The sequence below is a fragment of the Phyllostomus hastatus genome, unplaced genomic scaffold (assembly GCF_019186645.2).
Source record: "Phyllostomus hastatus isolate PE091 unplaced genomic scaffold, TTU_PhHast_1.1 phas_contig_1, whole genome shotgun sequence".
NCBI classification, from domain to species: Eukaryota; Metazoa; Chordata; class Mammalia; order Chiroptera; family Phyllostomidae; genus Phyllostomus; species Phyllostomus hastatus.
In genome coordinates this window covers 3,682,672-3,754,760 of record NW_025333498.1, presented here as the reverse complement: position 1 = coordinate 3,754,760, position 72,089 = coordinate 3,682,672, and positions in this window count along the sequence as shown.

Here is a 72,089-nt window from a genome sequence, read left to right as displayed (position 1 = left end):
AAATTTGCAATTTTGATGAAATGGGTATCCATTATAAATGCATACCTTGAAAGATATATCTCAAAGGAGGAAAAGCTTGCCCCAGGATTCAAGGCTGAGAAAAAAATCACTTAATTGTGGTGTTCAGTGCCAATGTGAATGGGGGGACTGTGGGGCCACACTCATCCACATCTGATGGTATAACTTTCTGTCCTATTTCAGATAGGGCTGCTGTATAAGGTTTTGTAGAAACAGAACTAATAGAAGATGATAGATGATAGATAGATGATAGATAGATAGATAGATAGATAGATAGATAGAAAGACAGAAAGACATAGAGAAGCTTCACAGTCTGCTCTTTGATAGCTGGAGAACCAGGAAAGCTGGTGGTATAAGTCAGTTCAAGGCCAAAGGTCTGAGAACCAGGGGAGTTGATGGTGTAACTCCCAGTGGGCTATGGTCTAAGAAAGGTCTGGAGGACTGCAGTGTAAGTCCTGCAGTACAAAGGCATGAGAAACAAGAGCTCCAATGGGTAGAACATGGAAGTCCAAATTCAAGAACAGAAAGCAAGAATTTGCTCACAAAGCTCACTGAAAGCATAAAATGGTGTTCTCCGTGTGTGGACTTTAAAACATTACAAATTATAACAGTCTTTTCAATAAAGGATTCACAGGTGCAAATCCTCCATGCAATTCCAGATGTGCCCTGTTAGTTACTCTCTGGCCATGGACTCCACTGATTTCAAGTACAGGATTGAGTCTGATATTCCAAATCAGGCCACCTTGCTTTTTGTAAAGAATTGTAGAAGTTGATCTGAGTCAGATTGTTCAAGACAGTTTCTGTGAGCTCTGGAGGAAAAGGCCCCTGGATGCAGCAGCAGCTGGTGGAAAAACGGTAAGAACCAGGAGCCCACATTTTCAATGGTCCTGATTGTCTTTTTCATCCCAAGTCCAGCTTCCCAAGGTCAATCCCACTGAACTCTGAGCCTTCCCCTCCCCCTGAGCAGATGGAGGGGGATGCAGAAGTGGAGCCAAGAGACAAAGGACCCTAATGGTTGTATTTTCCAGTAATTTTTTCCTTTTAATTCTGTGCCTTTCAGAAACTGCAGGAGTGACTGCATGTAAATGGACCTGTCTGGTGGATGTCTGATTACCATTGGTTTTTTTCAGGTTTAATCCATTAAGTGTCTTCCACAGACAAAGGACACAATGCCCCACAATGCAGAGGGTTAACCATAAAAAATAGAACACAACCTGAATGGGCCAGTGCAAGAAGAGAAATCTAAATAGCCTCTGATGGTAAAGGGCTCCTTGTTATTATTTTTTTTTCAGAAAGGAAACTAAATCAGGAGGCTGATGGCTTGTGCTAATCTTTTTTCTTTCCTTTTTTTCTCCTCCCTCAGGAAGGAAGCCATTCAGGCGACAAGCAGGCTCTTGTGCTTGGCTTCTTATCACTAACCAGAGGAGCCTGCGCTGGAAATGAGATTCAGAGCCAGCACCAGGAAAGGCTGTTTCCTTAATTGAACGCCTCCCTTTTGAAGTGCTGTCTCCCTGGCGGAGCCTGGAGCTGGCTGGGTCCCCCTGGCTAAGATCACTTGTGTGTAATCTCCTGCATGCCAGAAGCAGATGCTCCATGGCATGGAGCTTTTCTGACAGGCCTTTGATAAGATTTCTCAGTCCTCCATGTGCTGGGCAGGTGGAGGGAGGAACAGTTTTCAGAAAAGTCACTGATCAAAGGGTTCAAGAGCTTAGGTGTTCCGGGCTTTCCTGACACACACAGCTCAGTCAGGAATCTGCAGTCCTGGGGGATTCTCAGCACCTTGATGGTGCTCCGCATCGTGTCCCTTCTCATGCTGTCCCCATAGGGGTAAGGACCAATTCTCTTCTGGTTTCTTCAATTAATGGAAATTGAATTTGTGTTCTTTGAGACTTCTTCATCTGGTTTGGGTTGTATGGAGATACACAAGGCTGTCAGGAGCTCCAGTACAGTGTTCAGTGGATGAAGTAAATACCTCATTTTGAGTTGATTTGGGGGAAGGGGCTATTTTAAGAAATCATCCAAGCTCACGTGATGTTGGAGTTAATTAAGCTTGGAGTCCAAATGTCCTCTGGAAATGAGGGTAATGCCAGACATAAGGACAAGATTGTCACGAAATTAGATTATGTAAAATGTGAGAAGCCCCTAGCAGAAATGTTCTGAAGAGCTTAGAAAAGTTTATTATTAGATTATTGTTTTATTATTTCCCTGGTAGGGAGGAGAGCCCTTAGCTGAGGGCTGGACTATCTAAGCCTCATGCAGTGACAACACTAAAGCCCAAAAGAGTCAAGGCTTTGTCAGCTGTTGCAAAACAATTGCACCTGGGTGGAGAAGCTACACCTGGCTTTTCAACCTTATGAGTGCTCTCCCCTGCTCTTCTGCCACCTCTCTTTTCCCACTTCCTACTCCATGTTCTCCACATCCATCATCCCTTTCCTACCTTCATCCTTTTTCCCTTTTGACATTCTGTCTCCCACACTCAGCAAAATCCCCAAATCAGATGGATACAGTTGTGTGGAGTCTTTCTCTTCTGCCCTGGCTGCTGAGCTTTATAGAGAATTTCCTGTGCTCAGACTGATGTCACCACTTCCTCCTGCATTCCTACCTCTATATGGCCTCAATTCACACTTGCTCCTCCAGTCCTATCTCACTTCCTCTCGCCTTCTCAGCAGATAACTTGGTCTATCTAGTTACTGGGAAAATGGAGGCTGCCGGGCAGCAGTCCCTCAGCCGCTTGCTGCCGCCTGTCTGCACACATTCCCCCTAATCACTGTATCCTCACCCAAGGTTGTAACCACGACCTCAGTCCAACCTAGGTCACTCTCCAAAGCTCTAAATCCATACAACTGCCCTCCAGACATGTCTGCTTAGATGTCCCACAGGCACCTCAAAAATTATGATCTTGTTAACCGGTTCTCCTATCCTCTTATCTGTCATATCACATAGGTCATCAGAGACGGTTGTTTCTACCTCCTAATTTTCTCTGAGACCCTTCTTCAGCTCTCCATTCCATAGCCACTGCTTAGTTTGAGAGCCTGTCTTTGCTTCCTTAGGTCACTGCAACGGCCCCCAGCCCATCCTTCCATCTCTTGCCCTGCTGCACTCCCATCCATCCTTCCATCCATCCATACTGCCTTCAGAGAGAACCTTCCCAACTCAGGCTGAGTAGACTTCCCTGGGGTCCTTGATGACCTCCTCTAGAAACCCACAGGGGTGGGTCCCTGCAATTCTTATAGGCCCCTAACCATCCCCAGTTACAGGGGGTTGGGTCGAAGGTCACTCGAGATCCAGTTCCCCTAAGAATTTACATTAAGGACCCAGAAGATTCTAAACAGTCATGTCAGGACTTAAACCACATGAGTATTTTCTATGTGATTTTAATTTTCTTCTTTCCCTTCTCTGTGGTTTCAAAACTAAAGAAAATTAATATTTTTGTAAGAAAGAAACTTAAAGAACTCTTTGCTGGTTTTAAAATAAAAACTCTCAAATTTGGTCTTTATACTCTCAAGTCAGTTCTCATTTGATTGCTTATTTATCCTAAGGAGGAAAAACAAATAGACTATAAGCAATAATATTTACTCTTGTTGTCAAAACATTCTCAGGTCATAGGAACTGAGGAATTCTTCCTATTAAATGTCTTTGCTGCTTTCCTTCTGTTCCTCCCCTCTTTCTGGTGGGCCTTGTGTTAAACCTTTGAATTTCTAGGGGGTAGTAATAGCATTTGGTTAAAAGTCTGGGTTTTGGAGCCAAATAAATATAAATTAAAATCCTAGCTTTACCACTAACAGGGTGACCGTGGACAAACTACTTAACTTCTTTGTGTCTGTTTCTACCTGTGCAAAATAAAATATTAATGCCTATGTCACGAGGTCATGGTCAAGTTTAAATGGCATTGTGTATATAGAGGCCTTTGACACAGATTAAGGGCCCAGTAGCTAATATTACAATAAATGTATTCTATCTTGGCTTGCGGGGGCCCTGCCATTTTCAGTGACCATTGCTGATCTCTAACCCATGGCTCCCCCTTCCTGTGCTCCCCAGCCAATCCAGCATGTGTGCAGCTCTAACAGGTACCCCTTTCCAGAGCAGGGGCTCTGAGGCCTGGGTATAGAAATATCCCTTCTTTCTCTGGACACAGTGGCTCTGGGTAGAGAATGAGTAGGGCTTAAGCATTTCGGGAAATAGCCTGCGCTCCTGAACTAACATCCCAGGGAGAGAAAAGGCACACAAATATGGCCATGCATGAGACAGGCCTCCGCCACCCCTCCAGCCTCACCTCTCACCCTTTTCCTACTGACTTACTGTTCTTAATCACACCGTTCTATTCGCTCCCACCCAGACCTCACCTGCCACAAGGCCTCCCCTCCTGTCGCTTCCCCTGTCTGGAAAGTCCTTTTTCCGTGCTCTTACCTGGCTGGCTCCCTGTCTACATTCAGTTCTCTGCTTGGATGTCAGCCGGGCCTTCCCTGGGCACTACCCAAAGTAGCGCTCCTCCCCCTGCAGCCCTGCTCCCCTGCTTTGCATTCGTGTAGCACCAATTGCTGTCTACAGTTATGTTCTTTATTTGCTTGCTTGTGTGGAGGCTCATGAAGGCAGATCTTTGCCTTGTTCATTGCTGGTGCTAAGTAGGATGCCTAAAACATCATAGGCATTCAATGGCTATTTGTCAGATATCTAAATAAAATAATAAAAATATTACAAAAAACACGTAAGCAATATAAGTAATCAGAAAAAATACATGGGTTTGGGAGAAATGATGGGGTTGCCCTCATAAAATCAGTAAACAAACAGGAGAGAAATCCAAGAACAGGAGATGTCAGGGGAATGTGCTAGCCTTAAGACAAGTTTAGGCACTGGCTTAGGAGGTTGACCTGATGGGAGTGGAGCTGCTCTTTTGAAGAAGAGGAAAGAATGAAGTGAGGGCAGTGGTGGCAGTGGCAGTGGTGGCGGCGGCCGTGGTGGAGAGCTCAGGCTGCCCTGTACAGGTCAGGTGCCACACAAAAAGCATCACATCTGAAGTGTTGTCATTCACAATGGGAAGTTTTCAATGAACACAGGGAAAAGGCAGAGTTTCTTGGAGAGTTTTACAGTGGAGACAGAAGGAAAGAAAAGAACAAGAATAAAATATTACCGTAATACATATGAGTAAGCTGGAGAATTGAGGAAGATGAAAGAAATAATAATAAGAAGAAGAATGACTAATTGCAGTTTAGATTTATTAAGTGTTTTCTGGATTAGGACAGCAAGGATTTAAGAATTTAGTAAGTATTAACTCGATTAACCCTCCATGGACTTTGTAAAACATATCTTGTTGTCATCGTTTTACAGATGAGGAAGCAGAGGCACAGAGCACTCCGGTTACTTGTCCAAGGTCACAGAGTGAGCAAGTTAGTGAGTTACTGAGCTGAGATTCCAGTTCCAGAGCCCGAGCTCTGCTGTCCCTGAAGAAACGTAGGAAGCGGTGAGGGGCCAGGGAACAGTATTTCTAAGTCAACTTGCCGAGTTTATGTTTCTACCAGGTGCCCACTGAGGTGACCGTAATTAACCTCTTGCTGTTTCCACATTCACTACCTTCTTTCCCACTTCTGACTGTGACGCCCTCACTTTTCTCGCCCCACACAAAAGCGACAATGACAATAATAATCACGTGTTGAGCATCCCTCATATGCTGTCAGTGTTTTATGTGCTTGACCTGTGTTTGCTCCTTAAGCTTCATGAGAGCCCCCTAACAATAACTATTATCTCATCCACAAAAAGGTAAGCTTCAGGGCCCTGGCTGGGTGGCTCAGTTGGTTCGAACGTTGTCCTGTACATCGAAAAGCTGAGAGTTCAACCCCCCGTCAGCGCACATACCTAGGTTGCTAGTTTGATCAACCTCCAGTTGGGTTGTGTATAGGAGGCAACGAACTGATGTTTCTCTCTTACATCGATGTCTCTCTCTCTCTCTGTTTTTCTTTCCCTCTCTCTCTCAAATCAATGAAAATATCCTCAAATGAGGATTTTAAAAAAAAAGGTAAGCCTCAGGGAGCAGGGGTTTCTGTCTGTTTTATTTACCAGAGTGCTACCTAGTTCATTGCTGTGCTCAGCAAAGCTATGTTGAAAGAATGAACTTTACATAGGAGGAAACTGAGGCACAGCTAGGCCTAACATGACGTAACTAGTACGCAGGCCAGGCTGGAGCCCTGTGGTCTGGCTTCCCCATCTGTGTGGTATCACTCACTCACCCCAAAGTAGCCTTTAAGACCAGCACAGATGTTACCTCCCCTGGGAAGCTGGAAGGGAAATTGATCTTCTGGGAAAAAGTTCCCACTCCTTTCTCCTTCCCATGGGATATCTTAGAAGAAGCAGTGTGTCTCAGGCTTCAAGCAAGAGCACTGATTATATAGCTTCTTGCTCCTTCTTTGAATACTGCCCTGCTTCTTTGTGCTCCTACTCACTTCTCCCTGACCTCTTCCCTCACCCTCTTCTGTGCTTCTGTCCTGCCAAGTACTCGTGTTAGATTCCCAGGCTCACACTCCCACCCTCAGCCTTGCCCTTTAGCTTCCTGGGCCAGATTCTGGCAGTGACACTGTCCATGCAGCCACTCCCCCCATTCCCTGGGGCCTATTGTGCTGCCTCTGCAGAAGATACCACTTGGGTGTCCATTTCTATACAACCTTTGATCCTCTCTAAATCTCTTTTTATAGTCTGCAGAGTGCATTTCCTGTTTTCTCTCAAACTTTGAAATTAGGCAGTGTAGGCTGACCTGGGTGTGGCACTCTGAAAAATAGAGCTGGCATCACCTTCTTCCTGACTTATATAGTAGCAGCAGGGTGAGAACTATCACAGAGTATTTATTAGACACCCAGTAGAAGCCAAGCAAGGAGGCAGGTGGGCACACCTGTGTGTGGGGAGGGAGAGTGGCCTTCGAGGAATACCGCTATGGCAAAGCCTCCTTTGAACCCATGCCTAAAATTTTGCAAAGGGAAAATACCAAAAAGACAAAGTAGCCTCGTCAGACTTCCCAGATAGGGGCAGATTGCATCAACGATTGTATTCCGCTCAGCATTGCATTCACGGTGACCTAATGTCCCATGACAGAGCTGTGAGTCCAACAACTGATACTGATATCTAAACCCCAAATCTGGGTTTTTCCAGTTGGAGGATTAGAATTCATTTCTGGAGCCATGAGTTTAGGAGGAAATATAACACGATATTTTCATAAACCACAAGTGGCATTTTCTTTTTCGGGAAGAAATCGGTTCTTAGGAAGCTCGTTGTGGAAGGCAAATTGCCTTTTGCGGTCTTGTTTCAATTTCTGGCTGTACGAGTTGGTGACTCATGACCACAACTTCAGCCTGAGCCTGGGCAGCAGCTTGGAGCTGGGAATGGAGGTTATTACTGGAGGTGACTAAACAGCATCCAGCTGAGGTAGCGGAATCTGGTGCTGCTAATGAGGAAAGATGACTACTGCCTTTTCTTTTCCACGAGCTGGAGGTTTTCTTTGGCAGATTTTCATCCTCTTCATGAAATGGCAGACTTGCCTCTGGAACTCCCATTACGTTTTCCACAGATGTAGAATTATAGAATTCTAGAACCAGAAAGTTCCTTAGGGATCATCTCCTCCATCTTCTCAAGTTATATAGATAGAAACTGAGGCAGAGGGCCCCAGCAAGTGATGGAAAAGCCTGGACTGACGTCTGAGTCCAGGGTTTTTGCCATGGAAGCTACCAGCAGGTCCCTGTTGGCCATCTGGTAGTGTGGAGTAGAGCAATTGGAGAGGCAGAATATTCTTTTATGAATAACACTTTGTTGAGTGTCAATTTTATTGACACTTTTAAGGTTTGTCAATATGTTGATAATCATTGACACTGAGGAAAGACAATATCTTCAGTGTCATCCTACAAAAAATGAGAGCACAAAAACAGTGAATAGAGCAGCTGGTGGAGTGATACAGAGCTTGATATTGACCTAGTCAAGAGGGGCCTCATGGGTATTTCGTGTTTTCACTCGGCCAAGTGTGCAGACTCTGTGCTGCATGGTGCTGCGTCAATTTATCAGAGCTGGGAACTTGGTTTCCTCAAATCCCCTTCCTCGCCTGAGTCAGGTTATACAGTTGGTCAGAAGCAGAACCTATGTGAGATTTGAAAGGCAGAAGAGAGGCAGTGGCCATTACTTTCTTACAGTCTTTCAGGGTCATGTGTGGTGACAGAGGGACAAAGCTTGTCATTGTTTGGCAGCCAGTTCTTCTAGACCATGGCCCTGCTTACCGGCAGCAGCCCTGAGCCCACCAGCAGATGCTGCTGTGGACCCGCAGGGGGTGCAGAGGCAGGAGCCCCCATAGACGTCTGCACAGCCCCACTTCACAGCCCCTTCAGTCCCTGGAACTGATGAACTCCTCTGTCTGACCCTTTGCTGACTCCTCATCCTCCAACTCAGCTTTCACACCTTATCTTTCCCAGCCCCTCCCACACTTGTGTAAGGCCAATTACTTGTGTACTTCCTATAAGGGGTGTCCAAATTTTTGGCATCTCTGGGTCACACTGGAAGAGGAAGAGTTAGTAGTCATGGGCCACACATTAAATGCTCAAACACTAATGAAAACTGATGAGCAAAGTGGAGGTTTTAAGTAAATTAACGATTTTGTATTGGGCCACATTCATAGCCATACTGGGCCGCAGTTTGGACACACCTGCTTGTAAGAGGTCCTTTCCCCTGCAGCACACAGACGGGCTTCCCCAGTGGCTGAGCCCTGAGTGATTCACACCAGATCTCCAGGGAAGATGAGCCTGGGGCATCCAGTGTGCTCTCCTCTCCCTGCATTTGGTAATCCACCAGGGAACCCACGTGGCAGAGGAGGAACCAGAAAGTGCTATCTCTGTGGGCAGGCAATAGATGTTGTACTCACCTTCCTGTAAGACTCCTCAGTGAAGAAAGAAGGTCCCTAACTCTGTCAGCAAGGCTGGTTGAGAGGGATGGGGGGAGCTGAGAGCCATGCCTCCTAGTGGTACCTCCCAAAGGGACAGCGATTCTGTCATTCAAAAGGCTTTGCAACCCCTCCGACCCTCTTCTACCTCTCCCCAAAGAACTCAGCTCTGTTACAAGATGTTTTGATATCCTTGTTGTCTAATTAATCTACAGAGCTAAAGACAGTTCCCTTAATTTATTTTGATAGTTCCTATTCCCAGACCCTTCTGGGACCAAATCAGTTATGAAAATCAATCTTGAAAGGACCACAATGAACTGAACTTTCCCAATCCCTATAAATTGTACAATTTGTAGCTTTTCACATGATTATTTTTGCCCTGCCATTTAAAAATATGAAATGTCAGTGGTGAAAAAGTCAGAATATCATGTGAATGAACTTCCTGATGCCTAAGGAAAAAAGTCTCCAAGTTTGAAAACTGTTAGACTCACATTTAAGTTGAATTCTAAGCAGTGGCGAAGGATGTGATCACATCAGATGTAGGACATCAAGTGATCCTTTTGGTAAAAATTTCCCTCTTCTCTTCTTTATTGTGCAATGAAAATCTCACTTTTAAACTGGTGCATTGATTTTTATTTTCTTAAATAACTAAATTAACACTTCCTGAGAACACTGATATGCAGGCTGTTAAACAGATTTGAATAGAAGAAAGGATTCTCTGGCCAAACAAAATGTGAGAAATACTGGCTTCATTAAAAAAAGAAAGAAGAAAAAGACAGAGTGCCTCCTTGTCTCAGGAGCTATGCCGGACACTGAACCAAGCATACCTGGTCCCAGCACAGTCAGACAAGCTTCCTTACTGGAGATTCTTGAGGGCCTCTGACACACGATACACATCGTGAAGACCAAGGCAGAACGCTCTGCCACATTTTCCCAACTGATTTGACCATTCCTTTTTCTCTGATTTTTTTAAGCTTATAAAGTTAGAACTAGTTATCTTGAGGGTATTCATTTGTGAAAAGTTGACTTAAATCAGATAAAATTCTGAGCCTAAGAAAGAGCGTTTCTAAAGAGCAGCATTGAACTCTTGTCCGAAGTTGAACTTTACATCATTAAAAAATGAAATAAAAAGACGCTAGTCATTTTCCATAAAATGAGCTAAGAGCATTGACATTGTATTTGTCAGCAGTGCAAAGATAGGTTTTGACATTTTATAACTGTACGTGGAACAAACATTTAATGCATCTGCTATAGTGGTGATAATTCACAAAGCAGAAAAACAAATATTTTTGTTGTAATCTGTTGTAAAAGATTAATTCAGTACAACTTGATGGTATGTATTAAAGGACAAAATTTGAGTCTGGATTGTGTTTTGGGGAAGTACAATCCAAGTGTCTGACTTATGTCCATTCGAGGTTTTTAATTTTCTGGTACCTTTGGAGATCAGGAGAGTTTGCCTCATTGTTGCTCCAGAGTCAGTCCAAACCAGCCCATGTCTCTGATGTGCCCTGGCTGCCCCCTGCACTGGGGCCCCACTCAGAATTCTGGGCCCCCGTGATTCTGTCATTCCCCCCTGACAGAATGCTGCTCTGATATCATGCTGCTGGCCTCAGCTGAGTGGTGCTGCAGTCACATTTGATCTTACCCTTCTGTTCTGGAATTTTCTACTATGTTGTTGAGGGTAAAAGACTTCTTTTCCTGAAGGTTTGGAGGAACTCAGCATGAAAATGAAATGTGTATATTACTCTCTTAAAATTCATTTGCCATTTCATCTTAAGAATTCTCTAACCTCCTTGAAGCCTTAGATTACCTCTGTCTTCTCTGTCCTCTTTCTCCCTTTCTCTGTTTTTTCACATGCATTTTTTTTAAAGATGAGCATACTGAGGTATAATTTATAAGTGGTAAAGTTTTGCCCTTTTTAGTGCGCAGCAGTTCTGTAACTTTTGGCAAACGCCGCTGTTGTATGACCACTGACACCACAATCAAGACCCGAGCATGGCCATCGCCGGCAGAGTTTCCATGTGCTCTTTTCTCGTCGCTCACCCGCCTCACCCCTCACCCTTGGCTACTGCTGATCTGTTTTCCATCGCTGTATCTGCTTTTTTGAGACTATCATAAAAAAGGAACTAAAAAGAAATCATTCAGTATATAGCTCTATTTACTTAGCACAATGCATTTGATATTCATTCATGTTTTTGCATGAATCAGTGGTTCGTTCATTCTGATTGCTGGGTAGTATTCCATTGGATGAGTGCACCACAGATTTTTTTCAATCCATCTACCAGTTGAAAGACATTTGAGTTTCCCCATCTTTGGTATTTGTGAATAAAACCATGATAAACATATGCATATAGGTTTCTGTGCAAATATGTCTTCTTTCCCCTGGGTGAGCACTTTGGAACGAGACAGCTGAGTCCTGGGGTAAGTGTGTGTTTAACTTTATCAGAAACTGACAGTTTTCAAAAGTGGCTTTATCATATTGCATCACCATCCACAATGTATGAAGTTTCTAGATGATCTGCCTCCTCATCAGCACTTGGTATTGTCAGGTTTTCTACATGTAATTCTAATAGATGTGTAGTGGTGTCTCATGCGGTTTTAATGTTTTCCCCAATAATCAATAATGTTGCATATTTTAACATGTGCTTATGTGCTGCCCACATTTTCTTTGGTGAAATCTCTGTTCAAATAATTAACCCATTTTAAAAACCTGAGTGCTTTTTTCTGTTGAGTTTGAAGGTTATTTATAAATTCTGGATGTAAGTGCTTCATCAGATGTGTCTTTTTGCAAATATTACAATTGTTAAACCAATATTGTATTTGTGGGATAAAACCCTCTTGTTATGATATATTACTCTTAGGCTGGATTCAACTTTCTAATTTTGTTTTTAGGACTTATATCTATGTACACTGGAAATATTGGGTGATAACCTCCTTTTATCACAATGTTTTTGTCTGGTTCTGGTATCATGTAGTACTTCCCTCAAAAAGTTATTTGAGGGTTATTCTATCCTTCTCTATTTTCTTGAAGAGTTTGGAACCATTGGAATTATTCCTTCTTTAAATATCTGGTAGAATTTGACAGTAAAGTCATAGAGGTCTAAAGTTATCTTTGGTAGAATGTGCTTAACTATGAATTAAATTTCTTTAATAGCTATAGGATTGTCCAGGTCATCTGCATCTTCTTTAGACAGCTTTGGTCAATATCATCTAAGATGTCAAATTTATGGGCATCGCATCATTGGTAACATTCCCTAGTATCTTTATAATACCTGCAGGATCTGTAGCAAGATCTTGTATTTTATTCCAGACATTGGTACATTGTATTTACTCCTTTCTCTTGATCTTTGTTGATTTTTTCAAAAACCCAGCTTTTTATTTCATTGATTTTCTTTAATTTTTTAAAACATTTTTTAGAGACTGTTTGTTTCCTGTCAACCTTATTTCCGTTTTGTTTCAGTTTTTGAAAGAACAGCTTAAGAGCATTCAGTGGTTATTCCAACCCATTCCATGGCCTGAGCAGTGGGGGCCGCAGACTGGTCTTCAGTGGCAGCTGAGTGCTCCACCCTTCATGAAAAAACTGATGAGCAGGCACAGAGGGCACCTTCACACCTTCAGACCAGCCAGCAGCCTCGTGTTGTGCAGCATGTGTTGTGCTGAACTTGGAAGCTGGAGCATTCCACTCACCCTGGAAGCCTCCTTGTTAGTCTTTATGATTTCTTGTGGACAGAGCTGGTAGTAATGAGTTTTGTAAGCTTTTGTTTCTCTGAAAATTTTTATTTTACCTTCATTTTTCATTGGGTGTAAATTGCCTAGGGCCTATAGTCATTTTAAGGAATCTAGTTCTCGGACTGAATGAAATGGAGGCTTTTGAGCAGAATAAGAGGGTCACCCTGACTACTGGGTTGAGAGGAGACTGTTGGGGGCAAGGGGAGAAGCAGATGTATCTCTTAGGAGGCAGAGGTGATGGGACCGGGGGCCATGCAGAGGAGGGCGGTAGCAAGGGTGCAACTTGGCATGCATCATTAAGGCAGAGCCAGTGTAATTTGCTGAGGGGTGGGGTGAGAAATGGGAAGCAAAGAGCACAGTAAGGTTTCCAAGGTTTTTATTCTGGGCGGCTGGGAAGATGGAGCTGTGTCATCAACTGGATGGGAAGGCCGTGGGTGGACTGGATTCAGGGCCAAGGGGACGAAGATCAGAAATTGGATTTTGGAGAGGCAACTTTGAGATGTCTTTTAGACATCAGAAAGAGTTATCTCTCAGGCCATTGGGTGTGTAAGCCTATAATTTGGGTGAAAGTATGAGCTACAGATACAAGTATTCTCTGGAGAAAGTAACTGCTGGCAACAGCTTTTATTTTTAGTAAGAGTATTTTTCTTCCCTCCTGGTATGAGGACTCCAAATTAATAAAATCTTATGATGCTTTCCAAAAGCAAATGTACTTTCAGACATTAAAAAGCATTTTTTTCTTGAGAGATTTAATCAAGATAAAATAGCTAATTTAAAACAAAGAATTGTTAACAGAATTAAGAATCCTTAAAGCATTTGTTCATTATTCTTCTGTTTTTCTGGCTGAGTTTGAAAGAGAGGTAGGAGGTTGAAATATTAAGAATGTGAGCTCTGGAATGACATAGACCAAGGTTTGAATCTAGTTTCCACCATGTGTTAGCTTTGTGGGACTGGCAAATTATATAAACCGAATCTCAAGGTCAGGAGTAATTATAGCACCTACCGTCATTAAATTTTTTAAATAATACTTTTACCCAGCATCTATCAGAGTGCCTGGCACTTCATTCATTCATTCATTCAGAAAATAACTAAGACTTCCTATTATGTGCTAGGTAATGACTATACAACTATGAACACTATAGACTGTTCTTGCCTTTATAAAAATTTCACTATAAGAAGCAAGCAGATTATGTAAAAAGGAAGCTAGAAGGTCCAGAAACTTGCAAAAGTCTGCTCAATCTCACTGATGGGGAAAAATGCAAGTTACACTCACAACGAGATATCCCTTCACACTCATCAGATTGGGGAAAAAAAATAGAAATACCCAAGTTTGATGAGGGCAATGCTGGAAATGAGAGGTTTTTTTTCTGTAAAGGTGGGAATTCAAGTTGTACAAATACCTTGGAGATTAACTTGATAATATCCAGTGAAGGGAAAAAATATCCCCTACAACCCAAATGTTCCGCCACGAGGGCTGTGCATCAGAGAAACTCTTACGCATGCATTTGGGACAAGGTGCTCAGGATACTCACTGTAACACTTGTTGTGAGAGCAAAAAAGTGGAAGCAACCTAAATGTCCATCAGTGGGGGATTTGAACAATGGAATAACAACTAAATAGGATTTAAAAATGGATGGACTATATAGGTCAATACGAGTATATCTCTTAAGAAAATGGGTAAAAAAAAAACACCCCACGTGAGCCACATGTGTATGTGCATGTGTGTGTTGTGTGTTTCACAGTGGAGGATCTGCTTTGTCATTCAAGGGGCACAGTGGTGGACAATTCACACCATCAACTGTTTCCCCTCCCTCCACCAGAGGCAGGTCTGGCTGTGGGTGGCAGCTGCATGCTGCCATCTCCGCTCCTGCATCTGTCTCCCCTAGGGCTGCTTGCAGCTTCTCTGCTATATATTGTTCTGCTCACTGCCGAGTCCTCATTGAAGCTGGCATCAGCCAAGAAACGAAACAGTCCCAAGCAACTGGCAAGTGGTAAGCATTCAGACTGAGAAGTGTTCTGAAACCCCGAGTTAGCAAGCTGATTGTGGGACCCACCCAGTACTCTCTCCCAGCCCCCAAGCCTTCTGGGCATCACATCCCATCACTGCAGCCTATCTGAGTGGTTCCAGATGCCCTCCACCAGGGGCTTCTAGGGTGGTTTGAAAGCATTAGACTGCTCCCTCCCCACCAATGCTACTCAGAATGGCATTACATTACATGAGACAGATAAAAGTGGAACTGCCTAAGGGTTGGAGGTGGGGTAGGTGTGAACCTCGGGGGGCAGCTGCAGGGAAGCCCACTTTGAAAATGCTGCACGAGACTAGTGATTAGCAACTGCAGCCTGAAAGCCCCTTGGCAAAGGGGCACACAGGAAGGAAGAGGAGGATTCTAATCCAGACAGGGTCAAACTCTTGTATGTAAGGCCGAGAAGCTCTTCTGGCTGCAGTGTGTGTGCTCCTGAGCATGCATGCCCGTGTAAGAAAGTGGGCTCTGATTGTGGAGCCCCCTCCACATTGCCAGAGAGGCCTCTTACATATGTCCTCTAGACCCTGAGGGTTCTTCAGGGGGCAGTTTGAAAATCCCTGACTTGTCTGACCTCACTTAACTCTTAAGACACTCTGTAGCCCAAGTGTCATTGTTCCCACCAAACAAAGGGTAAAAGTGAGGCCCAAGTCCTGCAGGTAAGAGGTGGCGGAGCTAGAAAGTCTCTTCAGAAGACCTGAATGTATTGTCCTTCAGCAGAGTCACATAATACTGCAGCAGCTTGGAGGGTGGAGGTTTCTGGGAATTGTGGAGGCTGCCCCAGAAGGAATTGCCCTCCCCCCTACCCCCATGTTGGGGAAGCCCACTCTGGCATACAGAAACGAAGCAAATTATGGCTGCTGGGGAAGCAGGCCAAACTTGGCGAGGTGGAGCCAGCCTGAGATTATTGCTCATCTCCTGGGGAATCCTGTGCATTTAGGTCTCTCCTCCTCCACCTCCTGATCTCCCAGGCTCCTCACCCGCTTCCAGCAGGGAGAAGCACACGCTGCCAAGTGTCTGGTAGAAAACACACAACATACAACCTATGGCTGAACTGAGCACAGCTGCCTCGCTTCCCCTCCTCCCTCCCTGGTGTCTGGCTGAGCTCCTGCCCCGGGGTGAAGGAGGAGGGGCTGGTGTGAGGGCTAAGGAAGGAGCTGGAGAGCAGGGAATAAGGGAGAGAAATGGGGGCTGGGTGCTAGCAAGAGGAGGTGGGTTGATGAGCTGGGGGCACCCAGTTGGAGGAGTCAAGGCCATGCTGGGACATGGTCATGGCTTTTGTTAAAAGGTCTGCTTGGGAACCAGATTTTAATTTGTGTGTCTTTCTGGGCAGGACCCTCTTCTCTCATCTCCAATGGGAAGGTAAGATATGAAGGAGGCACACAAACTGCCCCCAAGGGTCGGGGACCAGAAAGAAAATTGGGAACTATTTCAGATCCAGAGATAGCTGTCTCTACCTTTGGTGGGTAGACACAGAGGGTGACAGGACAGCAGAAGAAACTCCAGTTCCTGGGGCAGGGAGATCCTGCAAAGTAGCCCAGGGAAGATGGAGAGGAGGAAGACCAGGAGGTCTGGCATCTCCTAAGTGCAAGCCCATTCGAGGGGGAGCCCACAGGGCTCACTGCCAGACGGGGCTGGGAACCTGCCAGGCTGCTGTGTCTGCAGACCAGACTGGAGGCAACACGCACCCTGGGACTGCAGCTCCTTAACCCTGTAGTTGGTTTTTTAAGAAATTTATTTTTCAATTACAGTTTGCATTCAACATTTTTTGTATTAGTTTCAGGTGTTCAGCACAACAAGCAGACTGACATTTATATAGGTTACAAAGTGTTTCCTCTAATAATTTGGGGTTTGTTTAAAGTACTTAACCTTCTCTTTAGCCGCTTCTCCTCCTCTTTTATTCATTCCATTCTCCTTCCTTCTTTCCTCCCTCCCTTCCTTCCTCCTTTTCTCCCTCTCTCCCTTCTTCCCTTCCTCCCACCTGCCTTACTTTCTGTCTGTAAATTGAATCACCCAACGACCCAGCAGACCTCTGAGTGTGCAGGCATGTACACCTTCAAAGATTTGCTGTTGTTTTAAGATACCATTTTATTTAATAGAATAGAAAACTAATATACTTTTTAAAATGACTAAACCTAAAATGTCTTGGAAATTTCAAGAAGTCATTGAACAAAATCACAGTTTTATTCTTTTTTTTCTTACCCTGAGGAAATTTAGCATGAGCCTGTCTCCCCCTTGTGGATTTAATCATATCTCTTGGTTACACAGTATGAAGTACAATCAAAATGAAACGGGACTTGCTGCCTTTCTGCTCCAATGCCTTTCTTTGCAGAAGGAAAAAAAAGCATTATTATAACTATGAAAGGAAAAGTTTTAATTTTCTGAATTGAACAAGTATTTTGTTATAAACTTCTAATCTAACACTTTGTAGTGCCAAAATTGTGCCTGCACAATCTAATGCTTAAAGATTTAGTATTAGTTTAAAATTACTTAATTCTTCAGTATTAGGCTGAATTTAAATTTATGCTTTAAACTAAGTCCTAGAGTTCTTAGCAGAATGGCTGGTAACAATGACATGGTACAATGATGCTTAGTATTTGTGATCATTTGCTTCTTACCAATCCTTAGGCCAAGCACTTCACCTAAATTATATCACTTGCTCTTGGCAATAAAAGTATTAGTCTAATTTTACTAGGAAACTAAGGCTTAATGAGGTTAAATCCTTGCTTAAGATATCACAACCAGTTGCTGAGGCTTAAATTAGATTTCTATCAGTGGAGACTGAGAAACTAAGAACAGCAGTAGTACACAGTAAATAGCTCTCCTAAGTCCAGGCCTTTGGAAGATGAGCTGAATGATATTTAAATAAGCCATAGGGTTTTGTTCTTTTTCTGAATTATTCTGAAGGATAATGAGCCTATAAATAATGTGGGTTGTTCACATTCTTATTTGCAAAGTTAAATTAAAATTTCAAACTTGGAATGTTTATGATTAATAATAGAGACATCACTCAAGTCCAAAAGGGGAGTTGGGACCCAGATGTCAGGAGGGGAAGATAGTTGTCTCCTGTCATTGTTGATCCGCTAGTGCTTCTAGCCACACCCACTGCACTGACTGTGTGAGACAGATACAACAAACCAGTATGAACACGACGTGACAAAGCTGCGTTGCTGATCCAGAAACCCCTGGGGCCTGGACAGCAAGAAAAGGTAGTGTAACAGAGACTCTTTTGAAACAAGTCAGTCTTTCAAATATTCATTATGGCGTCTTTGTCAATTTTTATGCAATGGCATTCTGCTACCTTTAAACCTAAGTCAAGTCTCCATACAAAAGATGAAATAAATAGATGCTATTAGTGGCCTTCATCAAATTATGGAACCCTGATTGCCTTGTGATTCCTTTTCTCATAAATTTGTTTGTGAGTAAAAATTGATGTGACTAACCTATTACATTTATGGCATCTTCTCCTTTCTAAGCGCATCTGGTATAATGGAGGAAAAAAATGTGGGCCCAGTAGTCATTTTTCTGAGCAGCAACAGCTGGTATTAATTGCTAAGAAGGCAAGGTGAACACAGAGCAATTCTAGAGTGGCTGGTGAACCAGACCAGCCATATTCAAGCATGAAGAAATGACAGCCCTTGGGGCAGTAGCTCACATTGGCTTAGTGTAAATTTTGTTCTCAGGGGGACTTAGTTTTCATCATTGTGCCTGTGCACAGCATTGATCAGGGTCCTTTCTGCACAAGAAGTCAAAAAACCCAACGTCAACTGGCTAAACAGGGGAGCAAATTATTTTCTCTCAGAAAAAAATAAGTGATGAGATAACTCCAAGGTTGAGTAATTTAGAGAAAAATGATGTTATTAAAGAATCAGATTATTTTTGTGTCTTCAGTCTGCCATATGATCTTGTCCAACTCATCCTCTAGCTTAATGTACTCATAGCCACAGTATGGCTGCTGCAGCTCCAGGTATTACACACAGACATGAAAATATCCAGTAGAAGAAGAGATTATCTTTCCCTTTTTTTTAAGATTGAAGGAAATACTTTTCAACATCCCCTAGTAATTGTTTGCTCATAGCTTATTGATCAGAACTAGATCACATGTCTATGCTTAAAATAATCACTGGCAAGAGAAGTTGTTCCACCACAATTGCTTTTGATCAACCAAGATTTATTATTGAGTCCTATGGGAGAGGAATAGCCTATGGAATAAAATAGGAGTCTGCCATTACAAACAAGAGTAAGAAGAACGGGAGGTGGAGGGAGAGAAGAAGGAGAGGAAGAGGAAAAGGAAAAAGGAGGAGGAGGAGGAGGACAGGGAGAAGGAGAATGACCCTTGTGTTAGCAACCAAAAGAGTCTGCTACATATGGTTTGAAATATGTGAATATGTGTACATATGTTTTCTTTTTGAAAATCATTTCTTTTAAGGGATCTATTTATAGTCCAGACCCCATCTCAACCATTTGGAATGTAACTTGGCAGAAATAACCACACCCAACACCTGTAAGAGCTTTGAGTGAAACACCTCTAGTTAGAAAAGGGAAAGCAAGAAAGAGAGAAAGAAGAGGGGGGGAGAAAGAGAGAGAGAGAGGTGGGGGAGAGAGAGAGAAGGAAAGGAAGGAAGGAAGAAAGGAAGGAAGGAAGGAAGGAAGGAAAGAAGGAAGAGAAATTCAAGTCTTTTGACATTAGGGACTTTTAAAGAATAAACACTGTTTAGTTCTGTTGCTCTGAATTCAGTCTAGCGATGGGCATTCCCCAGGCAACTCTGCCAGCAGTTTGGAGACCGACAGAGAGAAAAAAGCCTATGAAGTCTTTGTTTCAAAATATATGTTTATATGTTTTAAATCATGTTTTCTGACTGTGAAAGTAATTTTATATAATAAGATTTTTTATTTTACCCCCGCTACCTCTCTGTGTATGTGTGTGTGTGTGTTTGTGATAGAGAAAAGAAAGAGTGGTAGAATGAAATTGTATGGTAGTTGTTAAGGAAAAGTGCTTAATAAGTCTCTTGCATACAGCAAATGAGGCTCCAGGGCACATTTAGAAGGAAACAGCAGAGACAGTGAAATTGCCCTGCATGTGAAATGAACAGGAGTGTAGTTATAGGAAGAGAAGAGAGAGAAGGAAAGAGGAAATGAGAAGTGAGCAGGGCTGCAAGGCAGGAAGCTACAGCTTGAATTAAAAATAAGGAATTCCTAAAGCAGGACGATCAAAGGACTTTTACAAACAAGGATGTCTAAGACTCCATTTGCACTTGTGTGATATATGATCCTCTTTGGTCACCCCAAATCCGTGCTTTTCTTGCTTTGCCTCCTAATGCCTTGTGTGTGTGTTTGGGCCCCGGGGCGGGGGGTGGGGGGGAGTTGGGGGGAGCTGTAAAGATGGCTGAATTCCACATCTGCATCGGCGTGGAGGAAGGGATAGAGAAATGCCACAGCGGTGACGTGTGCACGACAGCCAGAGTTTTTAGTAGGAGAGACCTGGCACCACATGTGACTGAGAAAGTAAAGCCCAGAATGCACAGAAACTTTGGAGATGGCCCCAAACTCCCACTGGAATTTAGAAAGTGGACAGAAACAATTTTACTTAAATCTTAAAGGGAGGATGATGTCAGCTGACACTTGGATTGCACTGATAAAATGAAAAATAATTGCAATGACACTGAGCATAATTTTAGGTTCTGTTTTTCCCTCCATGTATCATCAACATTTCCACATGTTTGAAAATATAGCATATCTATTTCAATTTTTAAAAACTTTGTTACGAGTTGTATCTTATCCCAATTCAAAAATACATGACAAAATGTTATAGGCCCATCACTCCAGATGATAGTTCAAGATATTTGTACAGTTTTTATAAACTCATTTTTGTAAGATTTGGATGAGGATTTAATTTTCATTATATACCTAAAAGTAACTAAATTTTATTGAGCTGAGTTTAATTGGTATGAACAATTAAAACTGATTTGTGTGTCTTTTTTTTCCTTAAAATCTGTTTTCCTGCGCTGGCTGGTGTGGCTCAGTGGATTGAGGGCTGCCCTGAGAGTCAAAGGGTCTCTGGTTTGATGCCCAGTCCGGGCACATGCCTGGGTTGCAGGCCAGGTCCCCATAGAGGGTGTGCAAGAGGCAACCACACACTGATGTTGCTCTTCCTCTCTTTCTCTCTCCCTTCCCCTCTCTAAAAAATAAAATAAATAACATTAAAAAATCTTTTTCCCTCCTAACATTATTCTTTTGGCAGTAAGAGTGAAGACACAGGTTAAGAGTCTGCCTATGCCTGGAGGTTAGTTTACTTTTCTTTTACCGGATATGATGAATTTTCCTGATAGATGCAAACTTGTTAGTATTTTTTTAATGCAAAGTACTGATCTTGAATATCAGTTGTGACACTGTCCCAGAGACCTGTGAGAACATGCGTGGAAGCTTCCATCAGAGCGCTTGGCTCATGACCAGAGAACTTGACTCTTTTCCCTCTTTCAGATGCCTGGCCTCTTCTCTGATGAGCCCTGTTTGAAACTGATTTCTAACAGTGAGGTTTAAGGGTTTTTCTTAAACATCACATAAAACAAATATAGACTACTGACAACAGATTGATGCTTGCCTTTTGTTTTAAGGGGCCAATGACACTGTGGTTCTAAAATCTGAGGAAATCTTAATGCCACTTTTCCGTGCCTATTCCTGGAATATCCTTCCCAGGTGAATGTTGTAACCAAATCTTTTCCCACGTGTGGGCCAGAGACCCCTTCCCTGTTGCAAGCCTCTGTAAGTTTACAAGATATTCAGAAATCTTACAGGCACTGAATAGTTTTACATGTGTGCATGTACGACTACTTATAAAATGTGCACAGATACTACTGTGATTAATAAACTACAAATGCATTGAAAGTACTGCTAAATTAATAGTAGCCTTTTGTTTCTAGAAATTTCTTCAGTTAGATACTAGATGTAGGACTATTATCAAGTGTTTCAGTAATAATTTCATTTTATGTTTAAGAAAGGGTTTGCATAAGAGGGAAAAAAGAATACCTAAAAGCCCAACATTAGTGAAATAAAAAATTGGTACATTCTTAAAAATGGACTATTAGGCATCCATTGAAAATGAGGTTATAAAATACTGAATGACAAGGAAAATATTAGTATATTAGCAGAATATTATTATATGGAAAAGGCAGGTTATAAACCAATATCATTATATTGGTTTATATGATACTACCATTAAACAAATGATAGGATATAAAATAAAAAGATATCATTATAAGGTTATTATTCTCTCTGGGTGATGAAATTATAGTTTTTTTTACATTTTCTAAATACTTTATAACCAGCTATATAAGAAAATTTACATTTATTTTTAAGGGTCCTCTTATTAAAGAGTCTGCTGTTGTCCCATAAATAAACAGCATTGGTGACCCCTGGTCTTTCAACCCACTAGAAATGCTTGAGTTGTTTAATGTTTGGGGTGTGTGAGACAATGCCCACCAGCTTGTGCTGGCAGCCCTCTCCCTCACCCCATAGTCTGTGGCAGTCCTGCTAATGATGTGACTTGATGCTTGTCACCATTACTTGAAGAGAAAGTGCAGCTGGGCACCTCTTTCTCGGGGAGCAAGAGAGGCCTTCCACGGCAGCCATGAGAAGATAAAGAGTCATTTAAAAGATATGCTGGGATCATAAAACAATCGTCCCTTCTCTCTAAACAAAAATGTATATGTGAATGGATACGTGTAGCATATATGTATATAGTGTTTTTCAATAAGAGAAAATTGTAATTAAAACCCAGTGTTGCTCTGGGCTATCGTGGGCCATTAATGACCCTTTTTGCTGAGCTGCAGATGGACAGAATTATATTGCCTTAATAGTGCGACTCTTAAGTGCCAGCTGTCATGCAGCATGACAGCCCTCCACGCTAACAAAGCCCTTATTACAAGGTTTGCTGGACTAATTTGCCTGCTCTCCCTGCCTTTCTAGTAACTGACACCGCCAGCCCTCCCTCACTTCCCCAGACCTTCAGTGGACACCAGGAGTCACTGAAACAGAAATCTGTGCCATGTGTGAAGGGATGGTCATTTTTTTAATACTTCATGTCTTTATATTATTTTTATGCCCTGTTTCAAAAGTTTTAAAATGAGGTTGGTAGCTAACATCCTGTGCTATCATTCATTCCATGCCAAAATAATAATTGCTAATTTTCTTCTTCAGAGAACCAGAGCTTTATCAGGAATAACATTATGCAAATGACTATGCAAATGTCAACCAGAGGAGTAGCTGGGAAAAAAAAGTTCAGATAAAACCTTCAGAACATATCCAAAGTTTGCTGGGAAAAAAAAATAACTGAACATTTTAAACTATAAGGTCACCATGGTAGCACAAGAAATTTCTTGCTACTAAGAATTTTGCTAGAAAGCTCTGCACTCAAAATAAAAGAGGTAGGGCTTATATTAGTATTTATTTTATCTTAATTTGTTTATGATATTGTGGTTGTCCTTGTCAATTGTTAAGTGTCCTTGGAGTGGGTCTCTTCATACTTTGTGTGATGTCTAACAATCCAAAATGCTTAATGTTCAACCTTCTATTAACATTAAAAGTTAATTTTTTATTTTCCCTACTGTCAATATATTTTTCTTATTGCCAGTATTTTTAGCTCTTTTTGTTGTTGTTGACTATTAATGGAAGACAATACATAGAAATAAAGAGAAAAGTGCTCAATTTTTATGAAATATAACCTTTAGGGTATTGGTAAAGAAAGTGTATCTTTAAGAATTCTACATTATTTCTTAGGATACAACCTTCGGAATACAGAGGAAAGAAGCCTCACTAAAAGGAAAGATATAATTGAAAAGTAAAAAATAAATTAAAAATAAATTTTAAAAAGATATTTAAAAAGTTAGAATGAACTCCAACACTGTTTATTTCAAATATGTGGTCTGTTTATATATTTAGTGATCAAAAAGGTAATAAACCTGAGTTTTATTTTGTTCTTATTTTTAAAGACTAATTCTTTGACTTTAATACAAGAGAAGAGTGTTGAAAGACCTTTGCTTTAAAATACACATAAATAAAGTCTATACCCAAGACTGACCCATATGACACAGGAGACAAAAAACAGAGGCTTTTCTACTCTCAAACACCTCACCCACCCAGGCCTGAAATTCCCACTGGAAAGTCCCTTTTGAAGGTGCAGATCTGTTGCCAGAAAGTAGTGACGTGTTGGACTAGCGTACACGGAGCCGAGGTGCCTGCATCTGAAGCACGGAAGTGGGGGCGGAGTTACTGAAAATGTGATCCCTGGGCGCACCCACTGCTACCTTTTCTAACACCAAGAACCACTAAGTTTGGGCCTGGGATTTGTGTTTTCAGTAGACTCAGCACTCTAAAGTGATGATAGACTGTAAAAAGTTAGAATGGGGTATATGACTTATGAGTTCTGTAATAGACTGCTCCCCCCCCCACCCGCCCCGCCTGCCCCACTCGAGGAGACAAAGGAGAGAGTAGTTTCCTGATGATGGGCTGAGGGTGAGGGGAAGGGGGCGATGGGAGCAGTGAGAGTTCAGAGGTGGAAACGGGATAGAGAATGGAGAAGAGAGGAGGTGGTAAGCTCTTCAAGAACACTTCAGTGAATTGGCACTTTTTTCCCCAAGGCCACACAGCCACTGTGGTTTCTGGGGTAATAGAACTCTGTATCCAAGGCTTTGGAATCCTAGGGATCTGAGGATGACCCCAGATACTACATATATTATTTAATGTCTCTCAATCTCAGTTTCCTCATTTGTGAACTGGGTATAAAAGTAGAGTTGTTACAAGGATTAAAAATGGTTGAACAAGGATGGTAACATAATGTAATGCTTAAGGATATTGTTGTTGATATCCTTAACCAGGACAAGGATATTGTCCTGTACCAGCTCCAGCATTTACTGCCTGTGTGACTATGGCAGGTCATTTAATCTTCTGTGCCTCAGTTTTCTCATATACCCACTGGTGTCAAAAAATTGGTATCTACCTCATAGGGCAGTTATGGGGGGTTAAATGAGAAAATCTATATAAAGAATCTATAACAGTACCTAGCATATAATAAACAACTTAATATCTATTGCTTCTCATCATTACTTCATATATAAAGCAGCTGGCACCTGGTGGAAATTTAATAAATGATAGCTATTATTTGTAGTAATAATCACTCCTGGCTTCAAGGCAGGCTCTATTGCCAAAATCCTCTTGTGCAATCTTGGCTGAACCCCATGTCTTGTACCTAGTCTATCATAATAGTGCTATTGAGGTTATTAACAGTAACATCTGGTCAGGAGAGTGATGATTGCAATCGAAGGATATGCACATATAATTGAGCAGAGAAATATCTGAATGTTTTATGAAGGTGAATGGGTGCAAGGGCTGATTATCTGAGTTTTCAAGAAGAGTCCTTTGTTCCTTCTGCGGGAGAGCACAGCAGCTGTGTCAACAGCAACAGCGTCAGATCATCCACCTGGTAAGAGCTGGTCTCTTGGAAAGTAATGGACACCCTTTAAAGAAAGGCTTTTGAAAATCCAAAACTTGTACTCACTTGATGAAAACCCTGCCACATTCCCTTGGGTTCTGTTGTTTGCCACCTTGACTTGAGCTGCCCAGCAAAGCCTCCAAAAATGGCAACTTCTCTTTTCATTACAACTGAAAACAGTTGTAATAATTTTTTCCCTGGAATATTGTTTTTTAATTTATTATCTCAAAATTTTCAAATCTGGAATCGGTGCTCAGTTCATTATCCCTTGTTGTCCTATACACCCTGTAATATCTGTAGAAAAATAAAGAATAGAGAAGAGCTGTTTGACCCATGCTTCCTGCTGGGCATTGATACAACGCATGGTTAAATGGGAAAGAAATCTGGAGTGGGAGCACGGTGGTACTCATTGATGAGAGGTGCGGGGGCGGGAGAGAGAGAGAGAGAGAAGAGTGAAGACTATTACAAGAATCTCAAGTCTCGGATTCACTTTGGGCACATGCGACACCGGCAGTCTTTCGTGCGGAGCGCTAAAAGGCACTCAGGTGAGAGAAGTGTCTGGTGTAAACATTCTAGACTTGGCCACCATGGGTCCACTAATTTGGTTTTGCAAAACGAAAATGATTGGATTCTAGTTACTTTGTGTCTATTACATTTAAGGCTTTAAAAAGAAGTCATGGATGATGTTATTGGCTAGAGACTCTTAAGGAAGCAGGTAAATGCCCCTCATGGCTCAAGCTAAGCCCTGCAGTGGGGGAGAAATAGATGCCTGAGGCTGAAAAGCAGGTCTCAGCGTTCCTATTGCCTAACCGTTGGTTTACTGGGAAGTGAGGCTAGGGGTCCATGCAGAAACCTCCTAGACATGATTCTGTTTTGATTAAAATGGACTGTCTGGCCCTGACCAGTGTGACTCAGTTGGCTGGATATTGTCCCACAAAGCAAAAGGTCACTCACTGGTTTGATTCCCAGTGAGGACACATGCTTAGGTTTCGGGTTTGGTCCCCAGTTGGGGCTCATATGAGAAGCAACCAATTGATGTTTTTCTCACACATTCATGTTTCTCTTTCTCTCTTTCTTCCTTCTTTCTCCTCTCTCTAAAAAAAAATAGAAAAGTAAAACTTTAAAAAATCTTTAAAATCAACAGCCTGCTTGTTTTCATGGAATGCATGAAAACAGTAAGCAAATATAAAACTGCACAGCATAACCACAAGAAATCTAATTAAGGTGTTGAAAGAAGAAACAGAAAGGATCATTCTTGCTATGTAAATAATCTGAAAGCAGTTGTTCTTTGGGTAAGGATGAAATTAATGTCACTACCAAAGTTTCAGACAATTTATAATTTTGGTTAACAGATATTTATTGAGCGTCTGTGGTGTGTTTGGATACGGAGTGATGAACAAAGAGAGAGAGAGGCTGCCTCCAAGGGCTTTATAGTCCAGTGGGTAAGATTTTTTAAAAAAACCCACAACCTGTGCAGACACAAGATCTACAATGTCACTTCGTGGGCCATCTGCTAATAGCTACAGAGGACGTAACATATTTTTATAGAAATGGTGACCAGGGCGATCATTTGAAGATGCAGTTGAGTTGGGTCTTAAAGGAAGGCTAATGCATAACAAAGACGTGAAGGGCAAGTTCTTCTCAAATGAGGCACAGCAATGACAGTGGTGCAGCTCAGGTGGACTGCTGGGTTTGTGTACGAGATGAGGTGTCAGCCGGTGTCACATACAGGAGTTTGGATATAATGGAGAAATAGGGAACCCTCCGCATGTCCGTGCAGGGAAGTGACAGAATCAGAGCAGTGGCTGAGGAAGGATGGTGTACGAGGCTAAGTGGAAGGTGTTTCAGTCCAGAGCTAGGGTATAATCCAAAGACACAGAAGAAAAGAAATGAGAAATTGTTAAGTATTTTTTAAAATATATTTTATTGATTATGCTATTACAGTTGTTCCATTTCCCCCCTTCTCTCCCCTCCACCCTGTACCCCCTCTCCCACCCTCGTTCCCCCCCTTTAGTTCATGTCCATGTGTCATACTTATGAGTTCTTTAGCTTCTGCATTTCCCGTACTATTCTTGCCCTCCCCCTATCTATTTTCAACCTACATTCTATGCTACTTATTCTCTATACCTTTTCCCCCTCTCTCCTCCTCCCACCCTCCTGCTGCTAACCCTCCATGTGCCCTCCATTTCTGTGGTTCTGTTCCTGTTCTAGTTGTTTACTTAGCTTCTTTTTGGTTTTGCTTTAGGTGTGGTTGTTAATAATTGTGAGTTTGCTGTCCTTTTACTATACATGTCTTTTCTTTATCTTCTTTTCTTAGATAAGTCTCTTTAGCATTTCATAAAATAAGGGCTTGGTGATGATGAACTCCTTTAACTTGACCTTATCTGAAAAGCACTTTATCTGTCCTTCCATTCTAAATGAGAGCTTTGCTGGATACAGCAGTCTGGGATGTAGGTCCTTGTCTTTCATGACTTGGAATATTTCTTTCCAGTCCCTTCTGGCCTGTAAGGTCTCTTTGGAGAAATCAGCTGACAGTCTGATGGGAGCTCCTTTGTAGGTTACTGTCCCCTTATCTCTTGCTGCTTCTAGGATTCTCTCCTTCATTTTTACCTTGGCTAATGTAATTATGATGTGCCTTGGTGTGTTACTTCTTGGGTCCAACTTCTTTGGGACTCTCTGAGCTTCTTGGATTTCTTGGAAGACTGTTCCCTTTGCCAGAATGGGGAAGTTCTCCTTTATTTTTTGTTCAAATACGTGCTTAATTTGTTGCTTTTCCCCTTCCTATCCTGGTACCCCTATAATTCGGATGTTGGAACGTTTAAAGGTGTCTTGGATGCTCTTAAGCTTTTCCTCGATTTTTTGAATTCTTATTTCATCATGCTTTCCTGCTTGGTTGATTCTATCTTCCTTCTGGTCCACTGGTATTGTTTTGAGACTCAGATTCCTTCCTTTCACTATTGGCTCTCCTCCGTGTATCTTCCTGCATCTCTTTTATGGTAACCTGCATCCTTTCATCTAAATTGCGCCCAAAATCAACCAATTCTGTGAGCTTTCTGATCACCAGTGTTTTGAACTGCGCATCTGATAGATTGGCTATTTCTTAGTCACTCAAAAGGATGAGTCCTGGGGGACTGATCTGTTCTGTTGGAAACATGTCTTTCCCTGTCTCTCCTTTTTTTTTTCCCGGTCTGGTCGCTCTTGTTACGGTGGGGGGCGGAGTCTTAGGTGTTCACCGGGGCTGGGCACCCCAGTCGCTAGATTGTGACATTATATGTGGGGGCAGGGGCGGGAGGGAACAATGGCGGTAGTTCCGTTCTCCTGGGCTCAGACCCTTCTCTGGGGTCCTGGGCTGCGAGCTCTGCCCTGGTCCACAATCGCTGCCTCACTGGGTCCGCCAGCCACAGCTTGCATACTCAGGGATCACCGCTGTGTTCTTGTGCCCTGGATGGCTGTCGCGCCGATTTTGTGCCAAATTTTCCCCGACCTCCGCGCGCCGCCGACCCGAGCCAGCCCCGCACCCGCCCGGCTCGTCTTCTCCTACCAGTCTGGATATATGGGTCTACTTCAACTTCTTGGCTGTCCGACTTCCATTCAGATAAATCCTCTACCAGTTCTGAGTGTTATTCTATCTGTAAATTATTGTTGTTCTAATCTTGGTTGTGCGAGGAGGTACGGTGCGTCCACCTATTCCTCCATCTTGCCGGAAGTCAGAAATTGTTAAGTTTTATGGTTTAGAAACTAATAGATTAATTTTTAAAAAGTACTTGAGTGCTAGCTGGAAAGCATCGAAGTCGTTTTGCTAGCACCAGAGGCAACAGACCAGTTGCTTCAATCAACACAGTGAAAATAACTACGTGCCCAGTGTTTTTATTGTTCAGCTAGTTCCTTTGCGGTAGCTTCCAGGCACAGCATGAACTGAAACTTAAAAGCATATGCCTACCCTTTAGTGAGTCTGGATGCACGTCTATGTATTTTGTGTGTGCGTTCATCCATTCCCTTCTGGGTGGGGAGAAGTTTTTGGTAGAGTTAAGTAAGTTTGGAAATAGCAGTTTTAGCCTCAGTAAGGCTGGAGTTTAAAGAGAAATTATTAACCATTATTTGGAATCCCCCCTTAAGTACAAATTCTTATTTTAGAGGGAAAAAGATAAAAATAAGGAATCGTAAGGTAAGCCTTTACGATTGTAAAAGGTAAGGCTTAGCCATTGTGCTTTTGTCATTCCCAAGGCATTATGACCAATATGACATCCTCCATGGTAAGAGCCCTGCTTAAATCTTCCCTCAAAAGATATAGAAATTGGAAAATGAGGTTTGACATATTGAATTTAATGTATAATAATGTACTTTCAGAATAGAAAAGAAAGCTTGGAGCTTTGAGAGGTACGGGGGGAGAGTTAAGTCTATGACACAGGCTAATTCAACACATAGCATTCCTTTTTCACTGACAGCTCTTTCTCCCTCTTCTACAAAGAGTTACAAACAAAAGAAAATTTAAAAAACAACAGCAGGGGCTTAGTTCCTTGGCCATGATCTATTGGGGAAGCATATGTTCCATATAATATTTATGAGGGGTGATCTTTGTTATTGGTAGGAAAGTGGTCTAGGTTGCTGTTATGAATCAGAAAGTGCAGGTAATTATGAGCCCATTTCCCTAAGCAATGATCACTGTATAGGTGACTTCCTGTCTGTAATCTAAGATCATTAACCCTTTACTACAATGCTGTCAAAGATGTCACATAGTCTTTATGGCCTTCGACTCCCAGAGGCAATCTTGAGTCCTCCATTCAGATATGCTTCTCCTATTGCACTTTCTTTTTCAGAAGACTTCTTATTTATACTCTTCACTTAATATCTTTTTTTCTCATTGGTTATTAAGTGTCTTGGGGATCTATATCTAGCCATCTAGTCCTAACTTCTTTGAACTTCAGATTCCTATACATAGTTGTCAACTCAGTTTTTCTACTTGAATATTTTTTATCACCTCAAGTTTATCTTATCGTGGCCAAAACAACCCTCTCCACCTCCCACACCAGCAAACCCACTTCTCACTCAGACTTCTCCATCACTAGGTTTCTTAGCTGAAAACCAAGGAGCCGCCACCCTTGACCCTGCTTCCTCCCTCACATGCCATGGCCAATCCACCCGAGTCCTGCTACCTCTGATTCTCAGATATGTCCTACTGCCACCTCATGCAGCCACTGTCCTATCTTTGCAGTGGCCTCTGAACTTGCTTTCTTGACAGTGTGATGACTTAAAGGGGTAAATCAGATAGAATTATTTATCTGATCAAAAACTGCTAGTGGCTTCTTATTGCAGTTAGAATAAATTCCAAACCCCTTAGCTCACCTGCCAAGACCTTTGGCCCCTGACAGCATTTGTCACATTCTCCTTCATTTCCTCTGGTGGGCGGGTCATAGTAGGCTTTGTTTAGATTGTCAGAGAAACACAGAGCTTTTGTAAGCCTCTATCTAAAACTCTGTACCAGATCTAATCTGTTTGACTTGCCCTGATACCTCCAGTACCAGAAAGGGTGACTAGAATGTGGTGGGCACTCCATAAATACTTGTTGGCTGAAAGAATAAATATGTTAACATTATAGAAGTCAAATATTGTAGTCAAAGTATCAAGACCAGGGCCGATTTAGATCACCTAGAAAACTCAGCCAAAGGGAGGAAGGAAATGTAGAAAACAAGGTCAGGTCTGTTTATCTGCAAGGTTTTTTTCTGATTGTTTTAAAATCCTCACCTGAGGATATGTTTACTGATTTTAGAGAGAGAGGAAGGGAGGAGGAGAGAGAGAGAGTGTGTGAGACAGATGCAGAGAGAGAGAGAAACATTGATGTGAGAGAGAAACATCAATCGGTTGCCTCCCACATGTCCCCCGCCCGGAAGTTGAACCCACAATCTTTTGGTGTACAGGATGTTGCTCCAACCAACCAAGCCACCAAGCCAGGTCTATAAGAAGGTTTTTACATATAGGATATTTTAACATATGATAGGAATACATTGTATTCTAGAAACCATATCATCACTAAGAAACTATAGAACAGTTCACAACTCTTATGATAATACCACAATATTACTAGAGGCAAGAATAAATATTGCTTGAAAGTACATTTGCGCCTTGATTTTTGTATGGATAATTCATAATAGCAAGTGTTTTGCATATGAATTTGATAAGAAAGTTACACAGGCATTGTAAATGAGAAATACAACTATCTAGCTAATTTTTTAATATGCTGTATATAGTAAATGGTGAGTGCATACCAGACTACTTTTAAAATCAAGCCCCAAACCAAATGCATTTTTTAGTGAAAAGAAACACATACAAAATATTAGTTTCAATATTGGACAATAAAATGATATAATTAATCCTCCACCTCAGGCCATCTCTCATCAAAAATTCAATTCTCCCTTTTCACAAAGGGCTGACAATTTTCATTCATGGTTGAAAGCAAATTACCAATCAGTAAGTCTGTTTTTTTACATCATTTAATTAAACTTTCTCTCTTGTTCATTTAAAGGCACATCCAAAGAAGTTCTCTAAAGAAATCTTTTAGCTTTTCTTCCCTCAGGATTGCTATTAATAAGTACACTAAAACAAGGAATATTTGAGCTACTTTAAAATATGCAACCTATAATAATGAATTAATTACATATAATACTTAAAGCTTTGATTGTTCGTACATGAGAACTTCCATTATTAATGATTGATTATGAAATTAATCTTTGTAATTTCTATTATAATTCAAATGAACTTGATTAGTTGGTCTCATGATTCACATTTCTATCAACTTCTACTTTAATTTTTGAAGCATGAAATGATAAAATGTCTTTGGGGAAAATGTACTTAAAAGTTAAGATTTTACTTTGATGTGCTAAATAAATGAATTAGATGAATAGTAATTGAACTTTGTTTTCATTCACACACTGTCCTCTGGTGTTTAAATGTCTACATTGCATGTTAAAATGAAAACCCGAAATCCAGTGCAAAAGTTAATCACTTCTTGCACTTGGGAAGGTATGGTTGTTCTAATAGTTACCTACCTAATCAAGATTATGGTGAATGAATGAAAAATTAAAATGACTATGAGAAGTAAATGCTTTCTACAAACAAAAATGAAGGGCTTATAGAATGCATATTTGTTTAGACAGCATATAGACTTTCTCTTTAAGAGAGTACAAGAGGATTTGTTTTAAAGTAAAATCACTCTGCATAAATAGTTTGCTTCATTCCCCCCCTAGATTTTCTCCTTGACACTAACTAGTGTTTTCACCAGAGGTCTGACAAAGGGGAAGTTAGTGGAGATCCACTGCAGGCCTGAGGAGCAATTAGGCCCTGAATCAGGGCTTTGTGCTGATGCAGGAATTATGTAACCCTAACAAATATCCCCCGACTGCTTGAATTGCACATTTTTCTTCTAACAGCTCTCCCTCGATTTGAACTGGAATCAGAATTAAAACTTTCTAAATTTGATCTCTTTGTTTCAGTTTATTTTAAGCATCTTTTAGATTGACTGGAGGTTGGATTTGTGGGTTTGATTTGTTTGTTGTTGTTTTTATTGTTTGGGCGGTCTTTCCCCCCATTTTCTCCTAAACGGTGACTGCAATCCTACTGCTTTTCAAATACCATGAACCTAATTTCATTTGTTTGGTAGCATTGACTGAGGAAGCTCAGTAAGTTTCATGTCCAGGAGATGAGAAATGATAAATGTTAGCCTAAGGGAATTTATCATTTTATTGCAATATTTACTAAGGGCTGGTCATTTCAAGAAATTAGCACGATGCCATCAAGGAAAAGTTAATGTGTTTTTGCAGGTAAATGTACTTTCGTGAAGCTGGAAAAACACTTCTCCGGTCTGTTAACAGGGGCATTCCTTCTTCAGCAGTGAGGCTGAACTGGATGGCCTCTTAAGTGATTGTTGAGACTGAGTCTGTGACTGAGAATGTCCTTTCATTAATTTCCCACTGAGGGGCAGTGACACCCAGTAAATCCCAATTGCCACATGATCTCCAAAACATGGGAAGCTTCTTCTCACAGTGATTTTTACCCTAGAGAATTAGGACTAGCAATCATTTGGTGCCATTTCTTGAAGGAACATAAAAGGATTTATACACTGAGAAGGAATGCATCTCACAGGTCGCCTGCTTAGAGTTATTACAGTCCTGCTGGTTACACCCAGGATATTCGTTTCAGAAGGGTCACGAGGGCAGGAAGCAGGCTTGCCTTTGCTCACTGTGGAATCCCCTGTATGTAGTAAAATAAGACTCAATAAATATTTGTTGTTCGAAAAATGAATGAAAGTTAGCATGGTAAAATTCAAAGCATCCACGTATTATTTTTTAACATTCTATAATTGAATATCTATCTATCTGTCTATCTATCTATCTATCTATCTATCTATTATCTATCTATTATCTATCATATATCTAATCTATATCTTAGACTTAGGACATAGATTACCTTAAAATTTGAGAGGAGCTAATATTAGTGACTTCATTTTTATAAACAAGGCATTAACTAGAGACTGGTCAAAGACGTTTGAGAGAAATCTGCTGACTGACTGGCATGGTATGGTGAGGTCATTATGGTCAGTTTGACGGATTCCCTCAGTTTGACGGATTCAGAACCTGGATAATGTGGCTCAATCACTATGTTGCTATTATCTCAAAAATTACTACTACCACTACCAGCTAACATTCATTGGAGGTTAAATCATGTGCCAGTCTCATTATCTTAAATGCTTCGCTTAATCCTCATAAAAGTTTCCTACGGTCTGTACTGTCATTGCTCCCACTTCTGTAGATGAAGAAACTGGCATTCAGAGTGGTTAAGTAATTTTTTCTAAATCACACAACCATACTGAAATAAAAACAGAAATGCTAATTTTATCAGAAAAAAGAATACAACTTAGGTATTAAAATTTGACATTGAAAGTGCCTTGGGTATGTTAAGAGAAAAAGAAATTACAATTCAGGCTTACATACATTCTGGTTCAGTTTAAATGTTTGGCCTTGTCAGTGCATTTCTGTGATTACAGACCAATGGTTTACTTTGTCAGTGGGAAGCCCCAGTCCAACCCCTCCTTCCTGCTCCCCAGGACCCTGCGGTAGCCTGTGGGATCTGAGTCTCAGCTTGGGGAGGGGCAGGCCTGCTAAGACCTGACTAAATCTTCCCTGTCTAGTGGAAGGTCACTGTCTGCTTCTCTGCCCTTGCTGTAACTTCCTTCATTCCTCCTGGGCAGAGGAGGGTGGAGCCCCTCCTTTAGCAACACCGGGGAGAACACTGACAAGTAGCTTGCTGGGTACTTGGAGTCCTCAGTAGGAATGCAGAGTGGCTTACATCTGGGCCTCGGTTGTTAAATTCTCCTTGCCCTCAGCCACTCAGGGGAGCCTTAAGCACACTCGCCCCTAGAGCATTAGGATCCCCCCAAGTTTGGGTCAAGAATCTTTTCAAAAAATTTACCCAAGGAATCAGACCAACTACCATATTTTGCCATGTGTAATGCGCACTTGTTTTGCCCAGATTTTTGAGGGAAAAGTAAGGATGCATATTATACATTGGTAATAGCTGAAATACCTTGTATCTGTTCTTGTGTTTTGTAATTATTACATAAAATTTCTTATACCATAATATGTTCAAAAATAAATGTTAAAATTCCTTTATAATATAAAAAACAACTATCCAAATATAAATAAATAAAAATTGAATTAAAAATTAAAAATTTTTTTTTCCTGAAAGTCTGGGCCAAAATCATGGGTGTGCATTATACATAGGACCGTATTATATACAGCAAAATAAGGTAGATCGTGGAAATAGAGGTTAAAGATCTGGAAGTCCCCCAGCCTAAAACACACCCAGTTTTTTGACACACTGTCCTCTCCCTGTGAGGACGGGCACCAGAAGGCTCCACCCCCTTCAGGGAGGCCAGGCCCACGGAAGCCCTAAAATAATCTCCATTTGGACAACACCATTAACACATAATATTTCTTGAAGGGGTAATAATAATAATAATAATATTATTATTATAATAGTCACTGAACCTTTACTGTGTAACTGACACTGTCCAAGTGCTTACAGGTACTACAATTATTTCTGTCAAGAGGACTCATGGCCCTTTTCCCTAAACAGAAGTGAGGTTTTGTTTTTGTTTTTTAAAATAACAGCTTTATTTATATATAATTTACATGCCATAAAATTCACCCCTTTAAACTGTAAAATTCAGTGGTTTTTAGTATATTCAAAAAGTTGCACAGCTACCACTACTATCTAATTGTAGAATATTTTCATCATCCAAAAAGAAGTATACTCATATGCCCCCCTCTTCTTAGCTTCTGGCAATTCCTAATCTATTTTCTGTCTCTATGGATGTGCCTGTTTTTAGACATTTTATATAAATGGTATAAAATATGTGATTTTTTATCTGATTTCTTTCACTTAGCATACTATGTTTGAAGTTCATTCATTTGTAGCATGAATCAATATTTTATTCCTTTTTATTGCCACATCATATTCCATTGTATAGATACCCATTTTGTTTACCCATCTTTGGTTGAGGGATGTTTGAATCTTTTTGACTTTTCGAATACTATGAATAATATTGTTATGAACGTTCATGTGTGAGTTTTTGTGTGGATATATATTTTTATTTTTCTTGAATATCTACCTAGGAGTGAAGTTGCTAGATTATATAATAATTAGGTTTTACTTTTTGAGGAACTACCAGACTGCTTTCCAAAGTGATTGCCCCTTCTTACACTCTCATGAGCATTGTATGAAGGTCCCACTTTTCCCACACATACTTCAACACTTGCCATTGTTTATCCTTTTAATTTAAGCCATCCTAGTGGGCAAAGTTTCCTATTATGGTTTTAGTTTCCCTAATGACTAATGATATTGAGCATTTTTTTGTTTGCTTATGGACATTTATATATCTTCTTTGCAGAAGTGCCTATTAAATCCTTTATTCATTTTTTGGTATTGTTCTTTGTCTTTTATTGTTGAGTTGTAAGTGTTCTTTATATCTTCTTTTTTAAGTATATTTTATTGATTATGCTGTTACAGTTGTCCCAATTTTTTGTCCCCTTTATTCCACTCTTCCCTGCACCACCCTCCCACCGGCATTCCCCCACCTTAGTTCATGTCCATGGGTCATACGTATCAGTTCTTTGGCTTCTCCATTTCCCATACTATTTGTAACCTCCCTGATATAGTTCTTCCTGTTCTTTATCAGATATATGATTTGCAAATATTTATTTTCATTTTGTGCTTTTCACTTTTTTGGTGGTGGTACCATTTGAAGCACAAAAGTTTTACATTTTGATGATGTCCAATATATCAAGTTTTTCCTTCACTGCTTGTGTTTTTGGTGGCACGTCTAATGAACCATGGCCTAATATAAGGTCATGAGAATTTATGCTTGTCTTCTGCAAAGAGTTTTACAGGTTTATCTCATACTCTTAGGTTTACAATCTGTTTTACGTGAATTTTTGTGTAAGGTGTGAATAGAAGTGGTTTAACTCATGGAAGACTTTCTTTTTGAAATTTCTGGGCTCAAAGAAGACCATTCTTCTTACTTTACACGATCTTCCTTCAGATACTGAGAAAGCTGCCAATCCTTTTCGCACCAAGCCCAAATCATTCAAGTTCTAGGATCTGCTCTTTTGGTCAATTGACCGGAGGGGTAGGCTTTCTTTTTAAATGACATCTGCAGATTAATAATCATGTTCACCATGTGTTGAGAGAAAATGCGGTTCGGCGTGCTTTGGGGTGGGCTGATCTAAAAATGGTTTTCTATATGTTGATCATATAGACATACTGTTCTGGACTTTTTGTCATGGTCGAGTTTCAAATTTAGTAAAATAGATAGCTTTGTCTAAACTAAATGGAAAGTTATAATTCCAGGAAATGAAACATCTTAGTAGCCTTTCACTTTTAGGACCTTAGAAGAAAATTTGTTAACATCAACTCAAGTCAGAGGCTGATCATTGGAGGTTTAACAGGGCAGCGTTTACCCCCGCAGTTGTGGGAATGCGTCTGCTTTCTCATTAGGTTGCAAATTTACTCCTGAGGATATCTTGTGGTGATAGAATTAGCTGGCGAAGACGTGCAGACAGGCCCCCTGGTGGTGAAGATGAGCCATGTGCTCCTGTTAATTGCTCCCTGGTTACAATCTCCAGCTAGAAGCTGACAGTTTGCTGTATACAATTCTCATTTGGAAGCTGAGTTTTCCCAAGTCAATAAAGCATAAGGTCATTAATTCTCAGAAGATGGGAAAAGAAACACTTTAAAAATGATTTACATGCAAAATGGCACAGTCGTTTTTCCACAGGTCTAACAATCAGAATAATATTTTGTTTCAACTAGGATGGAAATCCTGGTTTCCTAAATTGATAACAAGACTTCCATCATTATAATTTTATATTCCAGTGTCCTTACGTGTTCTCATTAAAAATATCATGTTGTCCGTTCTTCTGTAAGGAGATATTCAAACAGAAGCACGAGGCATGACAGACATGTGGTTCAAAAATGCTCGACAACATGATTTTGATGGATCGTTGCTCCAACTGTTTATAGATAACCAATTCATAATCAACTGAGCTAGGGATCAAACTGAACTTATATCTAAAAAATTCTTAATCCTGCTTTCCACCAGTCCCAGAGTTAAACAGTTTTGGCTTGTGTGTGAATTTGTTATAAAACTAATGAAGCTCCAGTTTCACAGTCTTCTGCTTGCCAGCACCCTACCCAGGCCCTGTATCCAGTTTGCTTTTCCAATTTTGCATTCTTTTTTTCAAAGTAGTGTCCAAAATGCTTAAGTTTCAAGTTTCACAAATCTGGATTCACTCTTGTCTGAGTTACCTAGGCCACCCTTCTTTATAAAGCCTATTTATTTCTAATTGCAAGAAGTAGTGGCTTCAATGCAGGTGATTCCTAAAATGAATTATTTCTTCAAGTTATATGAAGAGGTGGCAAAAGGTGAAAACTCTGGACCCTTGTGTCTTAAAAAAAAAGTGTTTCTCTTTGTCCGTAGACTCTATCTCTATCTGTTTACTCCCTTTTGTTTCAAATCCACAATGTATCACTGAGTGAACAGCTGAGGTCTAATGCATTTACTGGCCGGGGAGTTTGGTTCTTGACTTGGTGGGACTCATGGAGAAGCCAGTCCTGCTCTTCTTGGTGGCTCTGTAGTCGATGCTGTGTGGGATGCTCTATTAGGGAGAGGACTCACTGTACCCAAAGGCTATGTCATTCTGGGTGGTCGTTTCTATAAGTGTAATACAGGTGTAAATTGGCTTTCCTACTTCAGAGATTTCAGGTGAGGGTCAATGGAACAGATACTATTAGGGAAAAAGATGACTTGAAAATAAAGGAACTTCTGTGTAAGCTCTGTGAAGATTAGACCACATATGTTTTTTGTTTTATCTTTTATCCCCCAAATACAGTGCAAGACTTGGTGTAGAGAAGGTGCTCAATAAAAGTTTGCAGTATAAGTAAGCAATTACAGTAGTAGGTTGTGGTGGGTTTTTCATTGAGCCAATGCATTAGTTAAGATACCACTAGCTATTTTAACAGTAGTCCCGACAATCTCAATGGCATAATATAAAAAGTTTACTTCTTGCTTACAGAAAGGCCAATGTGGGAGGGAGGAAGGAGGTTAAAGGGAAAAGCATTGAGCGGCTCAGAGCATCAACATCCGGTTAGCTGAGGTGGAGAGTGAGGGCACAGAAGGTATAACAGGCCGGGTTTGGAAGTAGAGTGCAACCTTCTCAGGCTCTGTTGGAAAGAACTCAGTCACACGGCTTCAACTCACTGCAAAGGAGCCTGGGAAATGAGGTCCCTGGCCAGCAAGCTGCTTCCCCGGGGAACATCTCCCACAGTGGAGGACAAAGGGTGGCACAAGGGGGCGACACTGCATTGAGGGACCTACAGAGACACAGACAGGAGACAGGTGACCTCAGGTAGAAGTGATGTGGCATCTGACTGGAAAGGAGCAGGGAGGAAAAGAGTTTCCAGAACATCAGTTGGAGAGGATGGATGGAAGCACAATAAGGATACAAAGCAAAAATAGAAACAATTAACTCGAGAAATGTCCTTTGATCCCTTTGTTTAAACACAAAGCTGCATGCTTTGAAACCCCACTCCGGGTGTCTCTCACTGCATTTTCCTCCTCTACCTAAAACTTCCATTCATTTTTCATGGTCTACTCTGCCACAGAGACTCTGAAAGCCCTTCAAAAGCAGTTTTCAGTCTTGACTTTGAGTAAGAATGCTACACAATACTAAGTCTCCAACATTCGACTTACTCCTGTTTCGCCTTAGTGATGTTCTCTAAAAAAGTCTATGCATATTTTTTAAAAAACAACTTGTCATCCATTAGCAATAGGGTTGTGTTTATTTTTTATGTGTTTGTTTGTTTGCTTTCTTTTTTTTTGTAAGCCTTACTCTGCCAGTGACTGGGGCATCTGTGAAAGGAATTTCTAAAGAAGGTCTTCACACCAAAGTGAAGATGGCTGTCTACCTCTGGAAATAAAATTGAAGTAGTTGCAAGTGAGTCAACCTCAGAGAGAAACAAATAGTTTGAACAATAGACTCAATTAACTTGTGTTTCTGTTTCCATCACAGCAGGTATGACGTTCCAGGGCACTGCTGATACACCTGAGCAGGAAGCTGGAGTTGCTTCTAGAAGAGTGCAAAAAACTACTGAAGCGTTCAATAAGACCACGGTGGTCCGGGCAGCTTTTCCCTGCTGCCTCCCAGGAAGGCTCCAAAGGGAGGGGAAGTAGGCAGCTGAGTCTCCTGGAGCTTTGCCTACTGTGTTTTTTCACTTTAAAGGAGCATTTAGCACAAACAGAAGTGCAGTTTGGGTTGGCTGATGACTGCATTAGAGGGCTCATGCTGCTTCTGGTTGATGGAGGGGAGAGCTGGGAAGGTGAGGTCTAACCGGTTTGTGTGAAAACCCAAATCGAATTGATTCCTTTTCCATTTCTAAGCTGATGGCCAGAAGTTCTTCACTAGTACCTGAAGCACATGCGGGAAAATGCTTCAAGAGCTTTCTTAGGGCTAGTTCTCCAGTAAACAGATCAAACACGTCTCCCTTTGAAAATCCTTCTGTTCTAAGTTGTTGGACTTGCCTTCATTAAATGTACTTTTTCTTAGCCTTTTTTTTAGTAGTTATTGTAATGTGTGTTAAATAGGGCAATAAAGTCCCTGGGGACAAACTGCAGAACACAGACGTAACTTCTTGTCTACTTGTGTTCTCAGTGTGGTTCCATTCACTAATGATTGAGGTATGAAATTCACTTGGGTTTCCTGCAATTAAAGAAAATTTAACCTACTTATTACTAATATTACTGAGGACACTAGTTGCATTTAGGGTCAATGATGCAACACTCACCAGGTGGAGAAATAGTTCCCTCCCTCAATTCTTATTTTTGGTCAGAAATTTTGCTGCCAATTTATGACATGATTTTGGAGAGGAAAATATAATTAATAGGTAGAACTTTTTGAAGATTCACATGAATTCTGGGAGGAGAGAGTAATTAAACACATTACTTTTATTTAAGACCCTGATTACAATGCTGACATATAATTTGTGTGCATTTTTATACATGATTTATCCATTCATCAAATATACAATCAGCGATTATTGAGCAGTTCCTCTATGACCAGCAGTAATAGAGGAACTGCTCAATGCAATGGGCTGGGGCTGGCAATGCAAAAGTGACCAAGACTGTCACAACGAGTCCACAGTAGGAGGAGATCTGATCTGGCCAGTTTATCTGTTCTATTGTTTTCGAAGTACATGCATTGCATGTGACCTCAGGAATAGGTTTCATGAAGTTTCCTTACATTGTCCCAGGTAACTGTCAGCCTTTTGAAAGTCAAGAGAAATGTTGCAGGTTGGTTGCTCCCAGAAGCAGGTGCACAGATGGAGGTAGGGGTGCAAACGTTGTGTGGGGTCATAACACCTGTGAGGGGCAGAGGGAGGAAGCCTGTCTGGGCAGGAGGAGCCCTCGGGTCCAACAGACCTTTCTGACCCCAGCTCTGGAGCACAGACTCCCTGCGTTGGGTGGAAGTGGTTGCACCTGTGGTCCCTGTACTGTGCATTCAGCCTCCCAGGTGCCACGGTGAACACACAGGGGTGCTGCGGGGTGTGTTACATGTTTCAGGGAAACACAGTAACATTTGTCAGACATGCTGCAAACTACACTGTTATCTTACTACTTCATAAGAGGAACTGGCAGGCATTTATTTGGGATTAGGGAGTGCCATGAAAAAATGACTGAGACTTGAAGGGTGCCATGAACTTGAGGATTTCTGGGCCAGCCACTTGCACCATGGGAAGCTCGAAAAGCAAGGTGACCTTGGCTATCACTGCCTGGCTCAGTCATTGACTGGGCCACCTAAGAAAAGTGTGACCTCAGTCTGAAGGTTAGGTGGCCTCTAGTGAAGCTGGTAGACTCTAGTGAAGCTGGTAGCTGGAGGCTGTTGCACTAAGCACAGCTGCACAGAAAAAAAGGAAATCCCTCCCTGAAGGGGGATCTGAGGGATACACTGCCATGTCTGCTGTGGGCAGGCAGGTCTGGCTTCATGGGTGACTGCATCCAGGACACTCTTCTGGCCCCATTCTCTTGGACTGCAGATGGGCTTTCTCCAGTGCATGGAAAAGATGAATTTTGGTAGCCTCTTCATAACCTAAAGGACAAGGCCCTCCTCTTTGTCTTCGAATAAAAGATCCCTGATTGGCCTGGTTTGAGTCACATAGCCAGTTCTGGACCAACTGCTGTGGCTGGGGAATGTCTGGTTGGATCTGGTCTCAGGTCACACACTCCTTCTCAGGCATGCACACACTTAGCTTTTTCTCATGATCCAGGTCTGTCTACTCCAGTGTCATTTCCTCAGAGTCTCATAGGCAGTGTTCATCAGCCACCGTGCTTAATTCTCTTCCTGACACTCATCGCTGTTAGAAATTATATTATTTACTTGTTACTCTGTGTGCTTATTGTCTGCCTCTTCTGGGAGCATACAAGCTCCACAGATGCAAAGTTTATATTTAATCACTATTTGCCAGAAAAATCAATGAGAACCCAGGCACGAATGGTCCCACGCTACATTAAACCTTCATGGGCACAGTTTGTGGAGAGCAGTTCCCCCAAGGAAATGGAGATTTTAGACAGAAAAAAGCAACAGTCAGCAGGTTGCTCCAAGTTGGAGGCAAGGTTCTCAGTCCAGCTAAGGCTGGACCTCACCATGGGAAGTATCCCTGATCCTTTGCCCCACCCGGGCCATTCAGATTGGCCTCGGTTCCCTTGGTGTCAGCAGACACTGTCGTCAGTGGAATTATTAGAGAGCTGCAGCTGGTGATTCCAAACAACTTTATGGAGAACGAGGAGCTATTATACAGTCCTAATATCTGTAATCCCCCAGAGCCCTCGAGGTCTGACAACTCATTTCCATCTCACAAATGTGTTATGTGGGTCTTAGTGTGACTATTCAGTCACTAGGTGCAGGCTTATGAATAAGCTTTTATGTGTTGAGCCTTGAATCTCACTTGTGAACTGCTTCTTATCTAGATGATAAAAAGCAATTTCAGTAGCACTTAACTTAATTGGTTTGTGACCAGACAAGGACCCTGGGCCCCACTCACAGAGCCTGGGCAATATGCCTCAGCAATCGTAGAAAGCATGCGATCTTTTATGTTCAGTCACCACCTTCAATCACCCATGACTTCTGAGTGTGAAGGCAGGCAAACTCACTCCCTGTTAAACAAGGTTTGTGGAACTTCACCTTGCAAGTAACTGAAAGAAATTGTTAGACATCCAACAGGTTGAGCTCTATGAACAAAAATGAGTCAGATTTCTCATCTGCCTCACCTATTTTTGTATTTTTATCTCCCCTAGTTACAGAGCCGCATTTCTTTATGTTCACATTAGCACCCTATTCCCAAGCTCCCACTTGCATCGTTTTCAAAATATTCTTTTTTTCTTTAAAAAAATGTCATATTTACTTGATTGTCAACTCGGTCAGAGCAGACCACATCCTTCCTCACTTCTGTGAACTGGGACCATGATTGAAAGGGCCCTCTGCACCCATCACATCAGCTTTGACAACTCAGTGTGCGATCTTGGAGGTCTCATCCCCTCCTGTATCTCAGTTTCCTCACCTGTAAAATGAAGAGCCAAAAGGCCTGTTAGCCTTTGTGAGTCTATAAATGTCAGCATCCTGGCCATGGGGTGCTTCCCGCTCCCAGGGGGGTTCCTCCTGCCACTGCCCGGGGGCCGGGGTCCCTTCCCTGGCTGTTATCTTCATCAGGCTCCTATCTGCATCCTCAGCTCTGGGCTCAGATAAAAGCTGCTCTGGAAGCTGTGGAGGCAACCACAGACTCCTTTCTGGAGGGGAAGACATTTGCTGCTCTGACACCCATGGGAATTTCTCCTCTTCCCAAGGTAAGTCCCCATGGTAAATGCAACACAGCCCAGGGCCCTCTGCTCAGCTGCTGAAACCAGGCCGTGTTTGCTGTTGACTCTAGCCAGTGATACTCATGCTGCCTGTGGGGGAAAAATATCTATTTTTATCTGACATGATGGAGTATAAATCATTTGCCTGGTTTACAGTAGCTCAGGGCCAAAAGAAATCCTGCACTTAATAGGAAATACTGACCTGGGGCACTCAGGCCGTCTTCTGAGGCGAAACGACCCACACAGAGGGTGGACAGGGCAGAGGCTGCGACTTTAGTTAGCGTTCGCTTGAAGGAGGGAATAATTATCATAAAAATTAATTTCACACGGCTATCCAGCAGCCCAGGGTTTAAATGCTATAAAAGAATTACAGTAATTAGTGCCTCCAACCAGCACAACAATATAAATAATCAGTGGCGTTTGTGATTTCCAGCAGTGTATTTGCTACCTGGGCAACTCTCCTTTTGAGTATCTGTTTCTAAAGAACATGGCTTTTAATAGCTTTGACTTGGCATTCGCATCTTGAGCAAAACTGAGACAGGCAGCTAAAGACGAATTGTGCTAGCAGTCCAACAAGCATGGTTATGAGCACTCCGGCAGGGGGCGCTGGAAGCACTGCGTCAGTGTGTCTTTTTCTTATTTTTTCTTTCCTTTTCTTTTTCTTTTTAATTTATTTTTTATCCCTCAGCTCCTTATTTCAGGTTTATTTAATGGGAAGCTGATTGCCCTAGTCTAATGAGTCTTTTCTTTTTGTGCATAACCTGCAATGGAATAGCCTAGAAGCATTTTAATTTTAGCATTATTTTACATTTAGGTTTCTGCTCTGTTAGATTCCTTCCATTCAGAGAATACAGAGATCACAGAAAGAACAAAACCTTGGCCTGAGTACCAGCCTTGGCCGCTTTTGAGCAGACCCCCTGACTCGTTCTACCGGCCGCTGCGCAGCCTGGACTCAGCGCTCTGCTTGTGTTGGAGCTCCTGGCAGAGGGGAGGAGGAGGGGCGCCTGGAAATTTGGTTTCTGTCAAGTCAACAGCCAAATTGAGAAAAGAGCTTTTCACTAGCAAATGCTAATTGTAATGAAAAACTCCTAACCATGTACACAGGAGGAAAACGGATCTGTGAGTACTGCACTGTAATTTCTGACGGATCACAGTTGGCAGCGTTTGGCTGCACAAGTCAAGGACCATACAGGTAAGATTATCTAGGAAATCCTTCGCTTCAGAAGCCAGAATCCTTTAAGTCTTCAGTATTTAAATGCAGCTGTATTGCTGATTAGATGTCAGAACTAGAGCACCACTGAAGTGCCCTGTTTAGCGATTAACTCAACAGACCAATTTTGCTTTCAGATACTTGCACTGGAGGAGAAATTTGCATACAAATTTGGAAACGACTATCATCTTTCTGGGTTACGCAGGGGCTGGGGGATGCAATATTTGTAAAGGCCACAATAATCCTCTTCCACAATTGTCTTCTAACTTAATCTCTCACTGAATCATCTTTATCACCAGGAGCATGGTAGGGCCGCAGGGAGGTGGCCAGGACTAAGTATTTTCTCATTTTCAGTGCTGTATTGATTCTCCTGTCCCCACTCTGTCTGCTCGGTAGGATCAGCACTCAGGGGGCTTTCAGCTTCATGGCTGGATTAAAGTCTTTGGCTGTACGTGAAGGTTCCTTCCTACAAATAAGTACCTGCTTTTTTGTTTGCCTTTGTGTTTATAATTAATCCACCTAGTGCATTAGAAGTTTGAGATATAATCTTAGCATTCCTCACCACAGAGAGAAACTCCTATGCCAGCTTAAATGCCCCCTCCCTCCCAGATCCCCAGGCGCAAGTAAACAAGGGCCTCCTTGGCCATCGAGGGCACTGTGACCCACTGAAGGCCAGGAAGGAGGCATGACGCAGTTTAACTGTAAAACCCAGCCTGTCTCAGCCGACTGGGGCATTTGCTAGTGATGCTTGGGGCGTGTCTCCGTGACTCTGGAGGCTCATGCTTGATTTGGAGACTGCATTTCGCACTAAACAGACTGAGTGGAACATAGAAAGGACCAAGAATGAGACTAAACTTTAAGCTCTAAACCCCTGAATACATGCAAAGCCATAATAAGTAATGAGCAGCAGATGTTTATTAGGGACATTAGAAGAAAGCAAATGCAGTTGGCGAAGACTGTAAGTCTGAACTGTGAGCAGCTGCAGACACAGAAAACCACACAGTTGGTGGAGAGGGTCTGACTCGGGAGCGGTCATGGGGTGCACCCTGACGAGGGGTCAGAATGGCAGGCCCGCTGCTGACAATTGTGGGGTCCAGGGTGAGAGTACAACAGGGGGCCCACATACTATATGTCTGAATATTTAAACATTATTAATCAGGTTTAAGAATTCAAAAGTAGAATGTGATCTAACTCCCTATCTTAAGAAATGCAGTTTCATAAAGACTGGAAAGGTCAGGCTCAGAGCGAAACCTCTCATTGTCCTCAGGCCTGTGACCTGTTCCTTTGTCTTATCATTGCAGGCTTCCTCTCGCATAGCAAGGGTCCTCCTGTACTCACATGGTCAGCTTTAGGTCCAACGACAGCCATGTCGATAGCTGATCCTTGGCCACCCCTCTGGTACTGGAGTTGCCTGCACCATTGGCAAGGTCCCCTCCTCAAGAGATAGCCCAGGGAAGAGCATGAACATCTTGGAAGTGGGCTCTTGAGCAGGGAATTCCAGGGTTCTGGATACTCACGGAGAGACCCAGAAGGGGGTGCAGGCCCCAGATACGCCCTGTGGGATGCGATTCTCTGAAGTGCTGAGTCCTGGGCAGGCTCTCCTACCCAGGCCCAGGGGCTGCGTAGGCACACAGAAGAGAGTCTGAGGATCTTAGTGATGAAGTCACAAGAAGAGTGTCTGTCTGGGCCAGCTCAGGGGGGGCAGGGGGCAGTTTCCCTAGTCACACTTGGCAGATGTCAGCTATTCCTGGTGGAAAGAAAATGGAATTTCCTACAATAACAATACTTCACAGTGTGCTGTTTATAAGTTGTTGTGTATGTTGTACTCTAGTCCATGGTTCTCACCTGCAGTGTGGGTTCAACAATTAAACTTAGCCTTACCTCCTTGAATCAAAGCCTTGGGTCCAGATGAATTTCAGACGACGATGGCAGGGCCCCTTCTGGCACCCAGAGTAGAATGACCAATAATCAGTCTTTGGGGATTTTGAATGTTTAATCCTATCTGTGGGCACTATAATCACCAAAATTCTATCACAGGCGTGGGAATGGGAGAAGGGGTTGGAGCAATAAGGGGAGTGAAAAAATTGTCTCTGCCAGGTTCTATGCATGTCATCTTCTTGCATCTTTCAATAAACCTAAGAAAGGAGGTATTTTTACATGCACCTTATCTCAGAGAGCTGGAATAATGCCACACAGCTTACATGTCCTATTATGACACTTAAACATTACTATATTTTTTTGTTTATAACTTTTTCCCTGTGGATTTCTTGTATGTACGGTCCATGTTTCTACCTGGTATGTTATAGGTACTCCATACATATTGTTAACTGCATGTTAGTTTCTCAGGCATTTAATATTAATTATGTGAGTTATTTAAAAGCCCAGAAGATAATGAAGCATACGTACCAAAGAGAGAGTTAATAGAGACTGAGGAACCCTGCTAAGTAGACAAACACAAGGCATGAGCGTGTTAATGCTGTCATTTCTAGTCTCTTGAGTAGTTTTGTAAACTGGCTTTGAACCAAAGGGGGCTCACCAATTCTGTGTCCCTGAAATGCAGTTGAACAGCGCCGGTGGCTGCTTGGTGCTGCTCCACACGGAACCGAAAAGGAGAGGAGCACATCACGTCCAGCTCTGTGCCTAATGCCAGCCAACGTGGGGCAGCAGCCGGGAACCCGGGTGACAGTGGCACTGTAAGCTGACCCAGAGTAAGACACAACCATGGATAGATGAAGGACAGCGATGGGGCTGTCCTTCTTCTGCAAAGGCATCCTTTGTGATGGGCCACCTCCTGAACCATCTTTAGTGACAGCAGTTACATCAAATTGTGCCATTTTACCTATAAGGCAAAAAGATGTGTTTGCATGTTCTAGCTGTTGGAGTGGAGGACAGCCTTGTCCTCTTTGGAAGAGAGACTTTGATGAAAAAAACTCTGCCTTCTTACAGATCATGCTGATCAGTAAACAAGTGTAGATCTGTTGCCCAACAGGCTTCCTAATATTTCCTCACTTAAATTATACTTTTAATTTAATTTACTGTACTTTAGACTCACTTTAAATGATACTATTGAATTATACTGCTCCACCCCCAGCAGGCTGGAGGACCACAGAATGGTGATGAATGTGAGAAAGCAGGGCACAGGCTCCTCCCCAGATCTAGAGGACACAGTGCTGGCCTGATCAGCTCTTCCTCCCAAGCTCACACTTCATAACCATCACTTCTTGGGAGTGGTAGGTGCAGGGCAGCAGGGCCTGGGTCGCTGGGGAATGGAGGTTTCCTTCTTCCATGGACATTCCAGCAGTGATTGTTAAGTGATCAACTGATTAAGATAAATTACCACAAATAAAATTATATAGACTCATCATAAGGGTCTTAAAACAACTAAATATGCCAGAAGGTACTATCATGGAACTTTAAATATTAAACTTGCTTTTCTTCATTTTGAGTTAATTACCTATTGCTTTTCATTGAATGCTAGTGGCCAGAAGTTCCTTCCCATTTCTTTGAGATCACATGATATCCCTTGAACTCAGTGTGATCAGCGAAACACCTTTTCATAAATTTTTTTGAGAAAGTACCATGAGAGTTAAAGAGCCCCCTTCTTAAATGTTCACTTCTACACCTTTACCTGTTTTGGTTATTTAGTCTTTTTGAATTATTTACCCAAATATAGTGTCTTGAGAGGAATCAGTAATTTATTTTATTTTAATTATATTTTATTGATTATGCTGTTACAGTTGTCCCAATTTTTTCCCCTTTGCCCCCCTCCACCCAGCCCCACCTTCACTCCCTCAGCCAATCCCCACACCATTATCCATGTCCATGGGTCATGCATATATGTTCTTTGGATACTCCCTTTCCTACACTGTAATTTACATCCCCATGACTTTTCTGCTACTACCAATTTGTACTTCTTAATCCCTTCACCTTTTTCTCCCAACCCCCTGAACCCTTTCCTGTCTGGCAACCACCAAAATGTTCTCTGTATCTATGATTCTGTTTCTGCTGTGCTTATTTGTTTATTTTGTCTTTTAGATTCAATTATTGATAGATATGCATTTATTGCCATTTTATTGTTCATATTTTTGATGTTCTTCTTCTTAAAGAAGATCCTTTAATATTTCATATAATGCAGGTTTGTTTGGTAGCAATGAACTCCATTAGCTTTTTCTCATCTGGGAAGCTGTTTATCTGCCCTTCGATTCTAAACAATAGCTTTTTTGGGTGGAGTAATCGAGGTTGTAAGTCCCTACTTTTCATGATTTTGAATATCTCTTACTAATCCTTGTTTGCCTGCAAAGTTTCTTTTGAGAAATCAGCTGACAGTCTTATGGTGGTTTCCTTGTAGGTAACTAACTGCTTTTCTCTAAGGTAAGAACTCAAAGTATTATCTTTGAATTGTAAAAAGTTGGGATGCATTTCTACTTGATCTTTCATGATTAAAAAATATGGCATGGAAGACATGAAATTTTCCTTTCAGAGTTAATATGTAAATATGTTTTTGTTTTTACTCGTACTGATCAAGGGTCTAGAGAAGACAAAAATAAGCAAGCTGTCACCATGGCAATGCTTGGGCTGTTGTACAGGTTGAAGGCATTTTTTCTGTTTTAACGTGGGCTTGAGGCATTAGTGTGATTCCTAGTTAAGACATAAGATGCCCAGCTTTTTTCTTCTCATATCTCATGCAAATATGTACCTGGGAAGGAAGTTTCTCTCTAGTACATGTTCCATTCGTTATTGGACTTGGTTTTGACCCATGTGGAGCAGTTCTTGCCAGTTTTACAAACAGATCAAAGCTCTTTAAACCCATGCTGCCAGCTTTTGTTCAAGCTTGTGATGCCTGTCTGCCTGGCCCAACCGAAACACAACTCTCAGGCCCTCCATAAGATGTATGGATACTGAATGGTCTTCCCTTCAGTGTCCCCAGTGGGTGAAGTGCTGGGATCCAACTATGGACATCGGGCAGTGAAAACAGGCTTGCACAGAAAACTCAGCATCATTGTTTGAGCAGCAGCAGGTTTGAAGAGGAATCTGAGAGCCAGGAGTTCTGTTTTATTTGCTTTACATTATAATGGATTTCTAACTCAGAACAAGATGAACTAGGTCAGCTGATGGATGTATGATTTTCTCATATGATGATTTCAGATGGAGCAGCTAGAGTTTTTTGAATGTAAACAAAAAGTCAGCCAGATAGTTCACCAGCAAAAATGGGTTTATTCGGGAATAGATCACTGCAATCCTGGGCAACCTTGGTAAGCCACAGGTAAGTCTGCCAAAACAGAGACGAGGAAGCTCTGTCACAGAGGGGAAAAGGAAGTTGGGAAGGGCTGTCATAGTTTCCCTGTGCTTTGTGACTGAGGTGGGATATAAGAGCTCCCCCTTCTGGCCTTCCTACTTACCTTTAAGTGAGTTTTCGGCTTATTAATTTTTTCCTTTTCCTTTTTAGTTTTCACGAATGCTAAAGCTTTCCTTTTGCAGTGGATGCCTGTTGTTTTTTCCTGCTCCTCATTTCTTCTGTCTTCTTCTGTTTTCCAGGTGGGACTTCTTCTCCTTAAGAGGAAGTGTGAGGAAGCAGTTATTACCTAAATTCTTGTCTCATGGCTGTGGACAAGGTACTCCACTTGTCTAGCTGTCAGATTTCTTATCTGTAATGATGCAGTTCATAGGGTGAGGGTTCGCCCTTAGCAAACACTGAATGAATGGTGCTCTTATATGAAAATCATGTGGAAAGCCAGGGAGGTATTAGTTTACTCACCTCCTGTTTAGCTGGCATTTACCTGACGTGGGTGTCAGGAAAGGCCTTAGGAAGCAGGCTGTGTGGACTCCAGGGGTCAGACCCATTGGCTGAGGGAGGAGGGCCTAGATGCTCAGGTCTAGCAATCCTGTCTCCTAAGTGCAGTTGGTCGGTTTCTGTTGGAGAATTGCCCTTGGCAGATTTCCGACCTGGAGCCCGTGCCTCTGGGGCCTGCTGAGGACTAGGACTTTGGCTGTCTGCTCCTTATAGAACTGTCTCCCTCACTTTTCAATTTCACCCCTTGGGTAGCGTTTCTTTTTCTTTCTGCAGCAAAGGAACATACTCCATTGTTGCTCCATTGTTCTGCTACAGCTTTTTTGAAGATTCAAGCAAGGTTTTAATACATTAACTTATTCTTAAAGCAACTTCAGGGAAGATTAGTCCCTTTTCCTTCTCTGTCTTGCATAGGGTGAGGACAGTTTGCTGGATGAGACTCTCATTTTCTTCCCTCTGCACCCACGGCCAGCAGCATCAGCATCAGTTGGGAGTGTACTCAATATGCAGATCCTGACGCCCCACCTAGTGAATCAGACAGTCTTGGGTGGGGCTCAGCAGCCTGGGTTTGAACAAGCCCTCTGGATGAAAGCTCACTGCCTGTGTGAGAACTGCTTCTCTGTGACTTTAGAACCAGACCTCATCTCTAACGTGCTTTTTTGCTGTTTGTCCTGGGGAGCCCCCAGAGTGACAGATACAAAGTCAAGGACTGTTGTGTCTGCTCAAAGCATCCATTGTTGCACTCAGTTTCATGTAAGTGCTTCACTCACTGGGCTGGGGTGGATAATCCCATCTGGTAGGCTTCCCGTGTGGCCACCAATGGAGCAGGCTTGGGCTCTTCTGGTTTCTGTCCTAACTGACTCCTTATCTTTGCTCTGTGGCCCACCCACCTGCGTTCCCCAAAATGCCTTCTCTCAGTAACTTCGTCATCCCAGATTGAACCAGTGATGCTTCAAATACACTGCAGTGAACTTTCTGTACTTTTCTGATCAAAATTTCCAGATTTTCTCTACACATTTCAAATGGCTACCCCAATCTATTTTCCCACAGTTTTATTGAGATGTAATTCACATACAGCATTGTATAAATTTCAGGTGCATAACATAATGACGACATACATATATTAAAAAATTATTGCCACAAAAGTTTAGCTAACATCCATCACCTCACATAATTACCAAACATTCTTTTCCCTTGTGATGAGAACATTTAGGATCTACGTTCTTAGCAACTTTCCAATGCACAATACAGCGGTGTTAACTGCAGTCATCATGCACATTACGTCCCCAGTGCTTATTTATGTACATCTGGAAGTTTTCACCACACCTACCCATCTTCAAGGCGACGTCCAGTAGCTCCAGTTATGGATGATACACCTGAAACTTCAAGAGGGGCCCAGTACTTTCCTGCATGTGGAGTGCCTTACCCTGTGGGGATCACTCCGGTTAGCTCTGGAAGTGTGACTTCTTATTTTCTGTAAGGTATCTCTGGACCCCTGGGAGCCCCCTTTCCCAGTCCCATCTCTAAGAATAGCGGGGCCTGGGAGCATCTCCCTCCAACTGTCCCACCTGCCTAGCCTGGCCTCCATTGCTCATTTTCCTTTTTGTGTCTGTCCAGGACCCACCCTCCCCCAGAACACAGTGCCCTCCCCAGCCCTCCAGCTCGCCTTCCCGCCGTTTCTCCCCTCCTCAGGGGAAGTCTGACATGTGCCTTTATCCCAACTGTTAATTTTGGAAAATGTCAAACCCACAGAAGTGGATAGACTAGTCCAACAAAAGTGTCTAAACACTCCCTCTGGACTCACCAGGGGCTGACATTTGCCACATTGTTTTATGCTCTCTCCACAAGCACACCCTTTTTTTTTTTTTTGAACCATTTGAAAGTAAGTTGCAGACGCCATGACACTTTACTCCTAAATATCCCAGCCTCTATTCTCTAAGGTCAAGGACATTCTCTTACATAGCCACGACATCATTATTCTATGCTGTGTAATCCATGTAGTGATACTATGTACTATGAATGCTAACTAACATATAGCCCCTAGTCAAGTCACACCCGTGTCCCAATACTTATTGTGTTAGCATGTCTCTGTAGTCTTTTAATCTGGAATAGTCAGTCCCCTTGACTTCTTCAAAAATTGGTTAAAGTTTTCTCTTCCATACAGCGGCATTTGTGAAGAGTGCAGGCCAGTTGTGGAGACTGCCTCACACCTGGGATTTGTCCGACTGTTTCCTCATGATCAGATCCAGGTTAATGATGTTTGGCCAGAGTCCTACATAAGTGATACTGTGCTCTTCTCACACTCCAATGTTGGTGACATCTGGTGAAATTTGGGTTACACAAGTATAGGAACGTATATTATAATCCTAGAATCAGAGCAGAAGAGGGCCTCACAGTGTGATGCCACGACCTTATGTCACAAAGGAGTCACAGGACTGTCCTGAGACACAGTTGGTGGTAGTTAGTTGTTGCTGGGACACCGTTTACTAAATTCTCCCAAACTGTTAGCATTTGCTTTCTTCAACTGTTCAGGACTCTAGTTCCGGGGCTGAAATGAACACTGGAGACGGGGCAGCTGACGTATTTGCACAGACGCCAGAGTGTATTACTGCAAAGCTTTTTTCCCTGCTGGCTTTGCAGTCTGTCAAATCCCCCTGGTGACCTACCTGAGAGACTCGAGAAGCCACGAAGGCCTATTTTCAACAGGAAAGACAAGTTTTATGGAATGAGCGGCCTCTACCAAGTTCAGAAACACTTCTAGGTTAAGAGAAGCAGCAGCCCAGCACTTCTGAGCTATTTGTGTCGATTTAAAAGGCAAGTGTCTTTCCATTGACCTGTTTTCAGCGCTATAATCCCATTACCTTGGCGCTATCCTCTGGAGTTTTGCTTTGTTTGGGAATTTTAAATTCCTTTATTTGTAACAGATCAAAAGCTATCTGGCACACTCGCCGCTCCTGCGGGCTCTTTGATGGGTCTCGAAGCCTTCCTGAATTCTCACATCCGCATGTTTCCTAGGTAACCGCTCAAGGTCTGCCCAGCGCTCCCAGTTTTAAATCGTGACCCTACACGCAAACCTTTCAACTCCTCTGCCTAAGAGATTAACTGGGAACTTTGTTGATGGGTAGAAAACCATGACTTATCAGTGAGACTTCTCAGATAGCGTCTCGGCCCTGGCTGGAGTGTTCAGGTTTCAGTAGCAAGGGCTTGGTGGGCTGGTGTGCTAAATGGTCTGTGCGGGGAGTGGGGCGCACCGCGTCCCACACAGCCTCACCTCTGTCCCTGCTTGGGACAGTTGGACTGTGGGACAGTCGAACAGTGGGACAGTGGGACAGTGCCCAGGCTGAGAGATGTGATGGGTGTTTGGAAGGGCTCAGAGCAGGGTCCCCTAACATCAGCCTGTGCACCCAACCCAGTCACCTCCTGCTTTTGTCCAGTCTATTCTAAAATGGTCTCACACTTTTAAAATAGTCGGGAAAAAAACCAAAAGAATAATATTTCTTGACATGGGAACATTATATGAATTGAAACGTCATTGTCCCTCAATAAAGCATTATTGGAACACGCCCACAATTACTCATTTATGCCTTGTCTGTGGCTGCATCTGCATGACAAAGGCAGAGCCCAGTCGCTCCTAAGCCCGCAGCACCTGGAACAGAGAGCGTTCATTCATTCGTCAAGAGCCCACCAGGCACTCTATGGACCAAGTGCTCTGCTAAGTGTTGGAGGTTGACAGATATAAAAAAAAAACTATGTCTTCCTTTGGGGAGCTCCATCTACCAGGTGGAACAAGGTAGAGAGAAAAATTACACAATGAGGTAAATGCTATAGTACACATGCATGAAAGGTGCTACAGGAACACAGAACAGGCGACCTTTCTTGGTGGGGTGGGGCAGCAGGACGGTGTGAAGAGGCCAGCAGCTGACCATTCAGCTGTTGGGGTGGGGTTCTCTGCAGTCCTCCCTCACACAGCCACTACTGTAACCTTTGTGGTGTTTCTGGTCAGGCTCCCCTCTAGCGCATGATTTTTATGGTTGCATTCATAGCACAAATGTAATTTTGTATTCTACTTACTTGTCACTGGCTGTACGTGGGAGGCAGTTTAGGGCTGGCATTAAGTGCCAGTGTTGGGATTAAACGGTCTGGAAAGTCACCAGGCTTCTCTAAGCCTCAATTTCCTCATTTGTAAAATGAGGACATGATGCAAACTGCCTGTGGGAGGGTTGGATGAGAAAAAGCACCGAGTACATTTAACAAAGGACCTGATGGGTAACAAGCACTCTGCAAATGTCAACTGGTACAGCCCACCTTCTCAGCTTCAGCCCACTGCTCGACTCGTCTCCTCTGTGCAGAATCCACCAGGTAGATGACAAGTGGGTGGGAGCGAAACACCAGGATGGGGGTAAACTCTGGGTAAAGAGCACTTCAGGAAACAAGGATGTGTGTGCAAGGACACCGAGGTGTCGAGTCACACACTGTCCCCCAAAACCAACAGATTTAACAGATTCAGGTTTTCACATGTTACTTTATCAAAAGATTTGAGATAGGTGATATGGACAGATAAAAACTGCACAATGGGACCAGGGCTAAGGGCAGTTGACAAAGGTGCTGCCTCCCTGTGGCTTCCAGGAAGCAGCTCAGGGCTTGTGAGGTACCGGATGCTCGGTGAATGTGTCTTTAATGAAAACACGGAATGGCGTTCCAGGTCATGGAAAGAGTGTGGCACAGTGAGGGCCTGAGAGAGTGGCAGGAAATGCTGCTGACATAAAGGGGGTTGAGCCCTGCTCCTGGTAAATTTGTGCCTGTTGTGGAGGTTTTCCAGTGCCTTAAGCTGCACACAGCAGTAAGTCTAAGAATTTGAAAACATGTTATCTTAGCAAGAAACTTAAGAAGCATTATGGAAAACAGAAAGGGAAAATCCTGAAGTCAAGGAGAACCAGGTAGAAAGGTCCAGGAATAACCCAACTGAGGAATGACAAAGTACAGAGATACAGAGGATGGATTTGGGAGCAATTTTTGCCGTGGCGGACTAAGTGTGATGAACCAGGGAAAAGTGTCCAGATTGAGAAACTGATGACACAAGAAGGAAATTGTTATGTGGGGCAAAGTGCTGTGATCTGTTTGGTCAAGTTTGCAATGCTGTGGGGTTTGCAAGGACTGAGCTGGACCCGTGGGCCTGGGGCTCTGGAATGGTTGGAGCCAGAGGTGTGGAGTTGAGAGTCATCGACACGTGGGCGGGAGTAGAAGCTGCAGAAGTGGAGCAGTGGCCTGGGAGGGGAGGCCTGGGAGCAGGCAAGGCACAGGACAGAAACTCAGGAACATTCATGTGTAAGGAGCAGGTGAAGCGATGGGAACTAGGAGAGAAGAGAGAGAGAGTAAAGAAAAGGGAGTATCGATCAGATAAGGGAGGGGACCTGGAAATGAGGAGGTTCAAACGGCCATGAAGGAAAGATTTCCAGAGGTAAGAAGTGGTGTCCAGGACCCAGGGCAGGAGTTCAACAGGGTGAGGTTGGAGAAGAGAATATCCCATTTCCCGTTCATCGGGAACCGTTATGGATAGTTGTTTCACCAGCATGTCAAGGGCAGGGTTTAGTCTGTGGTGCTTCAGTGAGTGAATGAATAAAAAGGAAGTGGATTGCCATCCATCTTCCTTGACTACAGCACTGACACACACTCATCACCTTGAACTTGGGTGTAAATAGTGAGATCCACGAATCAGAAAGCACCTTCACCACAGCACCTTCCTCTGCACCCTTGCTGGTCTGCTTAGCCCGGGCCCCAGGTTACAGTCAATTCCCCAATGAGAAAGACCTGCTGTTATCCTTTAATGGAAAACCTGGCGAGCTACTTCCCACACGAACTGTGCCAGTGTATCACATTCCCAATTAGCAGAGCGGATACCACCACCGAGAAGGGGACACAAACGCCGCGGCTGCTCCTTGTGTGAATTAGAGTTCAGTATCTTTCTGGCAGCATGTGAGACACCACACGCTCCATACGTTCACACTAGAATATCCCAAAGGCATTTTTTTTTACTGGTTGGAACAGCAAGAAATAAAGACTAAGATAAATTTAATATTTAACTCTAAATCTTTAGTTCCCCTCATTAGGCTGACTTGCCTGCAGCCATCTTGCTGTAAATTAAACAGCTGAAGCTGGTGTGTTGCCAAAATGCACAGCCGGAGAAATGTTAACCATTCTCTCCTTGTTCTTACGCCCGATCAAGTTTAAAAAAAAAGTTATCTGTTTGCCATCTAGAGAGGTCACTTGAAGGGATGGTTTAAAAAAAGAAAAGTCAACTTATTTTAGCAGTTGAGAAAGAAAACTGGCTCTGCTGTGGGTCTCAGCTTGTCTCTGTAGACGGGGGCTCCTGGAGCTAAGTATGAAAACTGCTTCTGCCGATGGGGCCTCATTGGAGAAGAGTCCAGAGGTGGTTCCTCCAATTAAATCACCTTCGTCCAGAGGGACGACGAGAATGCCTCTGACCAGCGGAGGCGAGGACGACATGGTAAAGCCTCCGTGTGGAATGCCCCAGGAGGGTTCCGGAGGCTGCATCTCTCTGATGGGGCAGCCACTGTGCCAGAGCAGAGGGAACCCTCCGTTCAGGGGCGCCACCCGCCCAGATCTGGGTCTAGGTGGAAGGGTTTGGTCCTCTCTCCATGTTCAACTCATTGCATAGGTCGTATTGTTCAAGGATGGTCAGTTAGCTGTGATACTGTCCTCCTACAATACAAGTGACAGAGAACAGCTCTGATTGAACAAATATTCATTGAATAGGACAAACTGTGGATAACCAAAGAGGAATAGAGGAGGACAACATGTAAACCTTACTTCTGCTTTCCCAATGGCTTTCAGATTAGTGGTGCCTGGGACAAACACATTCCTCGACCTGTCAGCCTCGCGTGTCAGGACTCCGGGATTATCTGTGAGCACATTCCTAAGTCGGGTTTTCTCAGCCACGGCTGTGCATCTGAATCACCTGGGGAACTCTAAAAGCATATGGTGCTCTGGCCGCAACCTAGACCAATTACATCATGATTTCTGGGAGTGTGACCTGGCATCAGCATTTTGTAATCTTCCCAAATAATTCCAATAAGTAGCCAAGTTTGAGAATGGCTGTGTTAATTCTAAGGTCTGGCCACATATTAGATTCACCTGGGAACCAGCCCAGGCTAAGATCATCAGAATCAGATTTTTTTTTAGAAGTTTCCTAGGTGATTCACCATGGAGTGAATTATTTCATCGGATTTTTTTTCCTGAATGGATTTTGACTTGAGGCAGAACAAATAGGCTGACAAGGGAAATCAAGGACAGTATAGGGAAGAGGATTAGAAAAGAATCTGAGGTCCTTAAAGTCAACCTTTCCAACTTTACATTTTTGTCCAATGTCATCTTGACCTTGATTTAAAATCCAAAAGATGAAGACACACCACTATGTACCCTCTTTACAGACACTGTTTCTTAAAAAGTAAACAGAGGCTGCTTGCCTTTACCAAGTTCCCTCTGACACAGAAGGTGATAGTGGCAGGAGGGCAGCCCTTGGCCACTTGGACCTGAGCACACGAGCTTCTATGAAATGCTTTCTCAAATTCTCCTTTCAAACACCAGGTGGCAGCAGCAATCCAGTTTCTGATCTAGCGGAGGCAATATTCAATTAGGATGGCTCTACCTTGTTTAAGTTAGTGTACTCGTCATAGAACTGTGCAAATTTAGACCCTAAAGAAAATTTTTAAAAGTTCTGCTTTTAACCATAGATGTTTAAATGGAGGGAAAAGAAGAACACATATATTAAGAACACTTCATACTCAACACAATAATCTCAATCTATGAAGGGAAGGGAAATGGTAACATATCCTGACACCTACTCCATACAAAGCACTTAACTGAAAGCTCTGTGTATTATTTCATTTGATTGTCAATACAGACTTGTGAAATGGATGGCAATGCCTCTGTTTTACAGATGGGGAGCCTCAAGTGTGACAGATTAAGTAATTTGCTTGAGGTTTCAAAGAATAAGTCACAGAGGCGGGATAGGCACCCAGTTTGAGCACAGGAATGCATGATCTTTCCACTGTGTCAGGCCACCCTTTGCAGTGGGGAGTAGCAGGCACTGGCCAAATGGGCTTCGAAGGGTGGATTGGAGTTGGATCACAGCATGCTTGTAGGGGTGGGGTGAAGGGGGACGGTTGAGAATTACCAGCCACATCACAGGAGTTTGACGGTGAGGGAACGTGAGTATTGTTTATGCCCCTTTTGTTTCATGTCTCGGTACTTGTGCTTGTCACAAGAAGTAAGAGATCGAGTGCTTCCTAAATTCAAACTGTCAGAATACTCAGGAGAAGCGTCTTGAACTCGGAAGAGTCCTGACCCAGAGAGAGAACTGTGTTTTGAAGAGGGGACGGAATGTTCCCCCTCCCCCCAGGACAGTATGAATTTGAAGTAAATGACAGATTTTATTTTATGTGGAGTTGTGGGAATATTTATTAATGGAGGTTTTCTCAACACATTGCCTGGTAACTAAATAATACATTAAAATCTCCGTTTCTTAGTATATCTCTTGACTCTCAGCAGGTAGAAGATGAAGAAATGATCTCATACTTCCTTATGCCTTTCCTCCCCGTAAGTTCTGCAGTTTTGGCTGATTATGCCCTTACACTTAGGTTGTCAAGGTTATTAAATTACATCCTGTTCTCCAGCTGTAAATAAGAGTGGTTGTGATATAATTACACAAAGAGGATTTACTGCAGAACAGAGCAGTGTGCCAGGTCGGTAGGGAAAGATGCGCGTGCTCTGTGGCTGACCTCACGACCTTGGTCATCAAGGCCACGTGGGTTCTCCCTGTAACATGTTTAAAATCGCACCATGTTTGGCTTATTGCGCCTGGACCACGATTTTCTTATAAATGTTTTGTTTTTTAACGGTTCTATTTGCCTTTTCTATCCCTGAATGTTAGAACAAAATACGCCTCGCTTGTCGTATCTCGGGGCCGTGGCCCCTGGACCACACAGTGGGACGGGCAGTGCGGCCTCACGGGTTTGCTCCGCACCTGTCACCGCGCGCTGTTTTCGGGCTGCGTGGCTCGTCTGGTTTCCCTGCCTGTCGGATCTGAGTTTCCGTCTTTAATTGGATTTGCTTTCATATTTTGTTGAAATACATTCTTAACAATTACTTTAGAAATAGTGTACAGGGAGTATATTTTCCAAGGGTTTGCATTTCTGGGAAGTCATCTTCTCTCCCTCCCTTGATTGAAATTTCATAAGAAAAATGTTTTTCTAACATCCCTGTTAATAGTTGCTAGTACTTTCTTATTTTTATCTAGTAATAAATTATTAGAATTAATGTTAGCTATGTTTTGTATAATTTCTATTGAGATTATTTCAGTATTATCTTATCTTTAACAGAAGGGATTACATGAGTAATGCATGGTGTTACATCGGTCCTTTTTGGCTGCTTCCAATAATGCTAAATCCTCTCCCATGTCTTCTATACCTTTCTCACACCTACTAGGCATTTTTTTCTCTTATATATTCTGTTTTTGTTAACGTGGAGCTTTCTGGTGGGGTTTTAAAAGCAGTATTTCTGTCATCATTTTGTGAGTCTCATTTTCACAACTCATTTAGAAGCAAAATATTTTATGAGAAACTGTGTAGGGCCCAGAATGAGTGAAACACTGCTTGTCAGGCAAGATTTAGAAAATAAAGGCTTCCAGTAGGTTCGAAGCTAGAAAAGTCCATCTGCATAAAGAAAGGCCCCTTAGCCAACCAAGGAGATGTCTGTGGGCTTCAGAAAACTCCTTCCCCCTCGACAACAGAGAGAAAACGGTCAAAGTTTTTTATTTATGCTCCAATCCATTGCTGTTTATAGCAGAGAAATCTGTAATTCCCTCGCCAATTGAACAAAAGTTGCTTTTAAATGGTTATAGTAAAAAAATGCTCAGACCAAAATATCTGCTGTGTTTTCCTGTCTAATGATCTCGTAACACCTGAGTGGATATAATTATTTCCTCAGCCTGGTGGGTGAAACAGCCTATCTTCTTTGCCGTTTCTCCAATACATCGAGGGGAATATAACATCGTGGTTAGGGTGTGCCTCCTAAGGCCTGGCTGCCACTGTTCAAATCCTGCCTCAGCTACGTCCTGGCTAAGCAACACTGAGCCATGCTGCTTAAACTCCACAACTCATCTGTCCCTCCTGCTCCAGGTGGTTCTGTTGTGAAATGAACGAACCACAGCAGCGTTTGTGCTATATGGTTATTGTCAAGGTTAAGTGAGGTAGCCTCTGAGACAGCTACTGCTGTGCCCCTGACAAGCCTTCCATGGGTGTTCACTGGCTTCATTATCATGTGGTTGTGAATTAGGCTGCCATGTTGAACCCTAAGGGGAGTGTGATGCATACCATGTCGAAAGAGAGAGATGCGGTCACTTGGGGTTGGTGGAGGGAGAACCAGAGATGGAGTCCTTTTTCAAAGCTTTGTCGGGAGAAAAGAATGGTCTGAAATGAAAACACATGCTATTTATTGGCCTGGTCTCTGAGAGATGTGGAAAAGGGGTGATGGGAAAGGGAGGTTGATTGAAATATGCATCTGTCCATGTGTGTGATGGGTAAAGGGAGGGTAGCATTAGGAAAGACGGGGGAAACCTTCATATAGCATTCAAAGGATACAAAAAGAAATCAGCTAACATTCTATAAAAGGAAATCCAGCTTTCCATGGACACATTACATAGCCCACCAATGCTTTGTATATGCTGCCTGAGCCAGCACATTCCACCGATAATTTGAATACACCAATTTAGTAGCTAACTGAAGTATAGTATTAAACACTGCACAGCAACCTTATCCCCAAACTAAGAAATGAGGAAGACTTCTTGGAATTCTGGATTTTGAGTTAGGATGGAGAAAAGTGCCAGGCTTGAGTGGATAGGACGTGGACAGTGAGGGGTGGCCATGCAGTCACCCGATGGACGGGGGCTGGCTCCCTTTCCTGGTTCACCCTTGTCCTGTAAGCTGAGTCTTGGTTTCCTGGACTGTGAAATCTGAGGGTTGTGCTCAATGAGGCCTATGAGCTCCTCCAACGGGGCCATCTCCTCCACTATTCAATGCGTGTGAAATATGCAAAGATGGACATTTGGGGGGAAACCCAGAAAGATGAGTCCATAAAAAAACCTTTGTTTCTCTTATTCCGTGTTTTAAAGACTAGATGGAGAAGAGGACAAAAAGTTTAAAAGGAGGTCAAATCTAGCATTTTTTAAAAAAGAGAAAAAAGGCATGAAAGCTATAGGGGTGGTCACATTTTCTTCAATGGGTTACTAAGTAGATTTTGAAGTAGTGTTCAATGAATCTCTGGATATCTGCAATATCAAGAGAGAATATCAGATTTCCATCTGAACTGAGAGATTAAACTTCTTAGTGCATGGTCCCCTAAGCTCTCCTAAAAACATAAACTTAAAACCTGACATTACTTTGTATTTAAATAATTACTTTGTGAATTGTCTTAGATTCACTTGACCATATTTTTTGATATCATTAAAATGGCTATCTAGTCATAGATTGCATGTAGTAACTATTTAAAAAGAAATCTCATGCCCATTGAATTCCCTTTTTTGAGCTGAGATGAGCAAGGCTCAGCTGTGCGCCAGCCTAGAACCTTGAAGGTTGAATAGGACGGCTCATCTGGAACACGGTTCCAGCTGCAGCCGCCGGGCCTTGACCTCCAGGCTGTGCACACCAGGTCTCCATCTGAGAGTGTAATTGTCCTCCCTGCTCGATGCTGTCACATCCAGGGTGCAACCACAGAAGAAAAGTTGGGAGCAGAAAAACTAATTTTCTTAAAATAGTAAATATATCTCTCTAGGGGTTGGAAAATTGAAAATGATCTCAAGATGTCCATCTGACAAAACTTGGCCCAAGAGAGGCTACACCACACTGACAGGTCTTTGGCATGTATTTCACACTCTTTGTTCCTTGGGGTAAAGCACTACCCACTCTTGTTTACCTACAATTTAACAAGCCAGAAAGCTAAGATAGCCCCTTCTCCCCATACTCTATCTTTAAGAGAAAGAGATAGCTAAGGTAGTGTAGAATTGGGGGTACATCAAAGCACAATGGGCTCCCCTTGGCTTAAGCCCATTCTTAAGATGATGCCGACTATGTGTGACATTCCTGGTGGCACCCCCAAAGCACTGCAGAAACTTGGGGTCACTGTGCCTCTTCTAAAGTGGAATCACACACAGTGATTTTCCTAGTTGTACTGCACTGCTTCCTGACTTGAACGATTTCTAACCATTCTGGATACATTTAAAGCCAAGGCTAAATATAGTGAGCCAAGCCCCAGATGCTTAAAACAATCTTTAAGAGTTATTTTCCCTGATAAAACATGACTTTTGACTCTTCTCACCTTTCCTACACAACTTACCTTAAACAATAGATTGATCAATCTGGATGGGCACATTAATAAAACAAAACACAAGAAAGCGGTTGACTCAAGAAACCACTGAGATCCTTATTTCTTTAAGTCATCACTGCTTTGTGTTTCTAAACTTCTTATAAAAATAAGTCAATTTCTAGCAGCAGTACGAGCTGGTGCCTGCTGAGCTGGTGGTATAATTTGAGGGGTGTGGGAATTAAATGAGATTTCATGCGCTTTGCCTATCACTGACACACAGCAGGCATTCAACAAGTATCCATTGCCTCAAAGCCCAGCCATAGAATCAATCTTTGGATTCTTTTCTTTTTCTAGTCCTTTTTAAATATCTTCAGCTCATTCTTTGATTCACATATCGATTCCTTCACCAAATATTAATGTGCCCAGCCCTGAGTTGGGCATGGGATGCAGTGGTGAATAACAAATCCCCAAATCCACAGAGCAGTGAGTCAGGTGTTAGTGGCACAGCAGAGGCTGTTCCCCGGATGGGAGGAACGCCAGAAGGCACCTGTGTGAAAGAGGAGGAGCCAGAAAAAGGTCTTATGGAAACAAAAGGGACTTGGGGGTCCCTCAGTCTGCTTCTCGTCGTGGTTCAGAGCTCGCCTTCACACCACTCTTGACTCTGTGCCCAAAGGTCAAGGTGAGAATAACATTCTTCTTAACTCTGGCTCAAATCCAAGGGCAGTGGTGCCAGAAGAATTGCTGCCTTAAAACAAAGAAAAAGAATAAAACAATAACCATAACAAAGTAAAAGCCTGGAAGCTAAAGAAAAACAAAATGTCATGATTTGTGCGTTTTTCTACAAAACCGATTTGTTCTGTGGCAGAAGATAGAGTCTGCATTTGATTTCTACAAGATATGCGGTAATGGGTTATGCACTCCAGGGAGAGACTATTCCTAAGGGAGCGAGAATGTGATGGATTCACTTCCCCGGTGAGGTTTATAATATGTGGCAGTTTTAGTGCGAGCAGGTATTTGGTCTATAAACCGGGAGAGCACAGCATTAGTGGTAGTTCGTTTCTAAATGAAGAAGAATGCCGCTCTCCTCCTTGCTCTGGTTATTAGTCCTTCTGGGGGTAAACAGGAAGATTAAGTGTTTTCCTGATGTTGTGTTTGCCTGTCACGGTGATGTGCACATGCCCCACCGGCAGCACCTTTACGCCGCCCTGCAGCCCTGCTATTTTCGTCATCAGTGGGAGCTGTTCATGGCGCGGCCCAGGTCTCATTCTGTGCTGAATGGAGTCGAGCTCATTTCCGCCCCTTGTTCAAATGACTGCTCCCTCTCAATTAGATGCTCTCCAATTAGCTGCTTTGCAATTAGACACCGGATCTCTTAGGCTGTGAACATACAGTTTCTTGGTCCTCGGAGGCCATTTTATGTCCTTACTCCTCAAAGCCTGCTGTTCTGCTTGTTGCAGTTTAAATGGTGCTAAAGAGAGACAGACCTGGCAGCCAGCTGGCATCCCCGAGGGTCCCTGGTCCTGGTGGGTCACCACAAACCCAGGTCTGGTCCTCACATGGGCGAATGGGGACGTGTGTTGTCAACTCCAAAAGTGATTTCATTCTACAGGCCTTATTCGTGTTAACTAATCTCATAACAGACTGGCTGATAGATTAAAATGCCGGTTTATTTACTGACTATTAGAAATACACTCGCCAAGCAATGTGTCTGCATCAGCCACTCAGTTTGTTCTCTTCACACGATTAAAGTCTGGAAAACCAAATTATAGATCATGAGGTTTCTCGGTGAGAGTAAGACAAACGCTTGTACACTGCTCATTTGAGTGCAAATTGAGACAGATTTTCTGGAAGGCGATGTTTTATTATGTGGAACCTTTGAACAAGCATGATGAGTTCTTTACTTGTGTCTCCTATCATGCCTTGAAAATCCAGTGGGGAATTCTTGCCCTTGTCCCTGGCTGAAAACTTGGCTGGCTTCCTGACTTCTCTGCTTACTCATCTGGAATCGACTGGCCTATGGCCAAAATCACAAACATAGCTCGATGCAGAAACGAAGAGTATATAGATCGAGCTATTCATCAAACTTCAGCCTTCATTTAGAGATAAGACTTTTCCTTCCCTTTTCTCATCTGAGGCCTGTGGTTGATGGGACACCTGTGTTTTGGACAGTGGTATTGGTGATCTTTCCACTTGCTAACTGCACCTCCTGGCCACTCAAAGGATGGAACATGGTGAAGAAACAGGATATTAAGTGTGAGGGGAGGTTCACCATGCTTCCCTTGCCCACCTGTGTTGGGGCCCCTAGCATAGCTTAGCTGAAGACATCCTGGTCAGAGATCCACTTCCGATTCTAAACTTTTAGTCCTTCTGCCCAAGTGATCTAAGGGAGGTGGAATATTCTTTATTTCCATCCTTTGAATCTTCTGTTCAGGCACCGAACTTTGGTGTGGAACATCTATTACAGTTAAGAGCCAGGTCCACTAGTGTGCATGCACCAATCGCGTCAGACTAAATGCCTAGAACCAGAAGTGCTATGGTCACGAGCATGAGCATGCAGAGGGGGTTGGAGTGTGGGTTCTGGACTCTGTTGTTTCCACGTGCCAGGGTCAAAGCTGTACTTTTAGCTTTTTTTTTTAACGTATGCACTGGAAGCCTTAAAGATGTTCATAATAATAGCAAATGCTTATTCAGCACTTGCTCAATCTCAGATACTGTTCCAAGAGCTTTATCTGCAGTAACAAGTTTAGTTTCTCAACGATCCTGTGAGTTATACACTATTAACTCCGTTTTGCAGAGGCAAAGAAGCCTAGGCAAAGGCAGACTACACAACTTGCCTGGAGTCGCACCACTGAGAGTGACAAATCCACGCTGCAGTCCAAGCAGTCTGACACCAGCATGCACACTCACCATCGCCCTGTTGCCCACGCTTGTGAATGCAGCAGCTCCAGTCCTGGAAACTTAGACTGGGAAACAGTGAGACCCACCAAATGAAATGCCTGGAGCTTAACTGCAATATCTCTAATACCTCAAAAAACTGCATACAAATCTTGTGTTTGATAGGAGGAGACTGCTTAAATAAACAATGGCATGTTAATTGTTAAAACTCAAAGTCTAAACATGTATTTTAGAAGAACAGCTACACATTAAAAATGCAAAACTGAGCTAGTAGTCAAAGAAATGAAATGAAAGTAAAAGCAGACACCATTTTTCACCCATCAGAGCAGAAAAAATGAAAAGGAGACACGATATTTAGTGCTGGCAGGGATATAGGACCAGGCATGTTCCTACCCTGCTGATGCGAATGAGAATTGCTGTGACCTTTTTGCAAAATAAATTGACAAAGACTTCTAAGATGTTGAAAAATTAGAAATGTGCAATCTTTTGATCAATATCTTATTTATGAGAATCTATACTATAGAAAGCAAAGTGTGTACATAAGCCAAAAATCTAGAAATAATTTAATGCCCCTCAATAAGAAAATTGTTGACTAATTATGGTATATCCATGCTACATTATATAAATTCAGATCTTTAAAATAATAAGTTGGATCTTGGTTTATTAACCTGGAGGAATGCTATGATATTTTGTGTGAGAAAAGTTACTTTCCTAATAAAGTAGAGAGCAAGGTCCCATTTTATAAAAACAAAGAAGACTCCTGTGTATGTGTACGAAAGTTTAAATAAGGGTAGAGAAAGTTCTGGATAGTTACAAATCAGGATATTAACTTCGCCTACCTCAAGTGGGTAGCATTAATTGGTGTGTGTGTGTGTGCCTTTACACAGCTTTGTATTATTTCATTGGTTGCAACAAGCATTTACATATGGAAATTTTTTAGTAAAGCAAAAAAGAATATTAAATGATATGAAAGATAGCTATGATCTATTGCCAAATGAAAAGAAAAAATATATAAAACTCCTTTTAAAAAGCAATAGAAAATTATATACACCTGTGTTTATGTGAGTGTAGAGAAAAAGACTGAAAAGATTATATAGTTCAAAATGTTAACAGCAATTATTTCTGACTCATGGAATTTTATTGTCTTTGTTCTGTTTGTGTTTTCTGAATATCAAGCAATTAATTTACATTATAAAGAGAAATTTGTTAGAAATAAAAGGAGAAATTGGTCTGTAAGGAAAGATAAAGAGTTAGGAGTGAATTTGAGGAGAATTTTTTTTTAAGAGGGTGATTGGTAAACTGGAGTCAGAGCAGAGAGTTGAATGCTTTGAGGACAATGCACTGGAATGGGGAGCTCCTGTAAATGCTCCCCCAACCTGCAGGCAACGTCGCCTGTGTCATTAACTGTTGGGAACCACCCTGCAGGGTTTCAGAAGCTGTAACCCCCCCCCCCCCCCCAAGGCTAAGGCTGAGGGAGCAACCTTGGACTGTAAGCCACTAAGGAGACAAAGCTTATCTCCCTGGCCAGAGCACTGCTTCTGCTCCTTTTACTTCATCCATAACTGGCCCCCAATGCTTGGTTGGTTAGCCAATGATGGGTAAGATTCCCCAAGTGGGGAATGATCTAAGACAGGCAAGATCATGTGGGAGGCCGCCAGGGAAGGACTTGGGGGGCTACAGCAACAGGGGGTGATGGACCTTCGCCCCTCAGCTTTGACAAAGCCTGAGTCCTCATTCTGTCTGCAAGAAGTCTCCTAATCTGTTGGCTGCCTTACTTCCCCTGCTTGACTTCAGCCTGAAACAATGACAGAGGGTGGTGTAGCCCTGTGCTGGAAAGGGTGGGTTCCCTGGGTGATCAGGCCTAAGAAAGAATATGTAAAATCCTGTGAAACTTGCTTTGTTTAGAATGCTCTCAATTAAATGATAAAGGTCCAAGCAAGAAGTGAGTTTGTTCCTCAAAAGTTTTATTGTTCTTTAGCTATCAGATGCTGACTCAGAATAGGCCCTCAGAGTTCTTTTTTATCTATTGTTTGGTCCTTACTGCCTGATAATGATTAATGAGCTTTACCTGTATTCTTGTGCAAACGAACCCAATAAAAGCCCATTGAGTAAAAGGCTCTTGGCCCTTCTCCTTTGAGAGATTGGCCACCTTTCTTCCCCAAGCAGATCTAGTCTTGGTAGACTTATTCTCATCTGTGGCAGGCAGAGGGGCCCTGTGGGCCGAAAGATTAGGAGGAGATCCAGTTTTGAGATTTGTTTCATACAAGCAACACTTTCCATCTAAAATTACCTGGTTTATTCCAAAGAATTATGATTTCTTTCTTTCCATCTATCAAAAAAATTGTAATAAAGTTTAACAAGAAATTAAGATGAACCCAGAAGATGTGTGGATGCAGGACATGATTAGAGCATAGAGTTGGATGTGGTGCAGGTGATGGCAGTGGAGTCTTGATGCAGAGTGCATCCTGGAGCCATAAAGCCATTGAGCATAGTCATCAGAACACCAGAAACTAAAGACATGCTTTGTGCTAATAATTGGACTTAGCTTTTCCAGCCAAAGGCACATGAGGTTTGTACCATTTGCCACATGCCATTGGCAGAACTCTGTAAGGTGCGTTTGGAGGGAGTTGGAGTAATATGTTCAACATTCATCAAACTCTCATAGGATTAGGAGAAAAGGTAGTTTAGGAAAAAGAAATCTTGTTCCTCTCTTCCCCATCTAGATGAAATCCAAATCAAAGCTTCAGTTATACAAAACCACACATCTGGTATCTTTTCAGATAAGGAAAGTACATGGAGAATAGAAAGTAGAATGATTATTCTAAAATTAGAGAAATAAATCTAATGACAGTTAAAACCCTAAGCTTCTCTGTCATTTTAAAATTGTGGTTGAAGTAAACCCTCATTGATCAGACTATATCATAAAACTGAAGCTGTGAAAGGCCAAAGACCAGAATTCTTGCTTTTTAAGAGGGATCCCATTCAGGAAGAGAACTGTAATGTGAAATGAGGAATGGATAGCACTTTATTTTTACTGTCTGTGATGTAAGTAGTACAGTTTTGAACTCCATTGTTATGGGGAATGTCAATGGTCCTTAATTGGTCCCCCATCACCCAGAAGGGAAGAGCTTTGCTTTGGGGCTATAGTGCCGCTTATGGCATCTGTTGAGTGCTAGTATTTCCTGGCAGGCTGTGAGATGGAATGCCTTTTCCTTTTATGTCCCCTTTTCTCTGATATTTTCGGCTGTTAACTCAAGGTAGAGCTGTAGACCAAATAAAAACCTGAAAATAAGAGCTACTAATAAAACCTCTGTTTGGCCTGTGCTGCATAGGATGGGAAACTCAGGCTTCTGGCTTTTCCACACCAATTAGAGCAAATGCTACAGAAGATATTTCTGATTGGGCACTTTGGGAGGAATCCATGACATGTAATCAAGAAATAATCATAAAACCTAAGCACTGATTTTTTAAAAAGAGCTTCCTTGCATATGTTTTCTTCTTCCTTCCCATTTCAGAGGTTTAGATGTGAGCATTCCTGCACAAAGTTGCTTTGTCGCCTCTTCTGATTGAGCTCACCCCCATGCAATCCACTGACTTTTATCTCTGGGCTTTCTCTGTCCACCAGAGCCATTTTTCTGCCCATAAACACAGTCTATCATCCTTTAAATCCAATAGTCCTCCCAACCCAGAAAACCTTCTCTCAACAGCCAACCCTTTTTACTTCCTTTCTGTAAATCTAAGTTCACTAGATATGTTGTCTGAACTTTTCTCTTCTATTGCTTTCATTCTCCCCTCAGTCATTTCCCAACTAGCTTTCACATTCCTCTATGAAGAAGGTAAAAGTGGTCCCAGGGTGTCAAATTCTCCTCCTCCCTGAGCTCTAAGGCATTTGGCATTTCCATTGCTTTCTCCTTCTTGGAATTTTTATTCCTTGGCTTTTGCAGTACCAACCGTACTGCTCTTTCTTAGTCCTTGCTGGCTCAAGCTCATTCAGCCTGTCTTTAGAGTGACATTTATTCGTTTCAGGTACTATAATAAAACCCAGAAATGCAAGATGACCAAAACATTACCACCTACTAAAAAATCCTTGGTCATATCATCTAATAGTTCTTTGTCTCAATTTTCTCATACAAAAATTGGTGTCATATCTGCGTTCCCAACTCCCTACTGTACACCCCTACCTGCAAGCCCAACATGACCAAAAGCAAATGACTCAATGCCCCTCCCTCCAATCTCTTCCTCCCTCAATAGTCCCTCCCAAGGTTAATGGCAGGAACATTGGTCTAGTCTGGGAATCGTCTCACATCTCTTCTTTGATGTCCATAGCTGATAATTCTCCAAGTCCATCACTTGTCTATCAGAAATATTATTTAAATACCTACCACTTCTTCACTGTCTGGCCCAGACCTCCTCATTTCCCACCTGGCAAATACTATAGTAGCCTTTGCTTTATGTTCCTCTAAGTTCTACATCAGCCCCCAAACTCATCCTTCAAAATGCTGCCAGAGTGATTATTTAAAAATACAAATTTGGTCACCTCTTATCTGCTCTTGAAGACCTCAATGGCTCCCCATTGTTTAAAGGGTAAGACACTTCCTACCTTGTTCACACCCTCCTTTTACAGTCTCATATCTTGTCTCCTCCCCTCTCCCAGCCACTCTCATTTTATCCACTTGTGCTATTGGATGTTCCCAGAGGAGTGAGGTCTCTGTGTTTTGGCTTATGTTGTTTCTGCTTCTTTCTCTGTTTTTCTCCTATTTCCCTATATGGAAACATCCCCCCTGAGTTTCAAGACACACTTCAAAGGCCCCTTCTGTGAGACTTTCTTTGATGAAAGAATAAAGGAAGAATAAAGCACTTCCCGTTCGCTGGCAAGCTCACAGAACTTTATTCCCCCTTGTTTCCTTACCTTATCAGGTTGCATTTGTAGATGTTTGAGAGTTATCTTATCTGCTTATGTAGTAAGGACTGCTTCTCAGGCATTTCACTATCTCAATAGCTAATCGTGGTCCTGTGGCACTCCACAAAATTACTTCCATGAAGGGAGGAATGAAAGAAAAAAGCCTGCAGAATGCCACCAGGCCCAGGGTTACGTGGCAAAGCCAGGTGTGTTGATGTGAGCACTAAAGCAATTTTTGTCCCTGGTCCCAACACATCCCTGAGTACTCACTGCTGCAACTAAGTCTGAATGCTGAGACACTCCGAGTCTAAGGAAGGAGCAAAGCCATGAAGAGAGCCATTTCGTCACATGGGGGCAGCATAGTCACTTTTACAACGTACCCTTGGTCCTTGGGTCTGGTCAGGTTTCTCATTCTGAGGGTCCATTTCTAGCCAGAACTGTAGACCCAACTTTTTCCCAGCCTCCAAGGCCCAAATTCAAGAATCTAATTCCCTGTCACCATCTTTTCCTGGACTACCAACACTCTTGTCAATAGTAGGAGGTCTTAATATTCAAGTGATTACAACAAAAAAATCATGTGGGTGTGGGTGGGTGTGCATAAATTGCTTGCTCCCAAGCACTGTAGTAAGCTTAAATTACTCACTGTGTTCCTAAATAACGAAGAAGCTTCCCTACACAAACAGCACCATCTCATGTGTGTGATGAGCCATGTCAATTCTCCCTAGGGCTTTACGCTAGTTAAACACAAGTGGGTGGTTATTCCCAGACCCATGCATCTAGCACCAGCATCCCTAGGGTCAACAGTAATACTAATTTCTCCAAATTTTTTTTTCTGCCACATTCTTACTTTTAAGAGCAGGCAGTCACAGCTGTGACCAGTATGACATTTCTTTCCACTTCCTTTTAATAACACCTCTTGAGTTAGTTTGTGAAAAGATTCTCAATGAAGCTTTTTCCTTCTATCTTCTAAAGTGTTTATTTCTAGAAGATTCGACTTTCATATTTTCTGAAGAAAATTTGTTCCTAGGAAAGGTAAGAGGTTAAAGAAGATGTAGCTAAAATTAGATTCTTTTTCAGCTCTGCAAAAGGGATTGCAGCCATGGAATAGTCAAAAGCAGTAACCTAACAAATGGCTTCAGACTGGAGCTCTACTCTGTGATTTGAAAGCCCTCTTCCTGAATTCTATTTCATAATCACTCCCTGATTTTTATGGGGCATTTTAAAGCTTGAGTGAGTGAGTGCCTGCCAGTTTTATTCTTCCAGTGAATCTTCTGGTTAACTGTGTCCAATTTGGTGCATCACACT